This window comes from Siniperca chuatsi, linkage group LG6, assembly GCF_020085105.1.
Source record: "Siniperca chuatsi isolate FFG_IHB_CAS linkage group LG6, ASM2008510v1, whole genome shotgun sequence".
NCBI classification, from domain to species: domain Eukaryota; kingdom Metazoa; phylum Chordata; class Actinopteri; order Centrarchiformes; family Sinipercidae; genus Siniperca; species Siniperca chuatsi.
This window is the reverse complement of record NC_058047.1, coordinates 32915839-32975461: the sequence shown is the minus strand read 5'-3', so window position 1 is coordinate 32975461 and position 59623 is coordinate 32915839. Positions and strand designations below refer to the sequence as shown.

General features: G+C 40.8%; 2 protein-coding genes across 4 annotated transcripts in view; one reads left to right on the top strand and one right to left on the bottom strand.

Moving 5' to 3' along the window:
- b4galt6 (UDP-Gal:betaGlcNAc beta 1,4- galactosyltransferase, polypeptide 6) overlaps positions 1-16168 on the top strand; it is a 35611-nt gene extending 19443 nt beyond the window's left edge. Inside the window, exons 3-9 of one of the 2 annotated variants that reach the window (XM_044199194.1) lie at positions 2152-2265; positions 4016-4140; positions 4305-4421; positions 4651-4838; positions 5066-5188; positions 7042-7143; positions 8620-16168. In XM_044199194.1, coding sequence (XP_044055129.1) covers positions 2152-2265; positions 4016-4140; positions 4305-4421; positions 4651-4838; positions 5066-5188; positions 7042-7143; positions 8620-8767 — 917 coding nt within the window. In that variant the 3' untranslated portion in view covers positions 8768-16168. The remainder of the gene's footprint in view (positions 1-2151; positions 2266-4015; positions 4141-4304; positions 4422-4650; positions 4839-5065; positions 5189-7041; positions 7144-8619) is intronic. The other variant, XM_044199195.1, reaches the window with a different exon arrangement.
- A 9725-nt stretch (positions 16169-25893) lies between these two features.
- Positions 25894-58618, bottom strand: LOC122877664. Of its 2 annotated transcripts, XM_044199515.1 has the most exons (14): positions 58465-58618; positions 54716-54841; positions 51490-51645; positions 43748-43886; positions 42266-42435; positions 41680-41814; positions 36798-36983; positions 36062-36630; positions 35501-35643; positions 34487-34708; positions 33940-34179; positions 33195-33328; positions 32365-32691; positions 25894-32252 (listed from the first exon to the last, which is right to left on the bottom strand). In XM_044199515.1, exons 1-14 carry the CDS (start codon positions 58519-58521, stop codon positions 27657-27659), a joined length of 7200 nt encoding a protein of 2399 aa, XP_044055450.1. In that variant the 5' UTR covers positions 58522-58618; the 3' UTR covers positions 25894-27656. The 2 variants fall into 2 exon arrangements, with proteins under 2 accessions (XP_044055450.1, XP_044055451.1); XM_044199516.1 differs by lacking the exons at positions 51490-51645; positions 54716-54841; positions 58465-58618 and adding an exon at positions 46356-46443.
- Positions 58619-59623: the final 1005 nt, after the last annotated feature.

The following is a 59623-nucleotide window of genomic DNA, read 5'->3' as shown; positions in this document are numbered from 1 at the left end:
TGCCACCAGTCACTTCTTCTACTCTTCGTTCCCTTTCATTTTCCTCATTCATCAACTCTTCAAAGTACTCCTTCCATCTTCCCATCACACTCCTGGCACCTGTCAATACATTTCCATCCTTTTCTTTAATCACCCTAACCTGCTGCACATCCTTCCCATCTCTATCGCTTTGTCTGGCCAACCTGTACAAATCCACCTCTCCCTCTTTAGTGTCCAACCTAGCATACAAGTCCTCATATGCTCTTTGTTTGGCCTTTGCCACCTCTACCTTCACCTTACGCTGCATCTCCCTGTACTCCTGTCTACTCTCTTCAGTCCTCTCAGTGTCCCACTTCTTCTTAGCAAACCTCTTTCTCTGTATACACTCCTGAACTTCCTCGTTCCACCACCAAGTCTCCTTGTCCACTTTCCTCTTTCCAGATGACACACCAAGTACCCTCCTACCTGTCTCCCAGATCACATTAGCTGTAGTGGTCCAGTCACCTGGGAGCACTTCCTGACCACCCAGAGTCTGTCTCAGCTCCTCCCTGAAAACTACACGACATTCTTCCTTTTTCAACTTCCACCACTTCATCCTCTGCTCTGCCTTTGTCCTCTTCATCTTCCTCACCACCAGAGTCATTTTACACACTACCATCCTGTGTTGTCTGGCTACACTCTCCCCTACCACTACTTTACAGTCACATTCTCATCACCTCTGTTCACTTCACCTACATGCCCATTGAAATCTGCACCAATCACCACTCTCTCACCTCTGGGGATGCTCTGCATCACTTCATCTAACTCACTCCAGAATTTCTCCTTCTCTTCTAACTCACATCCAACCTGTGGGGCATAACCACTCACAACATTGAACATCACCCCTTCAATTTCCAGCTTCAAACTCATCAACCTGTCTGATACTCTTTTCACCTCTAGAACATTCCTCACAAACTCCTCTTTCACGATAACTCTTACTCCGTTTCTCTTCCAATCTGACCCATGGTAGAACAACTTGAACCCTGCTCCTAAGCTTCTAACCTTGCTACCTTTCCACCTGGTCTCCTGGACACACAGTATGTCCACATTCCTTCTCTGCATCATGTCAATCAACTCACTAACCTTCCCTGTCATAGTCCCAACATTCAAAGTCCCTACTGTCAGTCCTACATTCTTAGCTTTCCTCTTCTCTCTCTGCCTACTAACACACCTTCCTCCTCTCCTTCTTCGTCTTTGACCAACAGTAGTCCAATTTCCACCGGTACCCTTTAGGTCAACGGCACCGGTGGCGGTCGTTGTTAACCCGGGCCCCGACCGATCCGGTATGGAAGTCATTTTCACGATTCGCATTTTTAATTTGGCATGTGTTTTACGTCGGATGCCCTTCCTGACACAACCCTCTGCATTTATCCAGACTTGGAACTGGTACAAGAAGACACTGGCTTGTGCCCCCTTGCGGTTGCATTTCAAGCCATCTTAGATGACGGTGTTTAATTTCTGAGATCATGCTTAGACAGCTAATTTTTATGTAGAGTTGCTCATTTGATGTCTTATTGGGCCAGAATATATGGTAGATCTTTCGCAGACAGTCATTGTGGAATGAGCTGACTTTGTTCATGTCGCATGTGGTTATTCGCCAGCAATCAGCCCCATATAGCAGAACCGGCTTGATCAGTGTGTTATACAAGCGAATCTTGGGTTCTGAGGCTGTAGGTGTTGGACTTCCAGATGTTATGGAGTCTTGCGTAGGCGCTGCAAGCTTTCCTAAGTCTGCGCTGGGGTGCTGCAGTAGTGTGAAAATGCTGCAGTACCAGTGTACTATCACTGAAGGAAAACGCTGATATTTACACCCAAGAAAAATGAAGACAGTACATTGAAGTGTGGGTATGACCACCAACAAGTAGACACTGAGCTGCAGTAGTCAAATAAGCATTAATTCAAAACCAAGAAGAGACAACATGTATGGTATGTCATGATAAAATAACCAAAATCTCATACAATATAAAAGGCCCTAGTTTGAAGGCATTCAATTGGTGCAATAGTAATGTTTTCTGAGCATCACAACAAATATCCCATTAGCATTGAATCTCCCAAGTACTATATCATTGGATGTAGGTGATGTGGTTTGGAGTATTCTGCTGTTATGTCTGATATTGGTTGTTAATGCTCCAGACTATCCTGATGGCAGTAACTCCAGTGAATACCTGGTCCAGCCAACCACGTACCTCCCTGAGAACTTCACCTACACCCAGAACCTCCCCTGCCCAGAGCGATTACCTTCTATGAGTGAGTAGCCCGGTACCTAACACCAGGAAAGTGTTGTTTCAGGGGGTCAGTGACTTCAGTGAATCATCCATTCAGTTTTTTTTTATTTAAGAGACCTTTACTGCTCTTCAAGTTTTGCTGCTTTATTGTTGTTGCAAAAAAACAAAATATGACAAAGTCCAAGGTGTTACAAACGACTGTATTTCAAAAAAGATGGTAATCATGTTGTGTGGCGATCCTTGTACAGGGCTCTATAGTGCAGCATTTCATTCACATATGCGAGTGAAAATTCGAGTGTGAGTTCTGACACCTGGATCAACAAAATACACAGATTGGCTGAGCTCCCACACTAACAAATTGGTTATTGAATCTGTTATCTCTCCCCTCTCTCTCTCTTATTAGCAAAGATAAGTGTACAAAACATTCAGGTAGTGGCTTCCCATTTTTTTGCCGGGACTAACAGTTGTTTTCGCCGGGTAAAATGACACAAGCGGCAGGTCATATCAGCTGTCGCTTAATTCTGTGAGTAACTTGATTTCCAGGCCAAAATGAAACTTTGCTGGTGTTGGGTTTGTGTGCCCTCTGCAGACAGTGTCTGTACTCAGCCAAAGATGGTTTGTGTGGAAATAAGCATCACTCTGTACCACGACTGTACAATCAGAGTGGACTGAGTGTTTTTACGGTTCCCACAACACAAACAGAGTGGCACATCTTCTCTAGTAAAACAATCAAGCTGATCACGTCACTTTCAGGAGTCACATTCTCCCAGTTAAACTTTTATTCAAATTGGACTAGATTTAAGGTTATCAGCTTAATAGCTCTGAATCTGGACCTCCATTATATTGAGAAAGTTGCTTGTGAAAAATAAGGTGAGCCAAAGTCAGCTGGTCACTGTTATTACAGTGTGCCAGATTCATATTTCAACATTTGATATTTTCTGCTACTATGAACTTTTATTTTACCATGTATGCCGAGCATCTTGGACAAAAAAACATCTTTTACAATGAATTGAATTCTATCTTGTTTCATTTTCAGGTTGTACTGAAACAGTTTCTGTCCTTCCTTTTTAGTTGCAGTTATTTATAATTTTAGTTTCTGTAAAAGTTCAACGCTAAACCTAAATGAATTCACTAAGGTATTTGAATGGATTCAGATTTGATTAGCAGACTCGATTCTGAAATCAGATTCAGTAGGAGCATGCTATACTGGATTCAGATTGGATAAAATGCTGTCAAACCCCAACCCTAATTGCAGTGCCTCACAAGAATTAGGAGCATCTTTGCTGTTTGAAAAGGGATCAATTAATGAAGCTCAATGCATTCCTGTCCTTTGTTAGGTCCCATGTATATCCTATAATTAGAAATTCAAATATTTAGTAATCTCTTAGTTAAATCAGCTTGCACCTGCATCATGTGCACAGTGTATGTTTAATTAATTCTGTTCTGTTCCCCTGGTCTCTTTAGCTTAAACCCAGTGTAACTATTAATAATACCAGCTATGGAAATTTGTTTAGTCAAAGCAAGGTGCAGAATTGATGTGATTTGTAGTTTCCTATTGAAAAGTTGATAGAGGCAGGTAAAGCCACAAGCTCCTTGGTAATAATCATTACGATTCGCACCTTCAAAAATCATTAGGCAGAGCATGCAGAAGCCAATAACAGGAGGGCTGTGTCTTTTCCTGGGCAGTGATTTAGTTTTTTGTTGTTGTTGTTTTGTGATGCTGATATATCAGTGGAGTAACTTCCGCCTTTAAAAAAAAAACCTCTCCACAGAGGGCCTTATGGAAGTGAACATGACAGAGATCCCTATGGAGACGATAGAACTGAAGTTCTCCAAGTTTTTTGACATTGAGTTTGGAGGCCATTGGAAACCAAAGGACTGCAGACCTCGCTGGAAGGTGGGTTTATGCATTTTACTATTCTAGTAATTCTATAAACATGTACACATTTAAAAAGTATAATGTCAGTGACAGAATAGGTTTTTATGAGAAAAAAACAAACATAAAAACCAGAGAGATTTAGTAGGTATGGGTTGATTCTAATTCTAATATTTGTGCTGTAGGTGGCCATCCTGATTCCATTTAGAAACCGCCATGAACATCTCCCCATCCTCTTCCAACACCTCATCCCCATGCTACAGAGACAGCGACTGCAGTTTGCCCTCTACGTCATCGAACAGGTACAGTCTGTTGGTGTATGTGTGAATAATGCAGTGAATAGTGAGATATTGTTGTCCATCTACATGTCTAACATTCAGCTGAATGAAACTGTTCTGAGCTCATGTGTGAAAAGCATTTTGGGTAGCAAAGGCAGTCCCTGATGTTAAACAAGGCTTCCTGTGACTTCTTTATTTCTTGGATAACAGCACCAGGCTCACTGACTCATTGAGTGTGTGTGTGTGTGTTTAGAGTGGTAGCCAGCCCTTCAACAGAGCCATGCTGTTTAATGTGGGATTCCTGGAGGCCATCAAGGACTTGGACTGGGACTGCTTGATCTTCCATGATGTTGACCACATCCCCGAGAACGACCGAAACTACTACGGCTGTGGTCAGATGCCACGCCACTTTGCTGCCAAGCTGGACAAATACATGTACATGTAAGTGTGTCATCAAAATGTAGATATTTTTTGAGAATATATAAAATATAAACGCCCAATGCAAAATTAAATTCAATAGTATTGAAACAAGTAGATGTTCTTTTGTCCCATGGCACTTCTGTGGCAGTGACAAATAGTTGACATGAATGCAGTTCATATTTGGACATGCAATGAATGATCCAGATGATGTAGATCCATGTTTAACTCGTGTTTGTTGTTGTTTGCAGTCTTCCATACAGTGAGTTCTTTGGTGGTGTGAGTGGACTCACTGTAGAGCAGTTCCACAAGATTAATGGCTTTCCCAATGCATTCTGGGGCTGGGGAGGAGAGGATGATGACTTGTGGAACAGGTTAGTCTACCTAAGGGGGGTGTACAGTGCATTCAGAGAGTATTCAGACCCATTCATTTAGTTACTCAATTGGTTGTGTAAGATAATAATGAAAAGCCTCAAATTTGATTTAATAAAAGGCAGCAGTCTTGATTTAAAAGAACTGACAGTTGCAGCAGACTTGCAGTTTTCTGGGAGTTTGTTCCAGATACTTGGTGCATAAAAACTGAATGCTGCTTCTCCATGTTTAGTTTTGACTCTGAGAGGTCTGGATGGTTCATAACATTGCAGAAGATTAGAAATGTACTTTGGCCTTAAACCATTCAGTGCTTTATAAACCAACAGTATTCTTTTGAAATCTTTTGAAATCAATTCTTTGACAGACAGGAAGCCAGTGTAAAAGACCTCAGAACTGGACGGATATGATCCACTTTCTTGTTCTTAGTGAGGACGCGAGCAGCAGCATTCTGAATCAGTTGATCAGCTGCCTGGTCGATTTTATTTTTATTTTTTTTTTTTTTTAGAGACCAGTAAAGACATCGTTACAGTAGTTGAGTCAACTGAAGATAAATGCATGGACAAGTTTTTCCATCATAGAAAAGGTTTCAGTCGTAGTCATCTGGACACTGTTTTCAGAATCAAGACATTTCGGCTCCCATCCAGAAGTCATTCTCAATTGTGAAAATGGTCTGAAAATTGGACAACTGAGGGACTACACCGTCAAGTTTTTCCATGTGTATATATATATATATATATATTCAATTTTATTTATATAGCGCCAATTCATAACAGAAGTTACACAAGGACAGAGTTTCTGGCCATCATTGATTCACTATTGAGACCATACAGTAAATGGCAATAAAGGGACATTTGAATAACCCCCGTTCAGTTCATTGTATTTACTGTATATAGCGCCAATTCATAACAGAAGTTATCTCATTTTACTTTTCCTATAGAGCAGGTCTAGACCGTACTCATATTATTTACAGAGACCCAAAAAATCCCACCATGAGCAAGCATTTGGCAAAGGAAAAACTTCCTTTGAGAGGGCAGAAACCTTGGACAGAACCAGACTCAATGGTGGGCAGCCATCTGCCCATCCGAATGGCTGAAGAAGAACAAAATGAAGACTTTGGAGTGGCCTAGTCAAAGTCCTAACCTGAATCCTATTGAGATGCTGTGGCATGACCTTAAAAAGGCAGTTCATGCTCGAAAACCCTCCAATGTGGCTGAATTACAACAATTCTGCAAAGATGAGTGGGCCAAAATTCCTCCACAGCGCTGTAAAAGACTCATTGCAAGTTATCGCAAACGCTTGATTGCAGTTGTTGCTGCTAAGGGTGGCCCAACCAGTTATTAGGTTTAGGGGGCAATCACTGTTTCACACAGGGCCATGTAGGTTTGGATTTTGTTTTCCCTTAATAACAACCTTCATTTAAAAACTGCATTTTGTGTTTACTGGTGTTATCTTTGACTAATATTTAAATTTGCTTGATGATCTGAAACATTTAAGTGTGACAAACATGCAAAAAAATAAGAAATCAGGAGGCAAACACTTTTTCACACCACTGTATGTATATATGTGTGTGTACATATGTATATCTGTGTATATACCTGTGTAAATTTGTGTATATGTATGTACATTTTATCAGCTTGATTGTCCAGAACACTTTCAACAGACTGTTCTTTCAGCTTTCTACGAACAAATTTTACAAACGTACCTGTAAGCAGCCTAAATATTCTTCATGTTTCTATCAGACTGTTTACAGTGTTCACAACTTCAGTTAAACTGAAGCACATGAAACAAATAGGTTGAGGTGGGCTGTATGCTCATATTAGGCTGTAAATTCTAATATAGCCTGGTTTCTCCTCAGGGTTCATTTTGCTGGTCTGAATGTCACGCGACCAGAGGGAGAGATCGGCAAGTACAAGTCAATTCCTCACCACCACAGAGGAGAGGTGCAGTTCCTCGGGAGGTAAGACAGATGTTTGTGTCAGATCTACAATAAGGTCTCTATTCTAAAGAAGAAACAATTAAAATAAGACAGAGTTAAGTCTTCTCTTTCATTTGGATTATGTCACTTGCACACTCCATGTCTTCTAACATCACATCACTAGATACTGTGTGTGTGTGTGTGTGTGTGTGTGTGTGTGTGTGTGTGTGTGTTCGTTTTTCACAAAATTAATTTAACTTCTTTAAATAAATGCATGGAACTATATCACGTGAAACATCAGCACAAAAGATGACAGAGCTTAATACCCAGCCACACTCATTGGAAGTTATTTACACTAAAAATCACAATCTAACTTCCAGATATACTGTATACTTAAACTGACTGTGTGGTTCGCTGAGGAAGAACAGAACCTCTCTATGAGCTGACCAGATTTCAGAGTTTTGTTTTCTTACAAAATACACTCAGGCTCCTTCAGTCATTCCTGTAGAAAGTTTACAACCATACACAGACCATCTGAAGGCACGCTGTGGAGTTCTTGACCACTATGGCTCAGCATCTTTAAGACTGGGTCCTTGTTTTGTTTGTATCGTGCACATGGGCGATGCTGTCCTGCCCCTGGTTTCTGACTGACTGACTGACTGACAGTTGGTGGATGTAATGCACCACGAAACGCAGCAATGCACAAACAAAGGCAGAGAATAAGGCTACTAGCAAGTAAACATGTATGTAAACAATGCAGGATTTAAAATATTTTAAACATTGACTTTGAAATGTTTTAATGCAAGGGGAAACACATTCAACATGTTTCTAAGATGTCACTGACACACAACGCTTTTTGGGGAGAAACTGAATGTAGACAGAACTTTTGTTTGTTTACACATCAGTGAGCCGCACTGTTGCACTGGGTAACAATTAAATTTTATTTATATAGCGCCAATTCATAACAGAACTTATCTCATTGCACTTTTCCTATAGAGCAGGTCTAGACCGTACTCTTTGTAATATATGACATGTTCCTTCATCACCATATACACACACCCTGGAGTTTATTCTGACTCAGTCCCACACACACCGTCCTGCTGCCCCAAATACTCACTAGAGCACCACATGTGGATTCATCCGCTGCTGAAAATAGTCCCCAACAGATGCGCTATTTACTCCTGTTGGTTTGATAAAAACTACAGGGCGCAGCTGTTTGAGGAAATTACTAGGCTTTTTTTAAGATGAAACTATATATCTCTGAGGTGTTTTTTAAAGATTTACATCTTCAGCAGGCACCAATGGGCTCGGAGCAGAGAGCCACAGCAGCAGTAGTAGTAATCTTGAGCTGGCACTTGCTGAAACCTTAGGCTTCTGTATTAAGTGCAGAGTGTTATCAGTTCTAGAGATAGATAAACATCAAAGCAGCCACAGGTGTATGTTCTGTAGGAGAGAAGGGGCAGGGCAGATGGTGTGGATAAATACTGATGTAAGAACTGTGTGGCTGTGTGTTTGTAGGTATAAACTGCTGAGGTATTCCAAAGAGCGGCAACACCTGGACGGCCTCAACAACCTCCATTACAGCCCCCACATCTCCCTCAGCAGCCTCTACAAGAACATCACGGTGGACCTGTTCCCCGAGCTCGCTCCTATCACAGACTACTGACTGCCCCCCACCAACCCCAACCCCTCCTCACACCCCCAGCTCACCCAGCTCCCCTCCGGCCTGGCCTCCTGCTGCCCCGTTCAGCCATGCAGAGGCAGAGCGCTGGTGCAGCGGAGGAGAGGCAGGGGGCACGGGCCGGGAGGGGTGAAGAGGCGCACCATGTAATGCTGCCAAGAAATCTTAGTGAGGAAAAAAAGAAAATCCAAACTGGAAAAAAGAGGAAAAAATGAAGAGGCAGTGGCAAGTCTCTCAAAGTAAACTGTTGATTTTGTGCGTGTGTGTGTGAGTGCGTGCGTGTGATGGTTGAGTTGCTGCATGTCTTTTGGTCCATGCCGGCTTAACTACTACAAGTTGACATGACTCTTGGTTTAGGTTGGAGGGAGCAGCAGCATCTCAGCTCTGATGTTTACTGCAAAGCCTTAATGTGGCAGAACCACAGCTCCCTCTGCTCGGCTCCGCACTGCTTCACTTCTGATGTATCACCGTCACCTTACAAGCCAACAGACAAGTTCTGGTCTCACTTTCTACTATCATTTGTTTTATCGTTTGGTTAGGCCACAGCATTCCTTTAAAAGGAGGGATCTGAGCGAGGTCAACATTAATGTTTGTGATGTACGTTATTTTTATTTTGATACGTGGTATTTATTTTCTCTGATTCAGGATGTTTGAAGAAGCACTCCTGTCTGTGTCACTCAAGTGTTTGCTGTTTGTTTTGCTGCACTGCTGCTGAATCCGCATGAACTTGTATGTAAATATCGGCCTCTTAAAGCTCGAACACAGAACACAAATATGTAAATATGAGCCTTTAAATGCTCGGGCATATTACAGTGATATTCCAGTGGGTTTGAATTTTATTTTGGCAGCTACCTTTGTTCTGAGGATTTAATAAGAGTGAGTGGTTTCTTCCTAACAGGAAGATCTTCTAACAATAGAGGATGTTTGGCTTAAAAAAACAAAACAGAAGTATCCAAATCTCAAGATTTGACATTATCTTTTGCATGCCTTAATTTATTTTGTTTACCAGATTTTGTTCTGTTCAAACATAAATTATTTAATCAGTTGGAGATGTGTATATTTTTTTATTTTGCCTTTTGTTGTGCTTTTTTTTCTTTGAGGTGCACTGTGTGAAAAGAGTAGAGCTGCTCCTCAGAAAGAGGGAGGCGTGGCCGAGTCTCTCCTCCATGACTTTGTACAGGGAGCAGGGTCGGCCATTACAGCAGGAGTGTATCCACACAATGTGCTTTAGTGCAGGTTCATGGTCTCATGTGAGTGTATATTTTTTAGTCCCAGATGTGTTTCTATTTTTAAATTTTTTATGATTTCTATTCTAATGAGTGCTGGACCATGTGATAAAGCTCTTCATTGTACTGTACCATGCGATGAAGCACAGGGATTTAGGCGGGATGCTGTGTGTCTGGACTGTGGTGTTATTATTTTCTAATCTTGTGAGGCAGTCGAAGGGCCAGAATGAGAGAACCTTAGTCAGCTCCTCACAGCTGAAGCTACTGTTGTTCTTGAATGGCACACGCTGTGAAAAGTTTAATTTCTTAAAGCCTTGAGCACTATAAAGATGGAGAGAAACGTGTTGGCAGATTATTTTTGACCAGATGTTCACTGTTAAGATTCTCTTCTGTATCTCTAGGTTTGAAATTTGACCATGAATTGTGTTTCTGGACATTTTCTTTGAGTGTATGTCCTGAGGTGATAAATCAGAACTCTGGCCATTTTTGACCTGGACCTTATTTCCTGAGAGACACGTCCAACGACGGCCCATTTAGAGCTTTGGTGACCAAAGACATGTAAGAACTTAGAACCAAATGGCCTCTATGTGACTGCTGCTGAGACCCACATCTACAAACCATCCAATCAGAATTAGACATGAAACACACTGTCCAACCCGACAGATATGTACATACAGATACCACATTAGCTGTGTACTGTATATACTGTATCTATGGTGTCATTTGTTAATGTAGTGAAAATGTTGAGAAACCAACTCACCACCAAGTCCGGAACTTTTGATCATATGACATGATCTTCTTCAGCAGATGGAGTTTACCCTGTTGTCATAGAATTGTTGATGGATAGCAAATAGACATCTGGGCAAAATCTGTCTGCTGATGAAGAGCATGGTAAGGACTGAACTTTAAACCAAAAAGAAAAAATGAAGGTACATTTTTGAAACATGAGTGGCAGCAGATGGATGTTGCGCAGTGATCATGTGTTGTTGCTTGCATATTTCCATTTTTCATTTTAGAGTCGATTAGTCCATTATCCAATAATTCAGAGTCCACCTTCTCAAATGTGAATGTATTTTTTAGGACAATAAAGTGAATATCTTTTGATTTTGGACTGTTGGTTAGACAAAACAATTTGAAGACATCACGTTGGACTCTGGGAAATTGTACTTTTATAGGCCAAATAATGAATTGATTCATTTAGAAAATAATCAGCAGATTAGTTGAGAATTTAAAAAATCTTTAGTTGCAGCCCTAATGTTTTTTTCTATTTACATCGTAGTGATGTGATTGCCCAAGCATTCTGACGTGCCTCAACATTGATATGATACAGTCACACTAATGGTGACCTAAACAGTATTTAATCTCATGTGTCATACAATGAACCTGTAAGATGGCAGTCATGCTTTTCTTGGTGGGTCTCTCCTGTCAGTTCAAGTATTCCAGTCCATCCATGGCCTCAGAACCACACGAGTTTTGCACCACTTTTCACAGAGGTGCTTCAATGGTATTTTTGGTTTGTGTTGTGTTGAAATGGCATTCTTTGTGTGCTGTTAATATTTGGAGTGGCACACAGGTACACATTTATTAAATAACTTGATGAGATTTTGTTGACAATAGTTGGATAGGTGAGATGGAGGAAAATAAGTTTCAGCTATGAAATGGCCAGAGTGATTTGTAATTTGTTTTTTTATTGTTTTTAAAGCATTACATGTCAATTAGTACACCCAAGGTTCCTCCACACAAACACTGCAAGGACTTCTGGGAAAAGCCGTCTTTAAGCCACAATGGATATATCCTGACCCCCACCCCCACCCCCCCCAAAAGCCCTTGCAGCAGCGATGGTCGAAGCAGCCTGTATATGTTTACAGAGTTGGTTGTTTTTTTCCTCAAAAGCAGATGTGGCTGAACCTCATGCTACAATACAGTCTGGCTTGTGTTCAGTCACAAAGCTTTAACACTTGAAAGCGTGTGGATCAGATCAGAGTCACTCTCATGTTGTACTGAAATCCGCCTCTTAGCTGTGGTCTTTCTTGAGCAGTGATGGTTTAGCAGATGGGTCTTTTGTGCTATGCCTTTCTTAGCTTAGTACCACATTTTTGCATATAGGTTACTGCCTGTGATCTGACTGTGTAGCAGTAAGATTGAGTATTGTTGAGAAGTGGTTCACATAGCCTGGCTGCTCAATTCATCACAACATTATAGCCCCCCACCATCACCACTACACATACACTCTCTCTTGATCTTCCCCTCCTGTTCTGTTGCTACAGTATTTAATACAGCAGTAATGCCTTAATTATTAATTACTGTTTGTAGTGATATTTATATCAAATATCTGAGAAGCAGTATTCAGATTTTGTTGTAAACACTGAAAATATGAACTTGCAGACTGAATCGTCTGGTACAGTGGTTCAAACCTTCTTCTAAGACAGTGTCATTTTTATTATTGTTGCTATTAAAACGAGTCAGTTTGAACATGATTTAATTGAAATGACATGAAGAACATGAACTGCATGTTACCGTTCACCTTTACATGTGTTACTATTGTGCAAATGAAGAATGTTACAAAGAAGTTAAACTTTGTCCAAACTGCGAAAGTTTGTGGACTCAAAAAGACTCCTGCTACGTTGACAGTGAACTTGACTCCAAGACAGGCTTCATCATATTTTCTTGACTTCAGTTTTGGTAGAAGCGCTTGTTTGATTAGCATCACCTGTCAAAAATCTACCTCCCCTCCCCCACCCCACAGTTTGAGTCTCAGTACATGGGTAACCTGGCCTCCAAATTTCTTCACCTCTGTCACGCACATGTTTGTAGTTTAAAACAAAATAAACCTTAATAATGCTCTTAGAAAAAAATGGGTTAGGGGTTTTTCTCTCTGCAAAAACCTTTTGAATTGAAGAATATTGGCACCAAGGTCCAAAAACACTGAAAGCTACACTTCCCATAATGCAACTCAAAGCATCTTTCGTTAGACCCTCTGTGCCTGGTAAATGCACAGTTTGCAATGCAGACTTTCTGTTATAAATGTGTAGTCTCCAAGCCTGATGACATCACTGTGACATCATCAGAGTTATTTTCTCCTCCAGAGTCACAGAAGACATAACACAATGGTTTCCACAGACAGAGTAGTACACTGATCATAAACTGGTGGACTTTTCCTGTAACAACTGAAGCAGTAATGGATGAGGCAGGTCAGTCAAGGGTTAGCCAAAAATGTCTCCATCACAGTACTATCACAAACTGACTATATCTAACGGAGCTTTCTTTTACACATTGTTGTGCTTTAATTTTCTCCTCTTTGTTTAATTCAGAGAGCAGCATCAAAATGAATAAATGTAAGAAGGATGAGTGTTTCCAAGCATGGAGAGGTGTTAGGAGATGGTGTGACAGGGCAGTCAGCATGTAGCGCTTCACATCAGGCCATATTCCGTTATTCTCATGGATCTGCTTAGTATCTAGTTTGCATGGCCAAGGCCAAAACTGTGGTTCAGAGTGCTAAACCGGGAAATAATCTGTCTTGGATCAGTGTTCTAAATTGTTCGTATTCGTCCTTGGCTAAGTGTTGGGTGTTGGGTCATTGGTTCCCAGTATCAGCTAAGGTTGACTTCACCCAGCCCTTTTTATCTAGAAGTATCGAAGACCGTTCAGATGATGTGTTCACCATTAGACAACTGTATTCCATTTTGCAGTATTTATTTGTGCCTTGAGTTCTTTTTCTCCCTTCCTTTCTTTTTCACTTTACATTCTAACTGAAGAGATTAAGATTAGTTTTGTTTTCCTGAATTGTTGATGTTTTGTCCTCTATTAATCATATTAAGTCAGACTGTGTGAAATATGTTCATGATAAGAATCCAAAAAAAATCTGATGAAACATTTTGCTCAGTCTGTCCGCTCCAGTGTTTATGGCTGCCTTGACATCGTGTGTAATAATCCACTGTGACTGGATGTGGGTCATGTTCAACATAAAGCTTTGTCCACATGCACTAAGACTGCGCTACGAGGGCACTCTCCACATTTTATGCATGTCACTTGACGTTTCATAAGAAATTCATACAAGCCAAACTTCACTGCCCTCCAAAAGAATGAACACAAGCACATATCCTGTCATATCAACAAGTTCAAGCACAAATTGCTGAAGATGTGAGGCTAATCCACCAAGAACTGCACCCTAAAACCTCTTTTGTAGCCTTTAATCTGCATGGCCTAGCCTACAAATACATATGTGGACAAAATAATGTAATTTACATCCAGTTTCCATGTGCATGATGACCTGAGCTGGTACACAGGGGCTTTGCTTTTGTGAACAGCGCTGCAGGCAGCTTTCCACTGATGGGCAGTTACTGAACAGCATTATGTTAATATTCATCTCTGTGCTGAATAATCTGGGCTCCAATGTTTTTGTTATTCTGCTTCAGACTGGTTATGTGGATGTTTGTAGCAACACTGGTCTTTATATTTCCATGCTCACCAGGCACTTTTGACATTGTATGAAAATGTCTTTTTCGTTGACTCTCAAAAATGTTGATAATTAGAACCTGACTGTTATATTGATATATACCAGCCAGTTAACAGATATATCAGTATCTGCGTATATGCTGGTAGATCGAGAACAATTTGCATCCAGAAATGCTAAACATATGTTTGAAGTCATTTAGAAACAGTGTTGCTATTACATAATTGTCCGCCAGAGAGCCTGACAAGTTAATTTATTGACTGCAAAATGTCCTGCTCAATGCATGTCTGGGTCACAATTCTTTAAGAACCACATTTGTGTCCTCTCACAAGGTACACACTGGAAACTTTCCAGAGCTTTCAGCCACATCTTCTGGCCTCCATGCTTGCTCATAGCATAATGATAAGAGTAGAGCTGATAAATCAGCTGATATTAGTATATTGCAGATATGTTGTTATCGCTGTATATGGCAGCCAACAAGTAACTTGTCTTACAGAAATGCCAGATATGTTTGAAGGAATTGGCTAAACATTGCGCCCTAAAGTCTGTTAGTAGCTGTTCTAGACTTTCCATTTTTATCAAATGATGTTTCGCAGTGATCTTTCTATCTCAACTTTTAAGCCAACACGAGTGACAAGTCCTTATTTTGAACGTGCAGAATTCATGACAACCGGGCAAATTTCATCTGAAATTCATGTGATACAATACAAAAGCTCCAGAACAGCTACCAATGGACCTTTTGGTTACAGTCCAAGAATGAACTGTCAATCCCAAAATGTTTGAATTTCGTTAGAAACAGTGTTGCCTTTACATCGTTTGTCCACCAGAGAGCACTGACAAATTGTGTTTTTACCGTAAAATGTCCCGCTCGCTACATATTTTAGTCACAAAAAGAACAAATCTAACCTTATCCAAAATGTTTATTGGTTGATACATTATCAAGTTTTTGTAACCATCCAACATCGATATTGGTATCAGCCTCAAATTCTAGTATCAGGCTCTAGATAAGAACTGACCCACCGCCATTAAAACTGAACAAAAACCATTCGCTGATGAAGTCCATGAGAAATTTAATTTATATTTACCTTATGCTAAGAATTTTTTTTCTTAAAACTGCTGTTTCCAAGGTCTATATTAAACACAATATGGTTGAAAAAAATGTGCTCATATATTGTTATCAGAGTTTTTATGGATATCAGTATCAGCCTCTAAGATCCGGTATCCATCAGGCCACACTGGTTGGTAGTTGTTGGTGGCTGAACAAAAGCGGAGACATTTTCTAAACAATGCCCTTCATAAAAAACTAAACCAAGGACTGAAAAAAAGAAATCAGTCTGGGTGATTGACAACATCACTTCCATCACAGTGTGATGTGGGACGTGTAACATATTTTCTTTGTAGCTCTTTGATTCTCTGTATGTCAAGGTCAGCTGATAACCAAGTTCTTCATTTCCACGAGTCCATGTCAAAGAAGAAAGAGGAATTCCTCACTGAGCCAACCCCATGAACATGTTAATGTAGCACCCACTCTTCACATGCTCAGTTTCTTCAGTTCTTCACTTCATTGCCAGACTTCTGCCGTCTTCGGTAACAGACAGTATTAAAACAGTTTGAGTCTGGTGTTGAACCGTTACTTTGTAAAGGTTTTTTTTTCTTTGTCAACAGAATACAAAATAAATACTTCATTGCCATATTCTGGAAAACTGACCTGATGTTTGTCTCATTTATTTCATTGTGCTTATGACACATTTCACGACAGTACATCAGTTAAAAGTTGAATTACAGTAGTCATGTTACTAATGCCTCGTACTGTATGTGTGATGAGGCGTGATCATGTCAGATAGTATTGATCAATTGAATTCAAAATGATCCATTATACGCAAAAGAAAATATACAAATAAAAAAAATCTTTTAAAAACTTCGTCCTTCACTCCCCGCCGGTGGTCTCATCCTTCGAGCTTGGGTCCTCTACCAGAGGCCTGGGAGCTTGAGGGTTCTGCACAGTATCTTTGCTGTTCCTAGTACTGCACTGGACTGAGATGTCTGGTGTTCTTCCAGGGATCTGTTGTAGCCACTCCTCCAGTTTGGGGGTCACTGCCCCAAGTGCTCCGATGACCACGGGCACCACTGTCACCTTCACCTTCACCTTCCACACCTTCTCCAGTTCTTCTCTGAGCCCTTGGTATTTCTCTAGTTTCTCATGTTCCTTTTTCCTGATGTTGACCATCACTTGGTATTGCCACGTCAACCACAACGGCTTTTCTCTGCTGTTTGTCCACCACCACGATGTCTGGTTGGTTCGCCATTACCATTCTGTCAGTCTGTATCTGGAAGTCCCACAGGATCTTGGCTCGGTCATTCTCTACCACCTTTGGAGGTGTTTCCCATTTTGACCTTGGGGTTTCCAGTCCATACTCCGTGCAGATGTTCCTGTACACTATGCCAGCCACTTGGTTATGGCGCTCCATGTATGCTTTCCCTGCCAGCATCTTACACCCTGCAGTTATGTGCTGGATTGTCTCAGGGGCCTCTTTGCACAGCCTACACCTTGGGTCTTGTCAGGTGTGGTAGATCTGGGCCTCTATTGCTCTGGTGCTCAGGGCCTGCTCCTGTGCAGCCATGATGAGTGCCTCTGTGCTGTCCTTCAGTCCGGCGCGCTCTAGCCATTGGTAGGATTTCTTGATATCAGCCACTTCAGTTATGTTCTGGTGGTACATCCCATGTAGGGGTTTGTCCTCCCATGATGGTCCCTCCTCCAGCACCTCTTCCTCTGTTCCCCATTGCCTGAGACATTCACTGAGCACGTCATCTGTTGGGGCCTTATCTTTGATGTACTCTTGGATGTTTCATCCTGGATAGTGGCTCTCACACTCACTAGTACTCGGCCGCCTTCCTTACAGCTAGCATACAGTCTCAGGGTGCTGGATTTGGGATGGAACCCTCCATGCATGGTGAGGAGCTTTCGTGTCTTAACGTCTGTGGTCTGTATCTCTTCCTTTGGCCACCTTATTATTCCTGCAGGGTATCTGATCACTGGCAGGGCGTAGCTGTTTATTGCCTGGGACTTGTTCTTGCCATTGAGCTGACTTCTTAGGACTTGCCTTACTCGTTGGAGGTATTTGGCAGTTGCAGTTTTCCTTGTTACCGCTTTGAGGTTGCCATTTGCCTGTGGTATTCCAAGGTACTTGTAACCATCCTCAATGTCTGCTATTGTTCCTTCTGGGAGTGAGTGGACTATCTTCCCTCTCTTTGTCACCATTCGACTACACTTCTCAAGCCCGAATGACATCCCAATGTCAGTGCTGTAGATCCTGGTGGTGTGGATCAGTGAGTCGATGTCCCGCTCACTCTTAGCGTATAGCTTGATGTCATCCATGTAGAGGAGGTGACTGATGGTGGCCCCATTCCTGAGTCAGTATCCATAGCCAGTCTTGTTGATTATTTGGCTGAGGGGGTTCAGACCTATACAAAACAGCAGTGGGGACAGAGCATCTCCTTGGTATATGTCACATTTTATGGACACTTGTGCAAGTGGCTTGCCATTGGCCTCAAGGGTGGTTTTCCACAACCATAACAAGTTTGCAATGAAGTCTCTTAGAGTTCTGTTGATGTTGTACATCTCCAAGCATTCAGTGATCCATGTGTGTGGCACTGAGTCATATGCTTTCTTGTAATTAATCCAGGCAGTGCACAGGTTTGTGTGTCGGGTTCTGCAGTCTTGGGCAACTGTTCTGTCAACCAGGAATTGGCTCCTCTGGTATCTTTGCCGATGCCCTTCTGTGCTTTGCTCATGTATTGATCCATGTGCCCACTTATCTTAGCCACGATGATGCCTGACATGAGCTTCCATGTTGTGAAGAGACAGGTTATTGGCCGATAGTTGGATGGGACTGTACCCTTTGAGGGATCCTTCAGGATCAGGATTGTACGCCATTACGGTAAGCCATTCAGGGTGCGTCCCATCCCTTAGCAGCTGGTTCATTTGTGCTGCTAGGCGCTTGTGGAGTGCAGTGAGCTTCTTTTGCCAGTAGGTGTGGATCCTGTCAGGGCCCGGTGCTGTCCAGTTTTTCATACCTGAGACTCTTTCTTGGATGTCTGCCACTGTGATGGTAACTGGATTCTGTTCAGGGAGGTTGCTGTGGTCCTCTCTCAGAGCCACCAGCCACTGTGCATCGCTGTTATGTGATGCCTCCTTCTCCCATATACTTTTCCAGTACTGTTCAGTTTCCAGCCTTGGTAGGTCTGCTCTGCTGTTATTACCCTGCCATTGAGCGTACACTTTCGCAGGTTGGGTTGCGAACAGCCGGTTTATTCTTCTGGCTTCATTATCTCTCGTGTACCTCTTTAGGCGGCTGGCCAAGGCTTGGAGTCTTTGTTTGGCAGTTTCGAGTGCTTCAGGTATGGGTACCTGAGACTCTTTCTTGGATGTCTGCCACTGTGATGGTAAGACACCAGCCACTGTCGCTGTTGTGTGATGCCTCCCTCTCCCATATACTTTTCCAGTAATGTTCAGTTTCCAGCCTATACAAAATACAACATATTTTTGAAAAATCTAAATAATATTTGTTGTGTGAAAGGAATTAACTACATTGTGAGCATATATAAGGTGAATAGATTCGGTCCTAGCACAGAACCTTGTGGAACTCCGTGACTAACTTTGGCATGCACGGAGGACTCACCGTTAACATGTACAAACTGAGATCGATCTGATAGATAGGATTTAAACCAGCTTAGTGCGGTTCCTGTAATGCCAATTACATGTTCCAGTCTCTGTAATAGGATGTGATGGTCAATGGTGTCGAACGCAGAACTAAGATCTAACAAGACAAGTACAGAGACAAGCCAATGTCTGATGCAATTAGGTCATTTTTAATTTTCACCAGTGCTGTCTCTGTGCTATGATGCACTCTAAATATTTACTGAAAATCCTCAAATAAACTATTGTTATTTAGAAAGTCACACAACTGATTGGCGACTGCTTTCTCAAGAGAGAAAGGGAAGGTCTATATATAGGTCTATAGTTGGCTAAAACCCCTGGATCAAGAGTGGGCTTTTTAAGAAGTGGTTTAATTACAGCTATTTTAAAGGATTGTGGTACATAGCCTGTTAATAAAGATACACTGATCATATCCAGTAACAAAGTGCTAACTAAGGGTAAAACTTTTTAAGCAGCCTAGTTGGAATGGGGTCTAAGAGACAGGTTGATGGCTTAGATTAATTAATCGTCAAAGTTAGTTGAAGAAGGAGCAAAGCGATCAAAATATATATCAGGTTTTACAGTTGTTTCTAAGGTTCCTGTGTTTGAAGATAAATTGGTACCGGTTGAAGGCAGGACATGATGAATTTTTTCTCTAATAGTTCAAATTTTATTATTAAAGAAACTAATGAAGTCGTTACTACTGAGGACTATAGGAATACATGGTTCAATAGACCTATGACTTTCTGTCAGCCTGGCTACAGTGCTAAAAAGAAACCTGGGGTTGTTTTTATTTTCCTCTATTAATGATGAGTAGTAAGCTGCTCAAGGCATTATGGAGGGCCTTCCTATATGTTTTAAGACTATCTTGCCAGACTAAACGAGATTCTTCCAGGTTGTTGGAACGCCATTTCCTTTCAAGGTTTTGCAATGTTTGCTTTAATTTGTGGGTTTGGGGGTTATACCATGGAGCTAACCTTCTTTGTTTTATTATCTTCTTTTTTAGAGGAGCGATACAATCGAGTGTTGTTCATAGTGAGCCTGCAGCACTATCAACTAGATGGTCAATTGGAAGGGGCTGAGATTTGCATAGGAGTCCTCTGTTACATTGAGACATAACATTAAATTAAATGCAGATGGGATCGCTTCCTTGAATCTAACCACAGCAATATCAAATAGACATCAAGAGTAGGAGTTTTTACCTAATGGCGTGCAGTCCAGTAATAGCAGTTCAAAAGTTATTAAATAATGGTCCAATAAAGAAGGTTTCTGTGGAAAGACTATTAAATGTTCAATTTCAATGCCATATACCAGAACAAGGTCGAGGGTGTGGTTAAAACAGTGAGTGGCTTCATGAACACTCCGACAAAAGCCACTTTAATCTAATAATGAGATAAACGCAGTGCTACGGCATTTTCATTGTCCACATGAATATTGAAATCACCTACAATAACCACTTTATCTGTTTTAAGGACTAAACTTGATAAAAACTCTGAGAATTCAGAAAAAAACTCAGAATAAGGACCAGGAGCGTGGTATATTATAACAAATAGAATTGGCTGTAATGTTTTTCAGGTCGGGTGTAAAAGACTAAGAACAAGGTATTCGAATGAGTTATTATTTAGTTTAGGTTTAGGGTTGATTAATAGGCTTGAGTCGAAGATGGCTCGAGGAATGTGAGTATTAATATGACTGGCCGGAGTGGATTCATTTAGGCTAACATATTCTTCATGACCAGCCAGGTTTCAGTAAGACAAAATAAGTCAATATGATACTCTAATATTAAATTGTTCACTAGAGATCTGATTTTTAAGGGTCCACATTTAATTCTTCTATTTTGTTGTGCTGTTTCAGCATTTTGGTTTAGGTTTTTATGTATAACTCCTCTTCTGTTAACTTTTGGTTTTATTAATTTAAGTGGTAGGGGGGCCGACACCGTCACTAAGGAGTTTTGGGTTCTGGAAGCGCAGAGAAGCGTGTAGGACTGCAACTCTTATAAGGAGGTAGAGCTAAGCAATATACTGCTGGGAAACATTAAATAACAACTTTTAATGGAGGTCAAGCTCCCTTTGTTTACCATGTGTTATGATGGTCAAGCATTCACTAATATTCCTACAGGTACTTGGAGAGTCTGTGGTGAAGGATCATGACTTTACAGTGACCCTTTGCCCTTAAAGAGGATCACGTCAAATGAGGTTTGAAATGTGTCTGAGAATATCTGATGAGATCAGATTAAATGGAGCTCCCCTGTCATTTTACATGAGTTACACTCATATTGTTGGAAAATAATAATCAAATTTTTCTTGAACCTCACCCTTCACACTCTGCAGCCTAAAATCCATCTTATTCAAATCATGCTACAGACAGAATGTGAGATCTACAGTATGTACCTTAAGAACACATTTTTCTTATAAAAACATTGTATATAGCCTCAAAAATAATTGATGTAATTGCATTTCTAATCACGTTGTAACACAAACTCAAATTAACACATTATTGTACACACAGACACTCAGACACTGACTGTGGGGGTGGGGCAGTGTTGTAGAGCAGCACAGCAGAGGCTAGAAGCAGACAGTGCAGTGGTTGAAGCATGATTGGCTGATGGATAGACAGAGTGACAGACTGACAGAAGTCACACATGACCTCCACAGTCTCAGGCCTCTTATAACAGCAGCTGTCCTCCCCCTGCCTCCATCCGCCACCTTTCCTCACTCACCCAGCTGCTGCATGCTCTGAGGACCACGTCAATATCTGGACAATGAATAACTCACACTAAACCAGCTTTGGACAAAACCAGTATAAATGCTTTTACCTTATACAGACTCATTCTCTACTGGACACAAGTATCCACAAGTGTCATACTTTATTTAAAATGTCAGATTAATCAACCATGATGGAGCAGTATGCATACAATATGTTGATACTTTTTTGAGTATGCTGTTGACACTATTGTCTAATAATGCAGTGCACAAATGAAATGAGGGAACTGCTCACATCAGCAAAAAGTTCAGATAAATTGTGAAATGGTGGTGACAAAGCTCAAGGAAGATGTGGAAACCTGTGTTCTCTTTGTGACGCTTCAGTTTGATTGATGTCTGTCATATACTGCAACATTCCTATTACTAAATAGTAAAGTGTATTGTTTTCTTGTATACAATGTGCAGTATCCTATGAAAATTAGTGTGGTACACCAGCTAGAAGTGCAAGAAGCATTCAGAGCAATTACTTAAGTAAAAGTCCTGCACTGAAAATAAGTAAAAATAAATCAATCAATCAAACTTTATTTCTATAGCACCTTCCAACAACCGAAACTGAACCAAAGTGCTATACAACATTGAAAACAAGATTAAAAAAAATGATAATAACAAATAATAAAAGTACAAATAGGTCAGCAGAGCACATTACAACATTAAGATAAAGAGAAGTGTCACAGGGCCACTAAGTGTTAAAAGCTATTCTAAATAAGTGGGTTTTAAGTTTGGCTTTGAACAAAGGCAGGTCAGTGATGGAACATAAGTCAATGGGCAGAGAGTTCCAGAGTTTCGGACCGGCCACTGCAAAAGAACGGTCGCCCCACTGTTTGCACCGGGACCGGGGGACCTCCAGCAGATGTTGCCCAGTAGATCGTAGAGCTCTGCCGGGTCGGTGAGGGCTCAAAATCTCACACAAATAGGAAGGTGCAAGGCCATTGACTGCATTAAAAACAAATGTCAAAATTTTAAAATGAATTCTGAACTGGACAGGGAGCCAGTGCAGGGAGTATAGGACAGGTGTGATGTGCTCGTGTTTCCGACTGTTAGTGAGCAGGGGGGCCGCAGCATTTTGCACAAGCTGCAAACAGTGACCAGCTTGGTTAACTCCCACATAGAGCGCATTACAGTACACTATGTGGGAACTAACAAAAGCATGGACAGCTTTCTCCAGGTCACAACGGCTCAAGAAGGGTTTAACCTTTGCTAGGAGGTGGAGCTGAAAGAAGCTTGCCCTGACCCCAGAATCAATTTGCTTATCAAATTTTAGACTGCTGTCTAATTTCACACCCAAATTTTTCTAGCAACGTTAAAATGGGGGTCAGCATAACAAGACCAGGAGCTGAAATGCTGGGCAGGTTGGATGTGCCAAAAACAATACCTTCTGTTTTGTCCTCATTCAAACAGAGAAAGTTCTGAGACAGCCACAATTTGACGTCATCTAAACATCTGTTTATGGATTCAAGACTGTCAGAAGAATTGGGGACAACCGGCAGATAGATTTGTAAGTCATCTGCATACAAGTGACATTGTGACTTGAAATAACTGAACCTGAAGGCAGCATGTACAGAGAGAATAGAACAGGGCCCAAAATGGATCCGTGTGACACACCAGAGGTCATAGGGCTGAAGAGGAGGAAAGGTCATCAATCATAACAGAGAATGTCCTATCTGTTAAATATGACCTAAACCACTGTCAGTTGGGCCAGACGTCTCAGAAGGACTGAATGGTCCACGGTGTCAAACGCTGCAGTAAGGTCCAACATTACCAGCAGCACAGGCTTTTTTGCATCAAGGGACAAGAGAATATCGTTCTGTACTTTCAGCAGAGCGGATTCGGTGCTGTGTCGTGTTCTGAAGCCAGACTGGAATTTTTCAAAGATTTGATTGTTTTCCAGAAAAGAGTTCAACTGAATGAAGACTATTTTTTTCCAGAACCTTGGACAGGAAAGGCAAATAGGACACAGGTCTAAAATTTGACAGGACAGCAGGATCAAGGTTGGGTTTTTTAGAAGAGGTCTGACCACAGCATGCTTGAAAGCAGTTGGTACAGAACCTGAGCTGAGGCAGCTGTTTATGGACGAGAGGAGACATGGCCCCACTGTGTTAAAAAACCTGTTTAAGCACCTTGGAAGGAATAATGTCCATAGGACAGTTAGTCGGTCTCAACCCCTGGACCACCTCAGCAAGGAGAGACAGTGACACTGGCTCAAACACGTTAAACACAGAAAGCTTCATTCAAATTGACCACTAGGGGGCGCCACAAATGCAAACTGTGCATCTGTCACATTTTTATATGTTTTCTTTTAGTACAGGTGTTTTTTGTTTATCCTTTATGTATTCAGGGAAGTTTCACTGAGAGCTCAGCTCTGACCACACTCACACATCGACACAAATTCGCTTGGGACTATATTTCTGTTAAGGCATGACAGAAAGCAGTGGTGTTCTTAAAAATGTAGAAGACTTTGTCTCACTTTGACTTAATACACAAAATCAGTTTATTAAGAAAACACAACAATTCAGCAACATCTTTAATTTATACCTACATATGAATGTAGTTACTATCATCTCTGTGTCTGCTGCAGTACACAATTTACAAGCATAACAGACACAAACCCAGTTAGAAGCATGGCAGAGATGGCATCAGATCACTAAAATGCTCAGCACAGCACCTTCAATCCTACATTCAACTCATAACAAAAAGCTTGGCCTTATTGCTATCATCTCAAAAGTCGTAACAGTAACGTGAATTATTAATAATGTTATTTCTTGCTAACAAACACTAGCATTGTCATTAACCTTAGTCTGGAACTGTAAACTTCAGATTTTGCACCATTTCATAATCTTTTGAGCTACTTTAATCTCAGTTGCGAGCAGTGTGATGACACAGTTAAGAGGTTGAAGTAGATTGTGAGCACAGATTGGCAGAACCTTATAAAACCAAGCTCGAACCTGTGGCTTAGTGGTAGAGCATGTCGTCCACCAATTGGAAGGTTGGCGGTTCGATTCTGGCTTCTCCCCGCCTCCACAGTAGTCGGAAGACTAAAAAAGGTGCTATATAAGTACAGTCCATTTGACTGATTGAGGGTTAAAATTCTGTGTTTCTGCAATCAGTTACATTCATTCAGTCACAGTGGGCTACCGACTTAGTTTTCAGCCCCATGCTAATCTCTGGCCTCATTCCAACAAGATCCACGCAGTGGGGTATACCAATAATTTTGCACGCCCAATTTTTCAGTTTTTGATTTGTTAAAAAAGTTTGAAATATCCTATAAATTTCGTTCCACTTCATGATTGTGTCCCACTTGTTGATTCTTCACAAAAAAATTACAGTTTCATATCTTTATGTTTGAAGCCTGAAATGTGGCAAAAGGTCGCAAAGTTCAAGGGGGCCGAATACTTTCGCAAGGCACTGTATAGGTGGCACTGGTAGCCGTACACGTTATCAGCAGGTACAATGAGTTAAGGTATTGGAATGGATATCGGGAGAGAAAAAGTAGATCAGCAAAATATGCAATATGTACAAGTCTTTAAAATTATATCTATAAATCTTTATAGCTGATATTCTAAAAACACTGCAATCTAAATTCAAATGTATTAATTATATGTTCATATGTCCTACCCTTTTAGTGTACAATGACCCAATTTTAAGTCAGGCATCATTCATGTTTAGTTTATATTGTCTTAGAAATGGTGATGCGGAGTTCAGGGATCTCTTTCATCAAAGCTCTTGCTGATAATTATATGTACAACAATGAAACTGGCTCACATCCAAGGCAAGCATCCAGCCCTGAGAGCACTCTGCTTTCTTCTTCTAAGATACATCACTCTTGTACACCACTCCCTCATCATATCAGCTTTTAAAAGAAAAGTAATGAAAATAAAACATATTACAGCATTGACATGTACAACATGGGAGCACACTTACTGTACACACAGTATATTGTATGTCAATTTGACTTCTTAAATGAAATGATGACAGTATTCAGCATTCCCAAATTGTGTTTTACTAAAAATAGTGATATTTTTGCGAGCAATGGTAATTATATCCCCCGATAAGAAGATGAAATCACCAAACAGCTTTAACACACTTACTCCCATGCAGGTGCAGACAGGTATGTTCATGAATCCAACATAGTTTCTCCGGGTTATCTTTCAACCAGTTAAACATGTTCTGTCTAGTAATGATTTACAATTACATTCCAGTTAAAAGCAAGTGAGAAGAGATGCCTCTAAGACAAAGGTGCTTATATGGTAAAATGAAAGATACATTATGTAAGATATTTAAGGCTTAATGTGCAAGCAATTGTAAACAAAAGGGTTGACCCACCACCAAAATTCTAAACACAGGATTGGAACTTGCTATATTTACATTAGTGATGTTTGCAATCAAAGCTGTAAAACAGGCATTATATTTTTAATCATGATGAATTGACAAACACACAAAACACAGATTTTTTTCATCTGTAATGCAAAGTCTTCAATGATATATGAGAATTTACCTTAAATTCATGTGGTCTGAAATTTAAGAATGGGCCTTTAGAGCGAGACCATGTACATTCTGAAAGCAGAAATAACACATTCATTCTCTTGCAAATGAAAAGTTGAAATCATTAGCAATAATTAAACCCAACCTTTGCTCAATTGAATACACTCAGGGATTTTGCCATTAAAGCCTTTGTTGGTCTGGTATGACCAGTAGCTTATGGTGGCTAATGTTACCAAACTCTAGCTAGATATTGCTGCATAACTGACATTACTGAGTCAGTTCACTGACTTGGTCTGTTGTCTACTTGTGCTACTGTTGCTCTACAGTGTGTTTCAGCATTTGCCCTCTTGCTGTAATTGTTGTTGTTGCCACAGCAAAAGTTACGTAGGCTCACTTTAATGTAAAAATATGCCCACACTCACTAACTCTGACCAGCCAAATGACATTCTGCTCTTGGTCTCTGTTGGGACATTTCTCTAAGAAACAAATCCAAAAGTGTTTTCTAAACAGCAGTGAGTAACAGAGCATTTGGAAAGCTGAACGCAACTGTGTCTGGTCTTCTGACACTCTTGTCTATTTGGTATCCTGTGGAATAAAGTAACAACAGACCTGTTGGGGCTGTCTGACATAAAACTGATGGGCGCAGTCAACTAGCATCAACTAGGAGTGTTCAGTATGCTTAGCTCAGGGTTTCCCGCAGGAAATTGGGTGGCAGAGTTGGTAACCCACCCTACAAAACAAGAACATCTGCAATTACAACAGTGTAGTATCCTCACACATGGACTTATGTCATTGCTGGTTGACATGGTTCAATTTGTCTAGATCAAGATGTTGAGACACCACTGGTGTCTGGGCTTACAAAGCCTACATAGGGTGTGAGTGTTCTGAGTGTGTTTCCCTTCACATATGACTTGCTTTAATTTCTGCCTGTGTGTCCCACATAGTCTCAACACTGCAACACAATGCATCTTATGTGAAGGCCTTACTGGTCAATCATTGTCATCTGCTAAGCTGAATCAAAGCATCCAGGACTTCATTATTTGTGATCAGTTTACGAGATGAAGGTCTAAACAGAATCCTCACATATTGAGTGTATAACAGTCGCTGGGAAAAACAGACTTTCGGCCCTTTTTTGATTTAATTTCACAAAAAACCTTGTTATTTCTTATACAATTATTGCAGAAAGTTGCATACCACCTCCGCATTTAACGCTATGGGAAACTGTATAGTTGTTAATGCAGCTTCAAACTAAATGCAATCACTGTTGCTTACACTTTCCAGAGGGGCTTTTGGGACTTTGAGGACTCTTGTTCTTTTTACTGTTTCTGGATTTGTTCGGAGGACTTTGGCTGATGACTGTCTGAAGCTGTACAGGACTCACTTGTCCACCACTTACCTCAGCCCCATGCATGTAATCAGAAGCTTTTGACACAACCTCTGTCGAACCAGCTTTCCCCACAGTGTCTGGGCCTATTCCTGTTGCTTCTCCAGTCATGCTCAGACTCTCATTCTGAACAAGATAACCAGCCTCCTTAGCCACCTCACTCGCTGTAATAAAACTAGCAGTTCCTGTCTCTGCTGAGCCTGGATCTGTTTCCAGCACCAAAGATGTGGTCCTGTCCACCACTTTAATCTCAGAAAAAGATGTTAGTGATACCTGACCAGATGCATCATCTAATCTCTCTCTAATCTCTAGTTCAAAAGTGACCTCTGCTTTGCCTTTTTCCAAAGTGAGATCTCCACCCTCACTCCAGTCAATTTTAATAACATCTGTGTTCTGGTTATCAGACTGAGTTGTTTCACCCTCAGCTACTTGTCCAGATGCCAATATGCTACCACTGGCCCCTTTGTCTTCACTGTACATACAAACCTGTCCTGTGGCCACCCTGGATGATCTCAGTTCCTCTGAAGACGTGACCACATCATCCAAACCCTCCATGTTAGCACCCCTCACTAACTCATGACCAACAGTATATTGTCTCTCAGAAATATCCAGAGTTACATCTCCTATCTGAGAAGAGTCTATCCCTTGCCTCACTTGATATATAGTCACTTCACATGGCATTTCTTGAGTTTCAACCTTCAACGTTGCTACCACCTGATTCATCTCTAACTGTTGACTTGCTAAATGAAGATCTTCCTCAAATAAACATTCAGTCTCTAAAGGCTGAGAGTCCTCTTTTAACATCTGGTCAAACTTAATGCCGTCTTCCACAATGTAAGAACTTGTGCCTGATGTGTCTTCTTTTGCATTTGCAACATCTTGGTCATCTGGGATGCATATATTTTGCTGTAAAGGTGACATCTCAATATCCTCCTCTTTTTCTCCATCATGTATGTTATCTAAGCACACGAGCTGATCCTTCGACTGAGAACTTGTTCCTGGTGCATCTTCTTTTTTGCTCTCTTCATCTTGGTCATCTGAAAGGCCAATGTTTTGCTGTTTGGAGGGCGCCGCGTTCTCCTCTTTTTCTCCATCACTTACACTGTCATCTGAGATGAGCTTAACCTCCACTGTGTGGGATGAATCTTCTTTTTCACTGTCTTCAGCTTCATCAGAGATGCTAGTCATTTGCTGTACAGGTGACACCTCTTTCGCTCCATCTCTTATGTTGTCTTCTGAGATGAGCTGATCCTCCAGTGGAGAAAGTCTTCCTGATGCAGCTTCTCTTTCAATCTCTTCATCTTGGTCATCTGTGATACTAACATTTTGCTGTACAGGTAATGCCACTACCTCCACAATCTTCTCTTCGTTCTCTGGAACATTTATGTCATCATCTGAGAATAAGGTATCATCCACTTGCTGTACCAGTGACACCATTTCCTCCACAGCATCCTCATCTTTTTCTTCATCAGTAATGTTGTCATCTGATATGAACTTATCCTCTATTTGAGAACTTGTGCTCAATGCATCTTGTCTTTCAGTATCTTCATCTTGGTCATTGGAGGTGCTGAAACTCCCCTGTGACACTCCTTCCTCCACAATTATGTTCTCTTTCTCTCCATCATTTATGCTGTCTACATTTGCATTGACTTGATCCTTGTCCACTCCTGATCCTGACATTACATTTTGTTGATTATCATGATTTTCTTCTTTGTGGCCAGAGCTACTGACGTTTGCTGTATGGAGATGTTGCTCTAATGTTGAAATGGTTGGCACATTAGAGCCCTCTACTTGTCCTTGAGTGGTATTTTTTTCTGACACTGATATCAAATTTGGATCACCCAGATGTCCTTCCTCTTGGATAGTTAAAATAGTGCTCACAGTTTGCAATGATGTTTTTGCTTCAGCATCGGCAACACCTATCCTTGCATGGCCTTTGTCTATCTTATCCCCTTCACTATGATCCACCTGTAGTTCTGGGAGTGCTTCTAGATCAAGGATGGACCTCTCTTCAGACTCATTCACAGTGTTTGTTGAAGTCTTATTTGGAGTTGCTGACAATTCATCACCCACAGTATTGAGCCCCACTTCAGAATCTAACAGTTGCTTGTGCTTAGCCGTAACCTCTTCATGTGCATCACTGGTGATAGTAGTATTTTCCTCCATATTCTCTTCTGCCTGGATACTATCAGAAGTGGCAATGACTTGATGTGTTTCTAAGTCTGAAACAACTTTCTTTGCTGGACAGACATATTTCTCTAACTCCCTTACAATTTGATCCTCTGGGACTTCATTTGATTGAGGCTGTGACCCTACTTCAGAACCTCTGTCCTCTGGACCTTCAACTATACTGAGCTGAACAGGTTTTCCTATTTCTTCTACTTCTGTCAAAGGAGCTGCTTTCTGTCTGCCCACACTTTCTTCTGTGCCACCATGTATTTGATCGTCTATGATGTGGTCTAAAGTAAAAGTGACTTCCTCTCCTCGAGGAAATGTTGATGTCTCTTCAGTCTCTTTGTCTGTATTAACTAAATCAGTGACATGTGGTCCAGGTAGGAAAGCTTCTGTGGAGGACATTTTAGTGACTATAGATATATCTTTCCCTGAAAAATCTACAGAGAGAACATGATTTTCCTGCTGCTCTGATTGTGGAACCTTAGGTTCTTTCTCTGCATTCTCTTGTGGGTCATTGGATTCTCTTGTCTGACTTATCACATCTGTAAATTTGTTTGTAGGAGCTTCAGTGATTTTATTCAATTGATCGGGCACAATTTTGTCCATTGTATCTCCTGATTTCTCTACCACAGTGTCAGACTGCTCAAACGATGTCCTCAGTATAGCTGGCCCTGGTAATGATTTCACAATATTTTCCTCAAGATTTACAATTGAAGATTTTTCTGATGTTTGTGTTGGATTCTCTTGGATTCCCTCATTGTCTTTAAATGCACTTTGGACCACCTCACTAGGATCCTCATCATCCAGTGTTGTGTCTTGCTCTGATGTGTAGGCGATCACATCTTCTGATTGCTTTTCTTCAGCTGAATCATTATGCATGTTCTGATTTGGATCACTGTCATTCTTAAACAGATTTTTCATCATAACCTCTTCCTTTGAAGATGGATGAGTTTTAGTGGTTTCAGCAGTAATGACGGTATTTACAACATTAATGGTCTTGTCTTCCTTTGGTGAAACTATTATACATGTTTTTGGAATTCCACTGGCATCCGCTGTTTGCTCCAATGGAGGAATTCCTTGGAACTGGGTTACACTGACCTGCCTAATCCCAACTGCACTTGTCTCAGCTGGCCAAATTCCAGCCTGTCTGACTTCTGGCTTAACTGCCACCACATGTCCCATTCCCATTCTTGACTGCTCAACACCAACTCCCAAAACAGTGACTGGCCCTAACCCCGTCTGCCCTGGCTGCCCAACCCATGTTTGCCCCAAATTTCTATTCACTGCAACAACATCCCCGTTTTTAGCAACAGTGTGTCCTGGCAAAATGCCATACACACTCCCCTGGGCTGCCGGGCCTAACACCCCCTGAGAGGTAGCAGCCTTGTTTACCAGGATAGCACCTCTGGGCAAAGTGCCCTGAGATGAGCCTGGATCCACCCCCTCTGCTCCACCTGGACTACTCTTATCCTTAACTAACATATAATTACCATCAGGATTTGGGCCTATTATTTTCCACCCATCCATAGGGACTGAGCCCTGAGACCGACCTGGGCTAACAGGTAGCAACAGGGTGGGGCTGACTGGAAAGCTGGGGCTGGCAGGGCTTTCAGGGCTCTCAATGCCCTGGATGACTAGCCCAGAAGGAGAGGCTTGGGGTCCATTGATTACAAGTCCAGAAGAAGGACTCTGGGGCCCACTGACTACATACAGGCCCGGAAAATTGGCTTCATGGATTCCATCAGCCAGCAGAACCATGTTCTGAAGCTGCGGTTGAACTACATAGTTCATGGGCTGTAGTACAGGGCTGGTAGTGTAGTAAACTGTCTGCTTCTGAGCTTGACGGGGCAGAGTAGCAGAATAATGGATGTTAGAGGAATGACTGATGTTAGTAACCCTGGAGCGAGGAAGTGTCATGGATGGCGGGGCAGTGCTTAGAGTATTGACGGATGATTTAGAGATGTTAGTAGATGACATGACTTTCTCTGTCTTTATATCGCTATGCTTTGTCTCAACACTTCGTTCAATTTTGTGTTTAACAACCGGTTCAGCAATATCATCTGTGGTTTTGACAGCAGCTGCTACTTTGCATGTCAGGGAGGGTTTGGGTGTTGGTGTAGGAGGGGAACAGATCTCTGCCAGAGTCGTGAACTTTGGCCCAAGGTCACTGAGGAACTGCAGGTCGTTGTCAGACTCTAGGAGGCTGCAGCAGCCCACTGAGCCATTAGGGGAGCCCTGGCCCTCGAAATAGTACTCCAACAGACCGTCCTTCACTGGCACAACACACACTGCTTTCTGTTTAAGGCAAAGAAATAGCACAAACACTGGTGTCAATAAACTCTGAACATATGTTTGCATGTGGAAGATCTGGTGAGAAAATCAGCTGCATACAAAGCTAACATGGTACCTGTGAGTAGTAATCATTGAGGAAAGCATCAGGTAGGGCTATATCCTCATACATAGCTGTCATGTGTTGGACGCCAAGTGTTTGCCTGCTGAATGTAGCACTGCGATTGCCGTGGTTGAACGATTCAATTGAAAACCTGTAGGCATTGTCAACCTCCATCAAACTTTGGCCAGTTTCCTGAAACTTCTGCACAGATTCATCATAGATTGTAGTTGCCTGATGAGTTTCTGTGATTTTTGAAGGAATGGTGTTGAAGTTCAGTGCTGGTGCCATCTCAACTTTCTTTTGTGTACCCAATATCATAGGGACACTTTGGAGTGGCACTTCCTAAAAAAGAACAGAGGAAACAAAATGTTACCAATCAACATATATTATGTATGATTTTGACCTGGCAATGTGGGTGTGGTATCAAAAAAGCATATAGGTCACATTGGGCTTAAAAGTCATCACCACCAGCAGCTGTATTTTTAACTGGCATGTCATACTGTACATTTTCAAAAAGAAAAGTGTAACTCTTTAACTCCTTAAGTCAAACCTTTAACATCATTTCATAGAGTAAATCTAAAATAGGTACTATAAAAAGATTAATCAGTTTTTTAGAATGTGGACAGGTTGAACCATCCTGTTTGTACTTATACGGACCCAATTTAAATAATCTGTGACAGGAGTAGCCCATGTGATATCCTAGTGATTCCATACTGTCTTCTACCACCTTTCCTGTTTTGATAATACCAGGATTATATCTGTTTCGGTGTATTTGGTAAACTAAAATAAAAAAAGGTGAGGTATCCTTTTCTTCCCATAAAAAATAGGCAAAAATGCCAGCCAACCTTATCCTCGCCTCTGACTTCAGTGTGGTAAGATATGAGGTGTTCTTTGGTGTCAAATGGCAGATCACTAAATTGGTCGGGAAAGATAGTGTCTGCTCCTCCACACTGACAGAACAGCAGGAGAAGAGGGATGACTGCAGAGAGAAGCAAAACATTCAGATCAGTGTAAAGCAAATTTAAATGACGCTCAATGGTATTTTTTACCTCTTGTGTCAAGATATTCTAATTGCAAGAGACACAAAAGCAAATAGGAGATAGTGAAAATTTGTAATGTAATCTTATACAACAGTTATGAGAATAAATCCTACCTTTGAGAATCTTCTAATGTTAAATTTATGTTGAGTCAGAGAGGTGTCAGAGAGTTACTGACTTAAATCTTAATCTTAAAAAGCTTAATCAGCATTGTGTGACTCGTTTGACAAGGACTTGAATGTTATGGACGTTCATTTATATGTAAAAGTCCCGCACTCTGGCTTTAAAGCTAAAACCATACTTCATAATATAATTCAGTCCAATTCAGCACCACCAGTTTTATTCTCTTCCCTTCATATATGTAAATCAGGGTGTCAGTTACTTGTCCTAGTAATGCAGTAATGCAATACACAATGGTTTAATTTTCAGTAAATACTCCTTAACTCCTTAAAAATGAATATATTAAATACTAAAATCTTTGTTTTAAACTGGATATGCGGTTATATGATGTGATAATAATGTGCACTAGTGTGTTTGTTAAAGCTCAACGCACACAGCAGTAAAGACATTGCCATTAGCAGCAGGCCGATGGCTGGGGGAGAGAGCTCAGATGAAGTCGTTCCTAGTCTGGCCGCCTTTAAGCTGCAGTCTTCTGTTTCCACACAGGTGCAAACGTCCACAGTAAAAACCTCACGGGCTGGGCAGGACAGACCCTGAGCATCCAACACCTCCACCTGGAGCTCATATGAGCCGGGCCACAGCGCCTCTTGTGAGTGAAGAGCGGCACTTGTCTCTAGAGGCAACAAGGGATAGAGGGCTGTCAAACTCACACTGTATTATCTTTATTACTAGTGTTCATAACTTTAGCAGTAATACTAGTAGTACAGTAAAACTTCAACTATTTCTAATAATGTATGCTACCATTACAGGCACATCAAAGAGAATTTGTAGTCCTTTTTTTGAATCTGTATGTCAGGTTTGATCAATTAAAATAAAACAATAACAAACTCAGGGTCAAATTTTGGTGGCACAGCAGTTTTCATTTATTTGGAAATTCAAATACTAAATCTTTAACTTAACCACTTAGCACATTTTCTTACCACTGATGACTTCTACGTCCCAGTTGCCTTGTGTCCCATCAGGTATGATTCTGAATGTCAATGGAGCAGCGTTGGGGCTAACGTCCTCATCAAAGGCAGTAACATAAACAGTTTTTCCATCAGAGCACAGACTGCTGTGGGTGGTGGTCAGGGTGGGACAGTGGTCGTTAGAGTCAGTGACTTGAATGGCTATTGTTCCTGTGGCTGTCTTTGATGGCATGTCTGAGGATGACAACAGCTTAGTTAATCAAACAGCACACAGACTGTAAGGGCACAACACCATAAAGATCCACTCTGTAGTGTAAAGGTCAAATCAGCAGTGAACACCTGTTTCCTACAGTAGCTTTACAAAAAATGAATGGCTTGAACATTAGTCTGCCAAAACTAACTGCTCAGTACAACATTTCTATTACACACATCTGAACAAGAAAGTTTTTCCTTGCCACTGTCGCCAAATGCTTGCTCATGGTGGGATTTGTTGGGTCTCTGTAATTAATATTATAGAGTACGGTCTAGACCTGCTCTAAAGGAAAAGCGCAATGAGATAACTTCTGTTATGAAATTGTGCTATATAAATAAAATTGAATTGAATTGAACAATCCTCAATTTAAATAGTGTTTTTGTAACAATGTCAAAGGGGTTTTTCTTCTTGGTTTGTATGGAGGTCTGTTAAAACTGGCAGTGGGTGTACATTATTTCACCCCGGGGCTTCTTCTCATTCTATGGCTGACACACCTTGAGTCACAAAGTAGTTTTGCAGGTTCTGTCAGAACTCAGTGTGCTTCATTTCATAAATTACTTCTGGTAATTTACAATACATTTATGAAGTGCTCATCCAACTCATAAACATATAGGTGATAAATCATGTTCAGAGAAGTAAAGCGTTGAATTAATAAGAAAGTTCTTCAGCAGGGAAGGCAGAGGCTGTTCAAAGAGAAACGTATCATGAGGGAAGAAATTATGCCTTATCGTTGAAAATAAGCTTACAGGATTATAAAGTACAAATGGTATTACCTTTGGTTATGGCCAGAATCTTGCCAATGTAGGTACCATTCACCAAGAACAGTGACTCTCTATCTGGTACCTTGTTGAGTTTAATAACAGCTGTTTCTTCATCGATTGTAAACCAGTTATCTGGATCATAGGCTTTGGCATAACTGGAGCACAAGAAATATGTAAGAAATATGTAAGAAATGGAACAAAAACATTAAGAAAAGCAATAACAAACAACCAAAAGTAATGATTTGGTTAAAGTAATTTGGGGACAAACACAAGCAAACATAAACACTTTCTTTCTGAGAGTTAGGTGAGAAGATCGATGCTACTCTCATGTCAATGTAAGTATGTAGCTGAAGCCAGGAGACGATTAGCTAAACTTAGCATAAAGACTGGAAGCAGGGGGAAGCAGGTAGCCTCGCTCTGTCCAAAGTTCACCTACCAACACCTCTAAAGCTCACTAATTAACACCATGTAGCTGTTTCCCCTCCTTCCAGTCTTTATGCTAAGCTAATTGCTTTAAATATTTTATAGTTGCCATTTTTGCCATGCTGTCAGCAGAGCTGCAGCTTGACTAACCTGACGTCTTCAGCTGGTTTTCCTGTGTCTGGGTCGACAGCAGCGAACACTGTGATCACACCATCCTCAGGTGCTGCATTTGGATCTTCCGATACAGGAACATTCTTGGTGTCAGGTATGAATACCGGACCCTCCGGCACATTATTCACTGCTATCTTAATGGGATAGCTTTTTGCTGGTGCATCTGGCTTCGGCTTTGTCCCTTGTCCTGGTTTGACACCTGGTTTAAGTCCAGTGCTTACTCCAGGCTCAACACCAGGCTTAACCCCAACTCCAGGGCCGAGCCCTGCATCCAAACCTACATTCACCCCCCCTTGCAGGTTAGCATCTAGGCCCACGTCTACACCTGTACTCACTCCTGCATCCAACCCTCCATCTACTCCCAGGTCTATCCCTGAACCCACACCAGCTCCAACACCAGCTCCAGCTCTAGCTCCAGTAGCCAGAGGATCTTTCTCACCAACCTGAACATCCACATCCATCAGTATAACACCACCCTCCACAAAAGGAGCTACATTCTCAATGAGCAGGCCAAGCTCAAGATTCTGGACTTCTTCAAAATCCACAGGCTGTTTGGTCCGTGATGGAAAGAAAATAAGGTTGAGAGAGAAGACAGTAAGAGATAAGAAGAGGCATACAAATGTTAGGGACCTACCCAACACTAGTTACAGTAATTCAAATAAAAACAAATTAAAATATCATAATATTTAAAGTCAAATCACACACATCTAAATACCTTGATCAGCGTCAGGATGCCCTCATTGGTTTCTTTGTCTGTCTTAATAGAGAAGAGATTGTCCTCATTTCCTTTGGCGATTGTAAAGACAGTCAGCCAGTTGTCTGTGTGTTCAAGGTCTTTGTCCAGAGCTTTGATTCTCATCACAACTACATCAGCAACATTTTCATCGACTGAGCCAGAGTACTGCAAACAGAATAAGATTCAAAACATACAGAATAGTGAAAACTGTTTATGGGCTAAAAATGTACACAAGTCTTACTGTCAGTTCTGTGTCTGCATTAGTTCTACACTTTCCTGTGCAGAAAACGTATAAACTTTGGCAATAGACAACATCAGCTGTCTGTGAACACCAGACCAAAACCACTCACAGCATCCACTGGAAGAGGTCATGGACCGGGAGTCAGTGGATGGTCGGAGAAAGTTTAAGGAGGCCAGACAGTGGTTATAATCTCTACCCATATACCTGTTATCATGTGCCCTAAGTCACGTGATGACACCTGAGCAAGCCTCATTTACTAATACTTTGAGAAGCAGTTGAAAGCTACTAAATGGACCTTTGAGATTAGATTTATATTTTACATATACTGTTTACAAATATCAAGAATTAACTTTCATTCTCAAATATTTGAAGCAGTTCCACTAAACTGTGGAGATATTGCTCTTTTAGTTCAGCTCATGCTGACAGGTTCTTGTCGAAACTTGCTGATTCTACATCAAGTTTGGAAAAACACACTATGCTATAATTTACCCCAAAAAAAGTGTGGTGAGAAAAAACAGTGGTGGTGCCATTGTCAAATAACATGATGCTGCCATTGTAAATCTTTTCATATACACTGCAGTGAAAAGGTAGTGTAGTGTACACTAAGTGAGAGTTAGCTGACTTTGTTGTGCTACAAAGTGATTTAAATAATTTAGGTCTCTATTTTCATGGAGGTGCAATGACCAGAGCAAGCAGCGCTCTGACAGTTTGGTATTTTCCTGACCTTGAAACTCTCTTTGCCCGTCTGAGTGGTATTTTGGTACCCAGTGCAGAGTAAGTAAGTAAGCTTTGAGAAGATTTGCGCACGGTGCACAGGTGGGAGGAGAGGAACAAACAGGAGGGAGATTCATTCAAATGAGGCAACGCAAAGAGAGTTGTTGGTGTTTTGATGCAAAATGTGTCTTAGACGTGGCCTTGAGAACAGATGTCTCAGAACCACATCTGTTTCTGGAGCAACGTCACTCCTCTGGCATTCTGATGATTTCGTCCACAAGAAACTACTTGGAGCAAATATGCAACATAACACAATAATGCTTAAAATGTAAATAAACAATTTTAATTAAGCACTCTCCAACAAGTAGATGCGTTTAAAACGGCATCAAAAATTACAACAAAGTAAAACTGTGCTACATTTTGTTGACCTTATAGGAACAGCATCACGACTTGCTGGCATACTCATATACTGTATATATACACATACCGACCCACCCCCGGTCTGTTTTGAGTTTAGTAGGCAGCATATTCCATATGTTAGCTCCCTTTATCGAAAAGGACGTCTGGCCAAAGGAGGTATTCAGATACGATACTTTACAGTTCCCTGCAGTAGTGTTTCTAGTGGACAATCCAAAGGCCTGTAAAGGTTGCACCATGAGAGCCTGAGGAGACTGGCCATGTAAACACCTGTGGATAAGATTGGCATTTGCAAATGCAAGAGGATGTGACAGTGGTGCGATCTTATTAGCCTTTTGGCCAATATTTTTATTGCACAATTGTATAACCTCTCTAGGGGTTTAGTCACTGATGAACTTGCCTGCGACCATGAGGTAACACAGTTACTGAGGTGTGAGAAAATCATTGAATGCATATATATTTTGGCTGCATCAAATGTTAGACATTCTCTGATTAGTCTAAATGTGTACAGATTGACTTTTACAGTTGTACTATTTTTTTTTAAATGTTCAAATTCCAAGTGAGGATCCAATGTTAGACTGAGATATTTGACCTCAGAAACTTGAATGACTGTTGATCTTTACCTTTAAGTGAAGTGTCAAACACAAGTTTTCAAACCAACAAGCTATTGCTTCCAGGTGCTTTGACAATTGGTCTGTGACCGCAATACCTTTTTTTCCATAACTGTATATGACTGTATCATCCATTTACATCTGGAGACCAGCCCTAGGACATAATTCAGGAAGGTTGTATAGACTAAAGAGTATCAGGCCTAGCACCGATCCTTGTTGGATTCCTGTTTTACTTTAAAAAAAAGATTTTTTATTATTGATGATGACACATTGTTCACGTTTCAGAAGATACGATTCAAAGCATGACAGGGTTTTAAATTAATTAAATCACCTGTAAATGACACCAGGCTGCTACAGAATAACCACACACACACCTCTACACACATCAGACTGGTTCATTTTAACTCAGTATTCTGACAGATTATGTGTGAGATGTCAGATAAACAGAGGTTATTAATCCTGTGGATCACATCTTTCCAATTTTTTCTTTTTTTTTTTTTTTTGCTGTTTTATATTTTATTCTCGAAATGCATTAAGAAGGGTTAGAGCGATGAGACCAGTGATAGGATTGGCTGAGAGTGTTTTTATTAAACACCATACTCTGATCTATATTCAGCTCTTTATACCAGTGTTAATTTCATTAACGGAAGCTATGACCAAAAATATTCATCAACAACCTTTTTTCCATGACAAAGACGAGACATTGACGAGCTAAGAATAGATCTTTAATAATAAAAACTATGACAAAATGTATGTTTTGTTTTCGTTGACAAGACGGTACTAAAATGTTAATGGTGGGCTATAGGACATTCACAAAATGCAATCTAGTCTGTCAAAATATAAACGATGCATTCCCGTCATTCATTGACATGTGGTGCAGATTGATGTGACGTGTGATGTTGTACCAAACCGACTAAGAGTTAATGACAACAACATCAGTATAAAGAATAGATCTATGGACACACTTTATTTATAATTTGGCAGAAAGGAAATCACAATGCACTGTAGTAACGTGTGATGGAGAGACACCCTGCAGCTAAAAATTACGTGGGAGGAATACAACCAGCCTGAAGAGACACTTGAAGGCGCTAACTGTAAGTCCTAATGAACATAATGTGCATATAGGCCTACATCTGCTAATGTTAAGTCAATGTTACTGGGCAGTCAGCTCTGTCAGCTTGTGGCAAATTTGCTACCAAGTTATGTTGGTTTAGACTGGCTGTAAGCCTGTTTTTCTCACAAAAGTTTTCAGTTTGTGTTAATAAATTAATGAATGAGCCTGGCTTCCAGGCTAACATTAGCTGGATTAATGTGTTGGCTAACATTAGTTTGCTAGCTTCAAAGCTTGTGAGTGAAACATGCAGGGCTTGACAATTAACGTCATGATTTGTCCAGGACAAGTAAACTTTTTGGTCAGACAAGTGAAATTCTTTTTCATGTATTGTCCTATCGTTCAAGTGAAACATATGGGTAACAACCGTGTTGGCTTTTCAGATCTGTTAATGTGTCAGTGCGCATCACGTGTTGCTGCTGAAACATTTATAGCCTGCGAGTTTATTTATTTATATATTTTTAAGCAACTCTTTTTTTGCTTACCTGTCCTTACTCCAGTCCTTACCAGAAAAAGCTTAATGGAAAGCTTTGAACATGCATCGCAGTTACTCTCTAGTCAAACTGTTGTTTCTAAGATTACACAGCAATTTATTTGGAAGATATTTGTGTATGATTTCTTAGCTCTAAGGCCAGGTAGGCATATTAATCTACTAATTGTTTCTAGTGTGATTTTAATGGTAATGAATTAGTTTAGTTTAAAACAGAGTACACACTTTGACTAAAAGTTGACTAGAATGTAATGACTTTTTGTTGACTAAAATGTTTTGAGTTTGCGTCGACTAAAACTATGAAGGATAAAAGTGACTAAAACGTGACTAAAACTAATACGCATTTTTGTCTAAAGACTAAGACTACATCTGAAATAGCTGCCCAAATGAACACTGGCTGATACATGATACATGAACCAAAATATCAGGAGGAAATGCCCACATAGCCCGTGTACCTAAGTCCTATCACTCTGCAGTGGTTGTTGATTGATTAAAATAGGCCCAGTGATACTCCACAGATTTTACACAGCATATTTCAACAAGACAATGACCCAAAACACTGCTCAAAATCTACTCTGGCCTTTATGCAGAGGAACAAGTACAATGTTCTGGAATGGCCATCCCAGTTCCCAGACCTGAATATCATTGAACATCTGTGGGGTGATTTGAAGCGGGCTGTCCATGCTCGGCAACCATCAAACCTAACTGAACTGGAGATGTTTTGTAAGGAGGAATGGTCCAAAATACATTCATCCAGAATCCAGACACTCATTACAGGCTATAGGAAGCGTCTAGAGGCTGTTATTTCTGCTAAAGGAGGCTCTACTAAACATTGATGTGATTTTTCTGTTGGGGTGCCCAAATTTATGCACCTGTCTAATTTCGTTTTGATGCATATTGCACATTTTCTGTTAATCCAATAAATCTCATTTCACTACTGAAATATTAGTGTCCTTCAGTTATTTGATAGATCAAAATGAAATTGCTGATCCAAACACCCAAATATTTATAAATGAAAATCATGGAAATTGTCAGGGGTTCCTAAACTTTTGCATACAACTGTATATTACTGCTGTGTTGTTAGTAGTTAGTAGTTCCTCCTGTGCAAAAGGTCTAGAGGAGAGGAAGTGAAGAAAAAAAAGAGATGAAAGAAAATAAGCAGGGTTGATTTATGTTGAAGATCATATCATTGTTTCACCTGTCTTCCCTGTCTCATTTCCTAATTTAGGTTCCTGAACTGTTACTGCTGTGTGCAATGTAGAAGCCATATTCCTCACCTCAGATTTTTCCAGAGTGGGAATGTTGTCATTGATGTCCAGGACCTTGATCTCCACAGTTCCTGTCCCGGTTAGCCCCCCTGCTGCCCCACCCATATCACTTCCCTTTATAACCAGTTTGTAGAAGTCATAAGTCTGTTGGAGGAAAAACAGTAAACCAAAATTTGTCAACAAAAGCTAATTAGGTTAGGTTTCAGTCAAATTCAACAACAGTGTTGTCATTACATGGTGATAAAGTTCAGCTCAGGGCAAAATAGTGCTGTAAAACTTTCTTTGATTCCACCTTGAATTTGAATTTTGAATCCCCCCCCCATCCACCTTGTAGGTTGGATGTTGTGAGTGGTTCAAATTATGTGAGAATGAGAGAGTATTTAAACAGAGTGCAAACAGAGAGTAATGTTTATGCCCCAATCAAACTAAATGGTTGAATTCAAGAGAAAATGTATCATCTGTCATTAATTCCACCTGTCAGACAGCTCAGTCATACAGTGAAAAAAAAGATCTTATAAGTTTTTAGAATTAGTCTGCACAAAAAGGCTGCAGCATATGTGGAGTGTGTTTTATGTGTAGTGAGCAGCAGCCTCACCTCTCTGTCCAGTGTGGACTCTTTCACGTACAGTTTGCCTGTCTTTTCATCTATAGTGAACATGTGACCTGTGCCTTCTGGCTCCTGACTGATGATGCTGTAGGAGATCTTTGCATTAATCGTATCAGCTTGGTCATCATCTTTCCCCTCGATCTGCATAACAAAGGTTCCTGCAGTGGATCACAACAGGACAAGATCATCTCAGCAGAATCCATCAAATGAGTGTTCATTGGACCTGTTCACACATACAGTATATCCAGACTGTGTATAGATGGTGTAGTCCCTCATTCGTCCAGGAGTGTTCTATCGTAGAAAAGGTTTCAGTCGTAGTCATCTGGACACTGTTTTCACAATTGAGAATGACTTCCGGATGGGAGCCGAAACGTCTTGATTCTGAAAACAGTGTCCAGATGACTTCGACTGAAACCTTTTCTACGACTGTGTATAGATCTAATAAGACGGGCTGCAGTCACACCATTTATGAGAATGTTGTGTGATATATGATTCTCAAAGAATTGCATCAAACATGGGGGGTTGAGAGCAGTTAATGATTTATAAATTCCTTTAAAAATGCAACCATGTCCATGCTCATTTGATAAGCTGCAATTTAGATGACCCATAACCTAATTTTTGATTACATTTAAAGCTAGAGTGCGGGACTTTTACATATAAATAAACGTCTGTTACATTCAAGCCAATGCTTTGGCAACGTTGCATTGTATGCAGTCACACCTATAAAGCCACTTGAATTGAAACTGAACGGAAATGACACAACTCTCTCTCTACATGGCTCTAGAGCAACCGTAGTGACGGAGTAGGCTACAGCAACTGCGTCCAAAAATAAGTTTCTTTTCAGGAGAGGACAGGGTGAAGGTTCTTGTCAGGAAAACCTACCAACATGGGCTGCTTTAAACGAAGTTTTAAAGAGTTTAACACTCATAAACTCAGATGATCTGCTTCATCAGAACTGTGTGGGTGTGCTATGATCAGATCTGATTGACAGCATTGGCGACATAAACAAATGGTAAATGGACTATACTTGTATAGCACCTTTGTAGTCTTCCTACCACTCAAAGCGCTTCAGACTACATATCACATTCACCCCATTCATACACTGATGGCAGATGCTAACTGCTCATCAGTCCAATCATTCATACACAGCCCTCTGGAACAATTTGGGGTTCAGTGTCTTGCTCAAGAACACTTCGACATGTGGGCTGGTGGAAGCCGGGATCGAACTACTGACCTTCTGATTGGTGCACGGCGATTCAAAAGTTGCTAAACTCTGATTGGTGCACGAAAACATATTTCCAACTGAGCCCTGCCTACTTCAGACCAGTGAGAAGAGCAGAAATACAGACATTTCTTATGTGAAATAATCAAAAGTATTGGAATGCTGGCACAAGAAGTGTGTTCATGTTGGATCCATCACTCACAGTAGCAGGCTGATGGATAAAATAGGTGTTAAAAGTCTGGCAGTACCTTCTTTGCTTGCCTCTGAGATGTTGCCAGTATATAGCTCAAAATAGGGAGCGTTGTCATTCTGGTCCAGGACTGTGACAGTCAGTGGGATGTCGTCCTCTGCTGTGGAACCATCTCTGTATTTAGCGATCCCTGTTAGCTGCATGAATTACATGAAGAGATGGGACAATTTTGAAAGAAAATCTCAGTTTAATGTCTCCTTACTAGATTTACTCCTAAACCTTCAGCCACATCTCAGTTACTTCTCGTGGCATTGATCAACAGACGGAGTTGGTATGGAAGAAATCTAGTAAGTTGAGCTTCATGACAACTGAGCAAACTCCACAAGATGTGGCTGAACGCTACATAAGAAATCCAGTAAGTGGAACTTGAGTTTTAAGGTCAAGAATGAATCTTCAAGCTCAACTTTACTGGCTTGCAATTGATTCACTGCTGTTCATTGGGCTGTAGATTCTCCACAAGTTGGAACTGTTCACTCTTTGTCAGGCCACTTCCACACCTGCCAACCTGTGCCACCTGCAAGCAATGAGTGTTACAGTTACAGTTTCCTATAGCTGCTGTTTTGTGTGTGTGCCCATGTGTGTGTGAGGATTTTTGTCTATATTCTGTGTCTGAGGTTTTACATATTCCACTTTACACTTATCGCCCAACTATAGTGCCAAATGTACTAACTGTTAGCTAAGTTAAAAGGGGCTGTAAGCGATAAGCATTTTTTCTAACTTCCTGTTTGTTCTTGCCAACTAGCACTCCTCTTCTCCTCCCCACGTCTCCACATGAATGTGCAGCGATGTTCGCCACAGCACCTTACATCTACGTCTAACCAGTAAGTACAATAAAACCAAACACTGGCAATAAATGTAGCTTGCTAGCCAGCCACTGAAGTCACAGACTAATGATACATTACAACTGTAGTAGTATGAATATGATGTTTGTAAATATTAGCTAGTGTCGTACTGGCTAGAAAACTAGCTAGCAATGACCAGATTAAAAATACAGCTGGCTAACCAGACAATTCTGAGTTCTAACATAATTCACAAACATAAAGAGAGCAACTGGGAATTGTTCATAGTGTTTTTAAAGCCTATAAATGCTAATGGCAACTTGCAAGCAAGTAATTTGAATTGTCAAACAAACAAGCTGCAGCTGTCAGTAAGGGGTTTTACCCAACTATAGACCTATATATAGACCTTCCCTTTCTTTCCAAGATCCTTGAGAAAGCAGTCGCCAATCAGTTATGTGACTTTCTAAATAACAATAGTTTATTTGAGGATTTTCAGTCAGGGTTTAGGGTGCATCATTGCACAGAGACAGCACTAGTGAAAATTATAAATGACTTTTAATTGCATCAAACAATGGACTTGTCTCTGTACTTGTCTTGATAGATCTTGGTCAATGGTGTTGAACGCAGCACTATCACATCCTATTACAAAGACTGGAACATGTAATTGGCATTAAAGGAACCACACTAAGCTGGTTTAAATCCTATCTATCAGATCGATCTCAGTTTGTACATGTTAACGGTGAGTCCTCCGTGCATGCCAAAGTTAGTCACGGAGTTCCACAAGGTTCTGTGCTTGGACAGATTCTATTCACCTTATATATGCTTCCTCTAGGCAGTATTATTAGGAAGCACTCTATAAACTTTCATTGCTATGCAGATGATACCAAATTATATCTATTGATCAAGCCAGATGAAACTAATAAGTTAGCTAAACTTCAGGCATGCCTTAAGGACATAAAGACCTGGATGACCTGCAACATTCTGATGTTAAACTCTGACAAAACTGAAGTTATTGTACTTGGTCCCAAACACCTCCGAGACAAATTATCTAAAGATATAGTTACTCTAGATGGCATTGCCCTGGCCTCCAGCAGCACCGTAACGAAACTTGGAGTTATCTTTGATCAGGATTTATCCTTTACTCCCACATGAAACAAACTTCAAGGACTGCCTTCTTTCGCCTATGTAATATTGCAAAAATCAGGCACATCCTGTCTCAAAATGATGCTGAAAAATTAGTGCATGCATTTGTTACTTCTAGGCAGGACTACTGCAATTCCTTATTATCCGGCTGCCCGAATAAGTCCCTTAAGACTCTCCAGTTGATCCAGAATGCTGCGGCACGTGTACTGACAAAAACTAGAAAAAGAGATCATATCTCTCCAATGTTAGCTTCTCTGCACTGGCTCCCTGTAAAATTTAGAATAGATCCTTCTCCTTACCTACAAAGCTCTTAATGGTCTGGCAACATCGTATCTTAAAGATCTCATAATACCATATTATCCGACTAGAACACTGCGCTCCCAGGATGCAGGGTTACATGTGGTTCCTAGAGTCTCCAATAGTTGAATGGGAGCCAGAGCCTTCAGTTATCAAGCTCCTCTCCTGTGAAATCAGATCCCAGTTTGGGTGTCAGGGAGCCTACACAATCACCACCGTCTCCGCCCACCACAGTCATTAGGTCCCAATCACCTGACTACTGATTACACTCACCTGTCAGCAATCACCCACCAGCAATATAAAGCAGCACTCCTCCCATTCACTCACTGTCTGGTCTCAATCCTACCATGTTGATATACCTGACTCCCTTACCCGTCGATTACTTACCTGTCCCTTGAATTCCCCTCAGCCCTTGCTTGCAATCGTCTCCTGGCTCTTCAGCTCCACGCCATACTCCGGAAAGGGAAAGGACTTCCATATTCAGATAAGACTTTAACAAAGACCATGTGTCCATGGAGAAAATGTCCATCATCTCGTTCCTAGACTGACAAGAGACTTCACATGATGCGTCTCTTTCCTCCCTCTTTCTCTCCCTCTCCATCAATATACATTTTTATCCCATTACTGCATGTTACTAACTCAACATCTCTCCCGTAGTTTTGTGCTTTCTCGTTTCTCTCCTCTCCTTCTGTCGCTTTCAGCAGGTATTTCTGCCTCCGGAACTGCAGAAACTGGATCTGTGGTTTTGGGCCACCTGCTGCCCCCGTGTTCCTGCTCGACAACTGCTACTACAGTTGTTGTTATTGGCTCTGTTACTGATGATACTATTCTTCCTATGGCTGTCATTCCTATTATTACTAATTTATTAATATTAACACTACTATTCAACTATATTATATATACTATATATAAAAATTCTATGTGGTCTTTGCATTGCTTTGTCACATTGAGCTGCAGATGGTTCTGCTCACACCATGAGACAAAGATAGCCACCACAGCCCTGTACTCAGTCTCATCACCACCGCTGATACATCCCACCACAGCAGAGGCATCAGAAAACTTCTGAAGGTGGCAGGACTCTGTGTGGTAGCTGAAGTCTGTGGTGTAGATGGTGAAGAGGAAGGGAGAGAGGACAGTCCCCTGAAGGGCCCCAGTGTTGCTGACCACGCTGTCCGGCACACAGTGCTGCAGATGCACATGCTGTGGTCTGCCAGTGAGGTAGTCTGCAATCCAGGACACGAGGGGGGCATCCACCTGCATTGCTGCCAGCTTATCACCCAGCAGGACTGGCCGGATGGTGTTGAAAGCACTGGAGAAGTCAAAAAACACGATCCTCACCAATCCATGCTAGCTTGTCCAGGTGGATGTAGATGCTGTTCAGTAGGAAGATGATGACGTCCTCAACTCCCAGCCGGGGCTGGTAGGCGAACTGAAGGGGGTCCAGGAGGGGTCTGACCATGGGCCGCAGCTGTTCCAGCACCAGTCTCTCTAGCGTCTTCACTATGTGTGAGGTCAGTGCCACCGGTCTGTAGTCCTTGGAGCCACTGGGATGCGGCATCTTCGGCACAGAAATGAGGCAAGATGTCTTCCACAGAACAGGGACCCTTTGAAGACTCAGGTTGAAGACATGTTGAAGGACTCCACATAGCTGGGGGGCACAGGCTTTTAGCACCCCAGGGCAAAGGCCATCAGGGCCTGCAGCCTTTTTTGAGTGGAGTTTCATCAGCTGTCCTCTCACCTGGTCAGCAGTCAGGCACACAGCACAGGTTACAGGCAGGGGAGTGGGGGAGTCATCAGTCTGAAGAGGGCTGTTAGCCTGAGAGCCAGTTGATGGGGGAGTAGGACTCTCCCAGGAAGATGGAGGAGGGGGGAGGCAGCAGTCTGATGGCCGACAGCAGCTGAGTTAGAGGGGGGATGAGCAGGAGCCGGTGTGTCGAATCTGTTAAAGAACAAATTAAGTTTGTTGGCCCTGTCCAAGCTGCCTTCAACTCCTGTGCTCTCTGTCTGAAGCCAGTGACGCTCTTCATGCTGCTCCAGACCTCTCTCATGTTGTTCTGCTGGAGTTTCCACTCCAGCTTCCTCCTGTACTTCTCCTTGGCCTCCCCGATCTTCACCTTCAGGTCAGTCTGGATTGCCCTCACCTCCTCCTATTACCATCAGTAAAGGCCCTCCTCTTGGCATTCGGGATGTCTTTGATGTCTGCCAGCTTTTGGCTGAGTTTAAAGTTTGTTGCAGTCCTTAGGACTCTGGTGCTGCAACTGGATGTAGCAACTTCTTTAATCTTGTATCAGTAATTTACAATTGTATGCGAAAGTTTAGGAACCCCTGACAATTTCCATGATTTTCATTTATAAATATTTGGGTGTTTGGATCAGCAATTTCATTTTGATCTATCAAATAACTGAAGGACACAGTAATATTTCAGTAGTGAAATGAGATTTATTGGATTAACAGAAAATGTGCAATATGCATCAAAACGAAATTAGACAGGTGCATAAATTTGGGCACCCTTGTCATTTTGTTGATTTGAATACCTGTAACTACTTAGCACTGATTAATTGGAACACACAATTGGTTTGGTGAGCTCATTAAGCCTTGAACTTCATAGACAGGTGCATCCAATCATGAGAAAAGGTATTAAAGGTGGCCAATTGAAAGTTCTTGTTCTCTTTGACTCTCCTCTGAAGAGTGGCAACATGGGGGCCTCAAAACAACTCTCAAATGACCTGAAAAAAAAAGATTGTTCTACATTATGGTTTAGGGGGAGGCTACAAAAAGTTATCGCAGAAATATAAGCTGTCAGTGTCCACTGTGAGGAACATAGTGAGGAAATGGAGGACCACAGGCACAGTTCTTGTTAAGGCCAGAAGTGGCAGGCCACATAAAATATTGGCGAGGCAAAGGCGAAGGATGGTGAGAACGGTCAAAAACAGCCCACAGACCACCTCCAAAGACCTACAACATCAACTTGCTGCAGATGGTGTCACTGTGCATCGTTCAACAATTCAGCGCACTTTGCACAAGGAGAAGCTGTATGGGAGAGTGATGCGAAAGAAGCCTTTTCTGCCCACACGCCACAAACGGAGTCGCTTGAGGTATGCAAACACACATTTGGACAAGCCAGCTTCATTTTGGAATAAGGTGCTGTGGACTGATGAAACAAAGATTGAGTTATTTGGTCATAACAAGGGGCGTTATGCATGGCGGCAAAAGAACACAACGTTCCAAGAAAAACACTTGGTGATTTGAAGTGGGCTGTCCATGCTCGGCAACCATCAAACCTAACTGAACTGGAGATGTTTTGTAAGGAGGAATGGTCCAAAATACATTCATCCAGAATCCAGACACTCATTACAGGCTATAGGAAGCGTCTAGAGGCTGTTATTTCTTCAGTTATTTGATAGATCAAAATGAAATTGCTGATCCAAACACCCAAATATTTATAAATGAAAATCATGGAAATTGTCAGGGGTTCCTAAACTTTCGCATACAACTGTAAGTTTGCTAATAGTTTCTTTCTTTAAGCATTAAGTCTTTGAGTCTCTTTCGCTCCGTCTCGCTCACTGTTTCTCCTTCTCTGCACCACGTGACTGGTGCATAAGGCCCATGGTTCTTCTTTTCTAACCTTGTTAGATCTCAGAAATGGCACAGATCTCCTTTTAGCAGGCTTCTTTCTTTCAGAATTGTTGGATATCTGCATTTTTCCAACATGTTCTCTATGCCTTTGGTCCCACAGGGTCAGTTGAGGCCTGCTGGGCCTCAGGATTCAGTCCGTTGTTGCATCCCCCCTTGTTTTGTGTTCAAGGCGTGAAACCTTACTCCCACCATATCTAATCATAATTCTTTCTGAGGGATTAATAAAGTTTTAAGTTTAGCTCTCCCATGTTAAAGCTTTGTCTTATCAGTTGCTGGAAGGCACCACACACTTTCATGAATAAAATGGGATATTGGGCACTTATTGTCACAGTCTGGGTCGGTGTTCTGATGAAGGATAGAATGCTAGTTCCCCTGAATCAGTAAACACCTTGTCCGTGTTTGACACTCCAGCTCCAGTCCCCGTGTTTTCTCCAGTCCTCCGTGAGTCTACCAGCCACCAGTACCCAGTACCGCTTCTCCGGCTACATCATGCTCCTGGTCTCCGTGTTTGACACTCCAGCTCCAGTCCCCGTGTTTCTCCAGTCCTCCGTAAGTCTACCAGCCACCAGTACCCAGTACCACTTCACCGGCTCCTTCGTACTCCTGTTCTCCGTGAGTGGCTCCAGTCCCCGTGTGTCTCCAGTCTTCCGTGTGAGTCGCTCCAGTCTCCTGGCCCGTGTGGTCCGACTCCTCTGTGTTCCGCCACTTGACTCCAGAACTCTGCACCTCCATTCTAAGGACAGTATACCTCCTGTCACTCACTATCTAAGTACTTGTGTTCAATAAATTATATCATACACTGCCTAGTGTCTCCGGCCAGTTCTGTCCGTAACACTTATAAAGTAATTAACAGACAGTGTTAATTAAATGTCATACATGGTAGGCCTAATATATGTTATGACATCTGCTATTATTATCTACATCATAATAGGTGAATACCTGAGTCTGGTAAAATTATTATGGTCATGGGACAGAGGAGGTTGCAGGAGAAGGTCTTCAACCTCCCAGTTCTCATGGACAGGCCTGGACAGGCCTGGTTTATGACTTAGAAGCCAGCTTTCAGAAAAGTCCAATTCTTTTCATTAATAAAGATCCAAAATGTTAATCCGGATTGGACTTGATCATGCTACAATATTTCCATAATTAAATTAATATCATAAATGTGCGACGATTAGTTGATTATGGTTTGAAATAACGACAACCAGTCGACTAGGAAAATCTTTAGTTAAGGGCAGCCCTACTATGTGTGTCTGTCTAAGTGGGTATGTGTGTCGGTGTGTGTGCTCCCCACAGTCACTGCTCAGTTACAATTTGGTGAAATCAATGTCAATGATGTTTACCCTCTTAGTCTATGAGGGAAGTTTCAAAGAACCAGAGCAGCAGTAATGATTCTGCTGAGAGAGCTAATCCCTTTTTATAAACACATACATACATAAACATTCAGCACATATGGTGGAGGTTGGGGTGGTGGAGGGAACTGCAGCAGAAAACAAGAGTAATAGTGAGAAGTGTCAGGTTATAATGACTATGCCATTAACCACCTATGCTCTTTAATTTCCTCAGCATTATTTTAACGAGCTGTCAAATAGACAGTTTAAGCCCATGCCTGGTTTGGACATTAGGCAGAACAAATTTTGTTACTGACCTCCTGCAATAACTTTCTGCGCTGCCATTCTCAATGAGCTGCTCTTTTTGGTATTTATCTGGCGGAGGCTCTTTGCCTCTTTGTGCGATGCAGAACATAAGCAAATATGTCTAAGGGTTGCTCTCCATCACCATAGGTGTAACCTATCCTCTCCTTGTTATAGCACTTACTTGGCTGACAAAGACTATGAGCATATGAGCAGGTATAGTGATAAGTTTAAGTTTATTTAAAGAGACTTACATTGTAAAATGGATATTTCTCCCGGTCCAGAATATCAGTGACTCGTACAAACCCGGTGTCATGGTCCACCACAAAGAGGTTAAAGGGTGGCTTGTCAGCTCCTGGTCCAGAGAGATAATACTCCACTTTTGCCTCTTTGTCTTTATCGGAGCGAATCTGACAACAAAACACAGACATAAAATTCAAGGATTTGTAAACACTGTTACGATTATTGTTATTTTATTGTTTTAGTAAGGTCTCTTTTCATGGGAATACTGAATATGCTATTCATTCCGAACAACATAATGCATTTCCACATACCACATGTAGGGAATTATGGTTTAAATGGCATCAATATTTATATTGAATAATAGAATAATAACTAATATTACTATTATTAATAATTAATAATAGAATTTAACTTAAATTCACCTTGTGGTATCACTCTTAAAGTAGAGAAAATGATTAATTAATTTAATCTCATAAAATATACTAAACTATAAATTTAGAATAATTAATAAATCTAATTAAAATGCACTAGAACAAAAGGTGTGTGTGTGTGTGTGTGTGTGTGTGTGTGTGTGTGTGTGTGTGCGCGATGGAGAGCATGTGTGTGCGTACACCAGAAAGAAGGTGTGTGTTTCTTTGATCTATCTCTGTATGTTCAGCATGCACGAGCATGGACACACGTGTTGCAGACAAAAGAAAGCACATGGAGCGGGAGTTTTAAAGTTTCTCTTTGCCGTGCGGGGTTGTGTTTAAGGCCAAATTAAGATGTATGTGTATGATCTGTGTAGGATAACAGTGCCAAGTTAGAGTTAGTTAGCATGCAAAGACTGTCTGTATGGAGCATACGTTACTAACATCAATTTAGCAGTGGCTGAGAACTATGGTTACAATAATAACCTCACGTTAACCATGGAGAAGATGTGTGGTAGCCACTGGCGCAAACTAAACTTGGTTGCAGGCTCTTGCGTCGCTGCAGTAAGAGAGAGAGTTCAGTTTAGTGTTTCTGCTCCGAGCAGATTACGCAGCTGCAGCAGCTGCAGTGAAGTAGTCCAGGAGAAAGAGAACAGCAATGGCCAGCTGATCCCTTTATTGACCTGGTGACATCACAGGTCACACTGACCAGAGTTCATGCATGAAGTGTGAAGTCTGGAGTATTGTGGGAGATTGAATTCAATGGTTCATGTTTCACAGTAAAAGTTCACACATGTGAACAAATTTATCTGTGGAGTCCCTGTGGTCCCAACACACATGTATTGATATGTTATGGCTACTGTTGAATGGCACCATAAGAACCTCTTCCTCCATTTCTATGGAGCAGACATCAATCAGAGCAGAGTTCTATCATATTCAGAATCTTTCATTATTCCATTCAGGAAGAAAACATCCCAGCTTGTTCAGTAAAAATTGGTCTAAAATACAAAGGCAGTCTATTCAAACTGCTACATTTTTCAGGGGTATAGAAAACCTTGAATTTAAGTCCACTATTAGCAGTGCAGAAAGTTTGAGCTCAGCCATTTTTTTTATTTTACCAAAATTCTCCACAGGAATTATAGTTGACTAAAGTTTGAATTCAAAATCACATTGCCATTTGTAATATCACACATATTAAAAGAATCCATACAACCTTTATCCTAAGCTAACTGACTGAGTATGGTCTAGACCTGCTCTATAGGAAAAGTGCAATGAGATAACTTCAGAATCAGAATCAGAAATACTTCATTGATCCCCGAGGAGAAACTCTTTTGCTACAGCAGCTCACTATCACGTCAACTTATGAATTGGCGTTATATAAATAAAATTTTATTTAATTGAAATTGGTGCTATATAAATATAAATTATATAAATATAAATATATATAATATAAATTGGTCACAGTCATTTTAACCATAATTGGAAAGTGCTGCTACTGGTTGAAAAAACTGCAACTGAATTTCAGTATTTATAGTGGAGCTGAAGAGAGGCTGTCCAAATCCTTTAGAAATGTCCTGCCATGACAGAGTCGCACTGACGCTCTTCTCCCCAAATATTATACAAAATGCTGTAGCACACTATGCTAAATATTTAAGGAAACTATCAAAGGAAAGCTGTCTGCAGGTTTTATTTTCTCAAAGCAGAGCTATTCTGCTGTCAAAAAATTTTAATAGTTATAATAGTAAATGAGTAACTTACTTTAGCTTATATGCACTGAGCAGCTACAATATGTAAAATAATATTATGACTATTATAACAGATACAAAACTATAATAAAAATAAATAAAGGTTTGGAAACTATATTCAAATCTAAACGTGACTTTGACATCTTTATTTTTGACTGAGTTCTTTCACTCTCCCTTAAGAGATATTAATAACAGGCTCTTGTTTAGGGGGGGCCCTGGCCACTTGGGCCTCTCAACCTGTGCTCTTCAGTAATCATATTTGCATTCTTGGAGATTGAAAAATGACTACTACAGCAGTGGTTTTACCAACCAGGGCCAAAAGTGTTTTTATACCTGTAATAAACAAACCTGGAACATTTTTGCTCGTAAGAGGTTGTTCTAAAATGTCTCACACTCAGGCCTTTGTCTAAAATGTTTTGTTTGGCACTTTCACACAGTTAAAATCAGCCCGTCCTCACCAGAAAGACAGCCGTATAGGTTGTCTAGGTTGATATTTATGTTTATTGTTAGGCAGCAACCTCTAAGGGCCGTAGCAATTATGACGGGACCAGTATAAAGAGCGAGAAAGTCTGCATAGGTAGGAAGTTAAAACAACCCTTCTCTGCGAGTATATATCAGCCTTTAGCCTAGGGCCAAATTCCATAGTGGTGCAGCTGAGGATTGGAACTCTCTTTCCAACAAGTGGAAACAGGTTATTCACTGCAGGGTTAGTGGTAATGGTAAATGGACTGTACTTATACGCACACTCTTATATAGCGCCTTTCTACACACACTCGCACTCACACAGCCATAGCACAGCCCTCTGGAGCAATTTGGGTCAGTCTTGCCACTGTCAGGACACTTCGACATGTAGGCTGGGAAATGTAGGCTTCGACATGTAGCTGGGATCGAACAGCCGACCTTCCGATTGGTGGACGACCCGCTCTACCACTAAGCCACAGTCACCCACAGTGGCGTAACAGAAACCAGTTCAGTTTGATGTTTTAGAGAATTTTTGAGCTCATCCATCCAGGCACTTTAACAAATTATGATGCCACCATATGCTAATTGTGGGAAATTTTAATGAGCAAAAGCCAAATGACCTTGGCAATGAATTCCCTGTGGGTGTAGTCAGTGTTCTCCAGCAGCTTGGCAGGAGGAAGGATCCACTCTCTCTTCTTCCTCCTCAGTGTCTTTGGCCTCTTCTCTCTTGAGTCAGCACTGAGCATCTGAAAACCAACAGCAGACATACACTTGAGTTTGCTTTAATGGAGACTGTAGTGAGCAGTACTGTGTGCAGTACTGTACGGTATGTATACTCTATGTGTACGTTAGAGACCAAATGCCAGACTTGTCTCTGGAAGACATTTTTCATACTGAAATGAAGGGAAACTAGTAGCTTCCTGAAAGACAAAAAAATAAAAAATAAATACTGTATGTAAATATGCCATTACTGAATTAGAGATCCACTGACAAGATAGAAGTGAATCTACAGATTAGAATATGTGCTGTGGTGTAACTGATCAACTATAGAGAAAGAGACAAATAGAAAAGCATGGCACAATGTGTGTGGAGGTACAGTATGTACACATATTTTGATTGTACCTATAATACATCTCTGTGCTTTGGATCGAACCACTGACCTTCCAATTGGTGGACGACCCACTCTAGATTGCTCTTCCGGGTATATTTACATATTGACAGTATATTAAACAAATATGTGTTGTATATTAAGCCAAATTATATCAGCTGATATAATTTATGTATACACAAAGTATATGTTGATTAATTTATTCAAAAATACCGTAAAATATTAGCACTTATGACTTAATGGTGTCTCAAAATAGCAGCCTGTCATGTACATATAAAGTTGTGCTAATTATTTATCATGAATACATTAAGTGCAATATGAGGTCAAGAATAGCACACTTTAAGTAGAGTAATCATGAGTGTACAGGGAAGTATTCAGTTTACCAAAATAAAGTGTAATCTGAAGTATGGTCCAGCTCCTGAACATGAACAGGTAGCATGTCAGCAATGATTGTGAATATGCAATGTATCCTCATACAACGGTTCGTATAAATCTTACGAAAAGTAATGCACCATTTTTCATACATTATCCTACGAATGTCCAGCAACCAGCAACAGGTGTACCGGACCTTCATCGTCATGATAACAATAAACACGTGGTTAACGATGTGAAATGATTGTAGTTTGGTTAGGTTTAGGCAACAAAATTATTTGCTTAGGTTTAGGCACAAAAACTACTTGGTTAGGTTTAGGAAAAACTCACGGTTACAGTTAAACTAAGTAAGTTACATTAGTAATTCACAGTAAGTCACATAATTCACACGTAAACATGTGACAACTTTCGTAGGTTATGTAACTTATGTACGTAACTTAAAATAACTCAGTGTTGACTTTTGGTTTCACATGTGACACGAAACCCAGTCTCCCAATGAAAGTCCTGTGTTTTACTGTGTTTCGTAAGTATAACTACGAAAAGTGAATGAGAACAGCCTCGAATATGTTTGGCATTCAGCACCTGTGCACACTGTGTGGTGATAAAACTATGTTCCTGTGTCAGCATGGGGAACTGGTAAAGTGACTGTGGTTTGGGAGCTGGTAGCTGGGCCCCTGCTGATTTCAGCTGTGACATGTTTCCTTGGTTGTGTGATGTGTGTGTGGCCGACACTGGCTGCTGTCATGTTCAACACTTGGAGTCCTTAATTTGACATCAGTAAAATGGTGCAATCAGTGGATAACTGCAAAAGCACAATGTGTTCAGCCAGGCAGTAAATGTTCCATAAGCTCCTTCACTGTCTCCAAATGCTTGCTCATGGTGGGATTTGTTGGGTCTCTGTAAATAATATTACAAAGAGTTCGGTCTAGAGCTGCTCTATAGGAAAAGTGCAATGAGATAACTTCTGTTATGAACTGGCACTATATAAATAAAATTGAATTGAATTAATTTAACACGGGATGGGTGTGGTGATCTTGATGTGGATGTAACTGGTGGTGTGGAAGTTTGACTAGTGCATTCTCACCTGTGACACCAAGTGGCAAAAAACCTCTTTACCTGGAGAAACTCTGGACAGAGAATTAGCTAAATAAACTGCAATAAAAGCCAGGAGGATACAAAATACGAAACGGTACCTATAAATATACTGTACATATACTGTATGTACAGTATATATAAACAAAAGACAACTTAACCAAGCTAGCTCTAGTGCTATCAAGCTATCCTGCTAGCATGTTTACTGATGACTAAACATCACTAGCTCTGCTGCCAAGTTTTCATAGATACTTTGCAGGATAAAATGATTGTTTAAAATGATTTCTTTTCTGTTTTTCTACCACAACAGCAATGCGTTGCCGTGCCTTCTGTATTACAGATATTTCTATGATGATAATTTCTGAACAGACTTGGTTGAGGCCACATTAAAGATTTGAATGGAAAATTATGTGACCATAGAACTAATGCAGACATTATAAAGTAATGTATGTGCTGAGGGGTTTTCAAAATCGGATTATGTTTGTACAAACAATCATGAAGGGTGTAATGTAATATCATATTTTGGAGGGCGGGTAAGCTACTGTCTTCAGCTTGAATAGGCCTTTTTCACAGCAGACATGTTGACATGTGACAGTAAGAAAATCACCGGTGTCAATAATAAAATGAATTCTGACTAAATTTAGTTTCAGGGTCCTGGTTTTGTTCATGCTGCCTCACTGTCTCACTGTCATATACTGGGACACTCGTTATTATTGTTACATATTAGTAACACCTTTGCTTTTCCTACTATGAAAAGTCTAAATGTCTGCTGGGAAAAAGGAGTATTTGTTCTTCTCCTAATTGTTTTTATATTTGAAAAATCTGGACTGATTATTAACTTAATCGCATTAACTTATTACACTATAAAAGATCTACTACTAATAAAAATAACAACAATAATAAACTCTACTCCAAATGAACCTGATTTTGTGTGGGTTTGGCCTTTACTTATTTAACCAGGTAAAAGTCTTAAAGTTAGATTAAGAATGTCTTTTCCAAGAGAGACGTAATGTTCTTATAGCATGAACGAACATTTTATTAGCTCAAAAGCTACATTCTGTGAAACACATATAATGATACTTTTCATCACTTTAAAGTCACATTTTATCCTCACAACACGTAACATCTGATATCTTTATGTATTTACTATGAATTCCCTTTGTGGCGAATTTGTGAGTTTTGGGCTACATAAATAAAACTAACTTGTCTTGATTTGAATATATAGTATCTCAACACAAAGAGAAGGTAAATTGTGTTCTGTAAGTTTAAAAACTTCAATGAGTATACATCAAGCAATTGATGTAAGTAAACAATGTATTACAGCTGGTTATATGTGCCAAACAGACAGACGACACTTCTCATCTTTTACTGCATCTTACACTTTCCAACACAGCGTTATTGTTCAGGCATTTCTCAAAAATGCAGCTCCATTTTAGTGTGGTTTATTTAGGCAGCCACAATCTAAAACAAGCTGAGATGAAGTGGTCGAGCAGCTTTTCATCCATCGCTGACTGCTGCACACACTGCAGTTACAGCAGAGAAAGATAATAATTACAGACGAAATGCGCCAACTGTCCACTGTCTCTGTTTATCAGTGCATTATTTAGTGATGTAGTATTTCATTTAGTGTTTGGGTGCTGTAACTGAAACTATTTTCTACCGTGCATGATGTGCAACTCTACATCTGAAAAACAAAAGTTGAGCAATCATGTATCACATCTATTTCCTGATCAGTCCTGATGCATGTCCTGGTGTGTCAAGGTGAAAGTTGTGAGTAGCTTCAGGGTGAATACTCACCAAGGCCAGTAGTACCAAGAGCAGCAGGCCCACTTCTGTGAGGGAGAGCCGAGCCATGAGTGTAGGGAAGCCAAAGCATACGGCAGCTTGTCCTTTCTATGTATGTGTGGAAAACCCACTGAGGACTTGAGTCAGCTGCTCGAAAAGATGAGCCTTAAATAATTTCTGTTAAAGGCACACCTACCTACCCCCCACACACACACACACACACACACACACACACACACACACACACATACTTCATGTATGCTTTTATAACTTCAACAGTCACATGCATGCATGTTTCTCAAAGGTGTGTCTGCTCACTGCCGTGTAGTTTAAAGGTTACAGTAAGGCCTCAGGGGTGAACACTTGATCAGTCTGACAACAACAGACAGGTAGAGCACACTGCAAAACGTATAAAAAAAAATCTTTTTGCATTGTCAGTTGTTTTTCTATAGTAGTCTACAGAACATCGTTCTCTATATGATGATAACTTCAGGTTCAGGAACAAAACCCACAGCTTGCTGTAATCCAGTTACAGATGATAAGGCCTCATGGAGATGTGTCGCACCCCTAAAAGCACCTTATCTTAAGCTCCATTTTAATAAATGCTTTGTAAAGACAAGACAATTGAAACCTTTCCTTTCAGTTCATGAAGTTTGGAAATGTTCTATCCTGGAAATTGGCTTTACAGACTTTTTGGTAAGAAATGATAATGCCAGCTCTAGCCCAGATGGGACCTGGGACAAGATCTGAAATGCTCCTCTCTTTCTCAGCTGTCGAGTGTCCTTTCAGCACCCTGGCACTCTTAGCATATACCTGTACTGTCTACAGCAGCAGCCGGCTCTGAGCTGATCTAAAGGCTGCAAACAGCTGATCTCAGTTTCACACTCACTTGGCTTTATTACATATTTATTAATTTATTCTCCTTTTCCTAATGTTTTTCTACTGTTATTCTCTCTTTAATTTTATCCAGACTATTCTTAATATTCTTAAGTATTCCCCCTTTCCCTTTTCTTCTCACTTTCCACCATTCGCCCCCCCACACACATACACACACACACTCCCAAACAAGTGTCTATTACTATTAATTAATTCCTTTCTATTACTATTAACTAATTTCAAAATTGTCACTCTGTGTGAGTATATGAATACGAGTACATGGGTATGGATATAT

Excerpts from the sequence above, each read along its gene's own strand:
- LOC122877664 (XM_044199515.1), bottom strand. The coding sequence starts at position 58,521 with ATGGCTCGGCTCTCCCTCACAGAAGTGGGCCTGCTGCTCTTGGTACTA. Across the intron at positions 54,842-58,464 it reads TCTTGGTACTACTGGCCTTG|ATGCTCAGTGCTGACTCAAG; the intron begins GTGAGTATTCAC and ends GTTGGTTTTCAG. Across the intron at positions 43,887-51,489 it reads AGAAATATCCATTTTACAAT|CTAACAGGGATCGCTAAATA; the intron begins GTAAGTCTCTTT and ends TAATTCATGCAG.